We start from the raw sequence: 72,089 nt of genomic DNA on the forward strand, positions 1-72,089 counted from the left end.
TTGCACAGGCAAATAGAGGAATTCAGGGCTCATGCTACCCTACCTCTACCATCACCATTTTGTGTGAAAATTATACATTACCAAAGCAATACAAAGCAACCTTGTTATAGTTCCATGCATATAAAGTATATACAAATTATTACTTATATAGGAGGTATCCCTATTGTATAGCGGTTCTCTCTAACAACCAATCACATCACGTCTTTCATGTTCTAATATGTGTTGGGAGCGTGAAACAAGGAAACTGATTGGGCGCCTATAGAGAATCGAGCTACATAGATTACAATCTCCTCTAATAGCTGCTGCGGCGAATAATTCTATTACTGTCCGCGTGACCCTTCATAATTACACAGTGGCGGCACTGTGACCGGAAGTTCAGTTTCAGCACGGACGAGTTATAGCGCTGCACCGGAAGCGGCCGGGAAACACGCTCCTGACAGAAGCTGGCGCCTAGTATTGTATTGGCCTCAGTAGTGGAGGGTTTTTAGCGCTAGAACTGATGGAATCCGATTTATTGGACACGTTAGAGGCTTTAGGGTAAGTGCAATGTATAGACTTGGCATAAAGAAGCGGGAAGAGGCTGCAGAACAGCAACATGGTAGTGATAACACATGTACTGACACTGAGGTGCTCCATGCACTGTGCACGACCCACTGTATATATTGTGCACAAGTAGTTATAGGTGATAGTACAGTATATATAGGTGATAGTACAGCATGTATCCTGTACACTACATGACATTGGATGTAGTTATAGATGACAGTACTGTGTATATATATATCCTGTGCATGTAGTTATAGGCGATGGGACAGTGTATATCCTGTGCATGTAGTTGAAGGCGATGGGACAGTGCAGATCCTGTGCATGTAGTTATAGGCGATGGGACAGTGCAGATCCTGCGCATGTAGTTATAGGCGATGGGACAGTGTATATCCTGTGCATGTAGTTATGGGCGATGGGACAGTGTATATCCTGCGCATGTAGTTATAGGCGATGGGACAGTGTATATCCTGCGCATGTAGTTATAGGCGATGGGACAGTGCAGATCCTGTGCATGTAGTTATAGGCGATGGGACCGTGCAGATCCTGCGCATGTAGTTATAGGCGATGGGACAGTGTATATCCTGCGCATGTAGTTATAGGCGATGGGACAGTGTATATCCTGCGCATGTAGTTATAGGCGATGGGACAGTGCAGATCCTGCGCATGTAGTTATAGGCGATGGGACAGTGCAGATCCTGCGCATGTAGTTATAGGCGATGGGACAGTGCAGATCCTGCGCATGTAGTTATAGGCGATGGGACAGTGCAGATCCTGCGCATGTAGTTATAGGCGATGGGACAGTGCAGATCCTGCGCATGTAGTTATAGGCGATGGGACAGTGCAGATCCTGCGCATGTAGTTATAGGCGATGGGACAGTGCAGATCCTGCGCATGTAGTTATAGGCGATGGGACAGTGCAGATCCTGCGCATGTAGTTATAGGCGATGGGACAGTGCAGATCCTGCGCATGTAGTTATAGGCGATGGGACAGTGCAGATCCTGCGCATGTAGTTATAGGCGATGGGACAGTGCAGATCCTGCGCATGTAGTTATAGGCGATGGGACAGTGCAGATCCTGCGCATGTAGTTATAGGCGATGGGACAGTGCAGATCCTGCGCATGTAGTTATAGGCGATGGGACAGTGCAGATCCTGCGCATGTAGTTATAGGCGATGGGACAGTGCAGATCCTGCGCATGTAGTTATAGGCGATGCGACAGTGCAGATCCTGCGCATGTAGTTATAGGCGATGGGACAGTGCAGATCCTGCGCATGTAGTTATAGGCGATGGGACAGTGCAGATCCTGCGCATGTAGTTATAGGCGATGGGACAGTGCAGATCCTGCGCATGTAGTTATAGGCGATGGGACAGTGCAGATCCTGCGCATGTAGTTATAGGCGATGGGACAGTGCAGATCCTGCGCATGTAGTTATAGGCGATGGGACAGTGCAGATCCTGCGCATGTAGTTATAGGCGATGGGACAGTGCAGATCCTGCGCATGTAGTTATAGGCGATGGGACAGTGCAGATCCTGCGCATGTAGTTATAGGCGATGGGACAGTGCAGATCCTGCGCATGTAGTTATAGGCGATGGGACAGTGCAGATCCTGCGCATGTAGTTATAGGCGATGGGACAGTGCAGATCCTGCGCATGTAGTTATAGGCGATGGGACAGTGCAGATCCTGCGCATGTAGTTATAGGCGATGGGACAGTGCAGATCCTGCGCATGTAGTTATAGGCGATGGGACAGTGCAGATCCTGCGCATGTAGTTATAGGCGATGGGACAGTGCAGATCCTGCGCATGTAGTTATAGGCGATGGGACAGTGCAGATCCTGCGCATGTAGTTATAGGCGATGGGACAGTGCAGATCCTGCGCATGTAGTTATAGGCGATGGGACAGTGCAGATCCTGCGCATGTAGTTATAGGCGATGGGACAGTGCAGATCCTGCGCATGTAGTTATAGGCGATGGGACAGTGCAGATCCTGCGCATGTAGTTATAGGCGATGGGACAGTGCAGATCCTGCGCATGTAGTTATAGGCGATGGGACAGTGCAGATCCTGCGCATGTAGTTATAGGCGATGGGACAGTGCAGATCCTGCGCATGTAGTTATAGGCGATGGGACAGTGCAGATCCTGCGCATGTAGTTATAGGCGATGGGACAGTGCAGATCCTGCGCATGTAGTTATAGGCGATGGGACAGTGCAGATCCTGCGCATGTAGTTATAGGCGATGGGACAGTGCAGATCCTGCGCATGTAGTTATAGGCGATGGGACAGTGCAGATCCTGCGCATGTAGTTATAGGCGATGGGACAGTGCAGATCCTGCGCATGTAGTTATAGGCGATGGGACAGTGCAGATCCTGCGCATGTAGTTATAGGCGATGGGACAGTGCAGATCCTGCGCATGTAGTTATAGGCGATGGGACAGTGCAGATCCTGCGCATGTAGTTATAGGCGATGGGACAGTGCAGATCCTGCGCATGTAGTTATAGGCGATGGGACAGTGCAGATCCTGCGCATGTAGTTATAGGCGATGGGACAGTGCAGATCCTGCGCATGTAGTTATAGGCGATGGGACAGTGTATATCCTGCGCATGTAGTTATAGGCGATGGGACAGTGCAGATCCTGCGCATGTAGTTATAGGCGATGGGACCGTGCAGATCCTGCGCATGTAGTTATAGGCGATGGGACCGTGCAGATCCTGCGCATGTAGTTATAGGCGATGGGACAGTGTATATCCTGCGCATGTAGTTATAGGCGATGGGACAGTGTATATCCTGCGCATGTAGTTATAGGCGATGGGACAGTGTATATCCTGCGCATGTAGTTATAGGCGATGGGACAGTGCAGATCCTGCGCATGTAGTTATAGGCGATGGGACAGTGCAGATCCTGCGCATGTAGTTATAGGCGATGGGACAGTGCAGATCCTGCGCATGTAGTTATAGGCGATGGGACAGTGCAGATCCTGCGCATGTAGTTATAGGCGATGGGACAGTGCAGATCCTGCGCATGTAGTTATAGGCGATGGGACAGTGCAGATCCTGCGCATGTAGTTATAGGCGATGGGACAGTGCAGATCCTGCGCATGTAGTTATAGGCGATGGGACAGTGCAGATCCTGCGCATGTAGTTATAGGCGATGGGACAGTGCAGATCCTGCGCATGTAGTTATAGGCGATGGGACAGTGCAGATCCTGCGCATGTAGTTATAGGCGATGGGACAGTGCAGATCCTGCGCATGTAGTTATAGGCGATGGGACAGTGCAGATCCTGCGCATGTAGTTATAGGCGATGGGACAGTGCAGATCCTGCGCATGTAGTTATAGGCGATGGGACAGTGCAGATCCTGCGCATGTAGTTATAGGCGATGGGACAGTGCAGATCCTGCGCATGTAGTTATAGGCGATGGGACAGTGCAGATCCTGCGCATGTAGTTATAGGCGATGCGACAGTGCAGATCCTGCGCATGTAGTTATAGGCGATGGGACAGTGCAGATCCTGCGCATGTAGTTATAGGCGATGGGACAGTGCAGATCCTGCGCATGTAGTTATAGGCGATGGGACAGTGCAGATCCTGCGCATGTAGTTATAGGCGATGGGACAGTGCAGATCCTGCGCATGTAGTTATAGGCGATGGGACAGTGCAGATCCTGCGCATGTAGTTATAGGCGATGGGACAGTGCAGATCCTGCGCATGTAGTTATAGGCGATGGGACAGTGCAGATCCTGCGCATGTAGTTATAGGCGATGGGACAGTGCAGATCCTGCGCATGTAGTTATAGGCGATGGGACAGTGCAGATCCTGCGCATGTAGTTATAGGCGATGGGACAGTGCAGATCCTGCGCATGTAGTTATAGGCGATGGGACAGTGCAGATCCTGCGCATGTAGTTATAGGCGATGGGACAGTGCAGATCCTGCGCATGTAGTTATAGGCGATGGGACAGTGCAGATCCTGCGCATGTAGTTATAGGCGATGGGACAGTGCAGATCCTGCGCATGTAGTTATAGGCGATGGGACAGTGCAGATCCTGCGCATGTAGTTATAGGCGATGGGACAGTGCAGATCCTGCGCATGTAGTTATAGGCGATGGGACAGTGCAGATCCTGCGCATGTAGTTATAGGCGATGGGACAGTGCAGATCCTGCGCATGTAGTTATAGGCGATGGGACAGTGCAGATCCTGCGCATGTAGTTATAGGCGATGGGACAGTGCAGATCCTGCGCATGTAGTTATAGGCGATGGGACAGTGCAGATCCTGCGCATGTAGTTATAGGCGATGGGACAGTGCAGATCCTGCGCATGTAGTTATAGGCGATGGGACAGTGCAGATCCTGCGCATGTAGTTATAGGCGATGGGACAGTGCAGATCCTGCGCATGTAGTTATAGGCGATGGGACAGTGCAGATCCTGCGCATGTAGTTATAGGCGATGGGACAGTGCAGATCCTGCGCATGTAGTTATAGGCGATGGGACAGTGCAGATCCTGCGCATGTAGTTATAGGCGATGGGACAGTGCAGATCCTGCGCATGTAGTTATAGGCGATGGGACAGTGCAGATCCTGCGCATGTAGTTATAGGCGATGGGACAGTGCAGATCCTGCGCATGTAGTTATAGGCGATGGGACAGTGCAGATCCTGCGCATGTAGTTATAGGCGATGGGACAGTGCAGATCCTGCGCATGTAGTTATAGGCGATGGGACAGTGCAGATCCTGCGCATGTAGTTATAGGCGATGGGACAGTGCAGATCCTGCGCATGTAGTTATAGGCGATGGGACAGTGCAGATCCTGCGCATGTAGTTATAGGCGATGGGACAGTGCAGATCCTGCGCATGTAGTTATAGGCGATGGGACAGTGCAGATCCTGCGCATGTAGTTATAGGCGATGGGACAGTGCAGATCCTGCGCATGTAGTTATAGGCGATGGGACAGTGCAGATCCTGCGCATGTAGTTATAGGCGATGGGACAGTGCAGATCCTGCGCATGTAGTTATAGGCGATGGGACAGTGCAGATCCTGCGCATGTAGTTATAGGCGATGGGACAGTGCAGATCCTGCGCATGTAGTTATAGGCGATGGGACAGTGCAGATCCTACATTAATTGCAAGGAAAAAGAGGGGAATTGTATCTAAATGGCTAAAGATAAACAAATAGTTGTTTGGCCATAAAAAAGTAAATGTTTATTGTTGCAAAAAATTATCACACTTAACAAACATTTAAAAACACTTACAAAGCACAATGCAGATCCTGTACAGCACGGTTGCTGAGTGGGTAGTACTTCTTGCAGAGCTTGGGTCCTGGGTTCTAGTCCCACCCAAGTCAACATCTGCAAAGAGTTTGTATGTTCTCTCCGTGTTTGCGTGGGTACTCCGGTTTACTCACACACTCCAAAATATGCTGGTAGGTTGTTTATGTTTATATTGTGAGCCCCATGGGGACAGGGACCAGTTTGACATGCTTTGTGCAGCGCTGCATAATCTGTGTGTGCTATATAAATAAAGAATTATTATTATCCTCCTGCACATGACACTGGCTGTAGTTATAGGTGACTGGACAGCATAGATCCTGTACATGACACTGGTTGTAGTTATAGGTGACTGGACAGCATAGATCCTGTACATGACACTGGTTGTAGTTATAGGTGACTGGACAGCATAGATCCTGTACATGACACTGGTTGTAGGTATAGGTAATAGCACAGTATATATCCTGTACATGACACTGGTTGTAGCTATAGGTGAAAGTACAGTATGTAACCCTTACACTACATGACACTGGCTGTAGTTATAGATGCAGGTACAGTGTATATCATGTACATGAACCTTTAATAACCTGCAACACAAGAAATAACACATATCAACAATGCAATGGTTTTTAAAATAAACTTTTGTAGAACAAAACTTTTTATTAATTTTTAAATACTATGTCTTTTTCTAGGTACCAGGGTCCCTTGTTGGAGGAGAACACCCTGGGTCCAGCCCTTGAAGGTGGTTTGTCATCTCCAGACTATTTTCAGGTCTTGAAATGGCTTGCATCTCAGATTAAGTTATTGGATAACTTAGAAGAAAGTGTTAGCTCTGAAGGTAAACACCACTTTGTATCTTCTGCTGCCTTAGTCACTTTGGATCCCGGGCATAGCACAAAGAAGGAAGGGGGTTGCACTCTTCACCCCTTCCTTTTCCATAGAAAGCTAAGTGGCTGCAATCTGGCAAAAGATAGGACATGTCCTCATGGTCCCCTGGAATGGTCAAGGTGCCATGAGACACGGTGCACTCGCTGCATGGAGACTGGCCACAATGCTGGCCGTGATCTGGTGCGGTCAGATCAGGGCCACCATTACGGTTGTGTGCATGAGGCCTAAATCTGAACCAGACACGGAAGTGGATATAAAAGAGAAGTATCGGTATTTTCCCAATACATTTTCTTACATTTGGACCCTCTTCTGGTTATATGTCAAATACAGGCGGCCCCCTACTTAAGAACACCCGACTTGCATACGACCTGTAGTTACAAACGGACCTCTGGATATTGGTAATTTAGTGTACTTTAGCTCCAGGCTACAATAAACAGCTATAACAGTTTTCACTGGTGTCTACAATGAAGCTTTATTGTTAATCCTGGTTCTTATGACAACCCAATATTTTTAAAAACCAATTGTCACAGAGACCACAAAAAATTTGGCTGGGATTACAATTATAAAATATACAGTTCTGATTTGCATACAAATTCAACTTAAGAACAAGACCTTATCTAGTATGTAACCTGGGGACTGCCTGTACTGTATGAAGTGTATTATTTTAGCCTAGATCAACTATAAATCTGTAGGATGGGAGAATATTTCATAGACTCTAGTCCACTGTTTCCCTGTACTAGGGTATCCTTCTGCTGTCCTGTACAGAAACTACATAAAGGGCATTCAGCTTGATAGTAGTAGCATTGAGTTAATTTATGTTACTTGGATAAAATTAGTAGAAAACATTGAATATGTTACTGCTCTATAACTATCCTGCTTTCTTCCAGGTGGTGACATAGAAAGCGTGCAGTTGGAGATAAGTGGATTCTTAAAGGAGCTCTCCTGCCCTTATCCTACCCTGGTTTCTGGAGACATTAAAGACAGATTAAAAAAGAAAGAGGACTGTCTGAAGCTGCTATGTGAGTACACAGAAACAAATGTGTCAAAGAGCAAAATGCGGATGATGCCCAGCTATATACTTCTGCATGTAACATCACCCCTGCCTTACTGCAGAACACTAATGATTGTCTCTCTGCTGTCTCTGACATCATGTCCTCTCTCTTCTTGAAACTTAATCCAAGACTAAACTTCTTGATTTTTCAACCTCTACTAACCTACCAAACCTCTAAAATTGTAATTGTCTCACTGATTCATTCTCTACAAGACTACTGTAACTTTCTACTAATTGATCTTCTACTCACTAAAATCTCTCCTCTATCATCTATTCTTAATGCAGCTGCCAGGCTCGTCTTTCAGACCAAACACTACACAAATAACTCTAGTTTGTGCCAGTCACTGCGCTGGCTGCCTGTCTCCTTCCGAATATGGTTTAAAATAAAACCCCTTATCCACAAAGCTCTGCATAATGCTGCACCTCCTTATCGTTCTTCTCATCTCAGTCTATCAACCAACCTGTGCTCTTTTATCTGCCAGTGATCTTGAATTAAGATATATATCAATCTAAACATCTCACTCGTCTCTAGGACTTCCCTCAGCTGCACCAGTTCTCTGGAATGCCCTTCTCTGGACTATCAGACTAATACCCAACCTCTAAAGTTTCAAATGTGCCCTTAAAACCCATCTCTTTAGGACAGCCATTCACACTCCCTAATGCATGAAATTTCTCTCGCTACTAACCCATCCTGTGTCCTCCTCCCGTCTGTTATCTGGCAAATACCAGATGCCAAGTTTCAGGCTTCTCTGCAGTCACATTCACGTTGTATATAAGATGATGACTGGTTCAAGCAGCAGCATCTTTATTTATTAAATTACTTTATTCTGTTCCCTTATAAACAATGGCTAGACCATTATACAAACTCTTATATCCCCTATTATTTGTAAAGGGCTATGGAATATGAAGATTATTATTATTGGATATGGTTGTCCTAGGGATTGGTCATCAATATCATAGTTTCTTTAATTTAGGGCAGTCTTTGCCATACTGTTTTGCTATAGAATTTCTTTGGTAAAAACATGACTACCGTACATTCACATTGTCAGGCTATTTACTAGCGCCTGATATTTTTGAGCTTATTTTAAGAATATTTTCTATAGTACAGTCTAGCTTCTGGCTTTTATCTCATTCTTCTATTTTTTCCTTTTTGCAGTGTTTTTAGGTTCAGAACTTCAGGCTTTGCAAATACTACAGAACAACAAGCAGAAGGACCCCAGCTCAGGTGATGAGGTGTATAAGGAAGTCAGAACAATCTGTGCAGCTCTTCGACTCCCTGAACAGTCGTCTTCAAATGTTTCCTCTATGTTAAAAAGTGTGGAGGAAAAGGTGAGGACATTGCTTTACATTTACTGTACATTTTTCACCACCTCACACATGTGGAGGGTCACATACTGTGCTGTAGGGACTGTTACAGAGATTCAAGGGCACTTTTGGCACTTTTTCTTTCTAGCCCCCACGGCTACTGAGATATCAGTCACAGTATCAGTCAGAGAGGTGGTACTGGGAGGGGGCATGTGTTATGCTATTGTTTTTTAACAAGTAGAATATTATCATAGCACATTCTCCTCTGCTCCAGCACCTCCTCCCTGACAGTGGAGAGGATTATAATTGTCCGATACTGGGACCAATATCTCAGCAACTGTGGGGCCTAGAAACAAAACTGAAAGTGTCCCTGAATTTCTGTAGCAGCCCCTAGAGAATGATGTGTTCATCTTCACATGTGTGAGGTGTTCGGATGTCCTCTTTGGCTTTGGTGTGCTCGGACTGCAAACAAAGTCCCTGGTTTAGTGTCTGTCTTCCATGAGACATTGAAACAATGGCTGGCACACAGTTTAAAACCATGTTTGTGTGGATGAGACCTTATAAATTGGCCATTTTCACAACAGGACTGTAGTCTATTCAAGTTTCCATTAACTCTAGATTGTTTACTATTGGCTTATCGGACTTCATTGTTGTTCTCCATGTGGTGAAGTTCATGATATTACAGCTTGTTACTTTATGCTCCCTGTTTCTATGCCGTGTACATGCTGATGACCTCATTACACCTCTGGTTAACCACGTCTTTAGTTCGGCCTGTGGAAACTGACCTGTGTGCTGGTTGGATCCTGTAGCACGAACAGTGGACGAGAGTCCCTGCATTATACAGAAATTTGTAGCAAGGACTTCCTGCCTAAGGGCTGAACTGTAAGAAATGTTGGTGTCTGTGCTGAAGTTCAGCCGCCAGACAGGAAGTCCTTGCATCATATTTCTGTATACTGCAGAGACTCCCATCGACTGCATGGGATGAAACCAGAACAGGGCTCCTTTTCCGCAGGCCATACACTTTTGTGTGTAGCCGGTCTTGGGCTAAACAAAACTTATTGCCAAATTGCAGCTGAAGTTAGAGACGCAGTGCAGTATTCAACTGTGTGATTAAGGCCTCATGCATGAGGCCTTAATCGCACATAAACGTGTGAAAAAACTTGCTGCAAACAGAGTAATGTTTGTGGCCCGTTTTGGCCAGGTGGATGCAATGTGTTGCTGCCCGACTCTGTCACTGCACTGTGCACAATATACCTTGCGGACGTGGCCATGAAGCCTAACGCATAGCAATTCATGACTTCTGTGTTCACAATTTTGTACAGGAACAGCAATCAATCACTGTGTCAGCAGGTTCACTAGGACGCTGAGTGTCTTCCAGAAGTCCTGTTATGATGGTCTTGGAAATCCTCTTACAAATCATACTCGTACTTTCTTTTGTTCTACTATCGGATTAGGGACGCAGAAGTCATATGATCATCTTGTAGGGCTGTAGTTTCACTAAGCTGCGATTTCTCATACCTCCACAATCTTTATCTTCCAAACTCTATGTTTGTATTTTATAAAGCCCAATGTTTTCATTGTTGACAGGTTACTGAACTGTTACCAAAGGCCAAGTCTACAAACATTGATCAGGCGCTGCTCGATGTGGATCTGAATGCACAGCAGCTGGTGAGGAAGCTGTGAAATATTTTCTTGATTCTAGTGGTGTGTATGTAATTATAAAAAATATATGATCTGTATCTCGCACGACAAAAAGGAAGTGTCCCATGGATAAGACCCCCCACCAGATACAGATACAACAGATACAGATACAATGTTTCAGTTTCTTCGGTTGTGACCATTGGTGAATTGAGTGAAGAGCATCTCATTCAGGCTTGATAACTCCTATGCTTCCCTGTAATATGTATCTGCTCTCTACTGAAACATAAAAATCAATTGCAAGTTATATAGTTGATCATTATTTCCCTTATAGGATCGTCTGGAGAAAATCAATGAAGCTCTCTGTAAAGAATACGAGTGTCGGCGCAGAATGTTAATAAAACGTTTGGATGTCACCGTACAGTCATTTGGTTGGTCTGACAAAGCAAAGGTTAGTGATGTATAGGTAGGCTGGGTTATCGCATATGCACAATCTCATGTTAGGACTGTCAGATTGACTCCAAAGCCCTGTTCTCCTGATACATAATCTGCTTCTGTAGGAAAATATGTCTCTTTGTTCTTATTACCTGTTGTTCATGTACATCTTTCTTTATACGTGGCGGGGAATGGTAGCTTGCCCCTACACAGTGTGCATTTGTTAGCATCACATGCCTCATTTACATACAGGCTTGTACTTCTTAACAAGAAATCTGCTTCCTAAGAGACGCACGTTGTGTCTCTGTTGTCTATTGATATGTAATTAAGGAGTCACAGAATTATACCGGGTAGAAAAAAGTAATATCTCACTACAATATATCTGCTCGATATGTAAAACATGTGCTTACTGAATGTTGTATTTCCAATGTTGACTGTATAACATTTCTTCTACCAAATAAATATCTTTTTCAAAAAAAGAAGAAGAAATCTGCATATACCTAACATGTGGCATTGATAGGGAATGAACATTTCCTACAGATGTTTGCCCAATCATCATGAATGTGAAAAGATGTAGTGTAAGGAATACCGAGAGTTTGAGCACTACTGGTAATAATGCAGAAAATAGTGCAGTGGGTTATATAGAGAAAGGACACATAAGTTCTACAATCGCCTAGCGTTGTGTGTCCCTCTCCTTACAAATGTGTAATCCCACATGAGAATTACAGACAATTATACTGTAACCTTGTCCATCTCTTACTCCTCTACACTTGGCTTCTCGTATACATACAAGACAAGCAATCTTGATTTTCTACAATCTATATCTATAGATTTATATATTTCTATACATAACCCCATAAATCGATGACCACCTTCACATTGGGAGACAAAGTAGAGCATAAGAACATTTATTGAAGAGCCAAGGCCACTTTAATGAATCTGACAGGCAGTAAAGCTCCAAAGACAGACATAGAACTGTCCCAAGTAGCCGCCTAATGATAAATAACCCCCATTATTTTCCAATATACTTTCTGTATAAATTCCTCACGTTGTTCTGGATCTCTGCTTGCTGTAGGAAGCTTCTCTGTTTTTACTGACCATGGTCGCACAGGTGCACAGCTCGTTATATCATAGAGAGTAATCAGAGCCGTGTGATATAACGAGCCGTGCACCTGTGTGACCATGGTCAGATATCTGTACATTAGTAGTAAACCTAGAAGCTTTCTATAGAAGGACAGCAAGCAGAGAGCTAGAAAACCATGAGGAATTGATACAGAATGTGTATTGGAAATTTGTATAGTCTTTCATTGTTCAAACAATATCCATTACGACTGAAATGGGAAAAACCCCTTTAATGGACATTTGAGACTAAGAAAGGTGGATTAGTTCTTCACTCCCTGTAACCACAGCTCCATACAGATGGTAACTTGGTAACCAGTTCCTGCAATACTACGTTTGTAGGCCAAATTCCTTTAAGATTTAATGTATTATGCCCCCCCCCCCCTCCCCATTACCGCATTTACTAGCAATACACGAATGTGTGATCACCTTGTGATGCCTGTACGGTTTCTTTGGTTTCCTCCTACACTTTCCTTACATAAGGTGGGTTAATTTACTTCCGGTGACGTTGGCTCCAGCGCTCGGGTGGGGACAGGGACTCGTGTCAGTGCATATATTCTCTGTACCATGCCGTGTAAGACAATAAAAATGAGTGGGTGGCATCGCATGCAGTGACACTGAAGACCACATGAGGGCAGCATATCCGTACTGAGAATCTCCTTGTATATAGGTATAAGATCCCCAGTTACAGGGGAGGTCTAATCATTCTGATGTTATGTGATAAGACAAGTAGCTGCAAAGTGACCCTGTACGCTGGCCAGTATCACAGGCCAGCCTCAGCGCAGAGGATCGGGACTCCGTACATTATAGTGATATATAATATCATTATGTAATCATGATTATAGCACAGCGTTGCTCTTCCACAGCTAAGAAGGGGACTCCTTGCATCATATCACTATAGGTTCTGTCCCTGGCGCTGTGGTCAGTCCGTGAAATCCCGCCAGCGCATAATACGTCTTTTATAGACTGACCACTGTGGTTTTCAGCCAGATTAACCTCTCATAGCCTGGGAGTAACAAGCGTGTCGTGTCACAGTGGACCTGCCTGTGTATTACATAAGTGTCCACAATAGCACATGAACGGGTTTCCCATATTTAGAAACTGATATTAGTCCTAACAATACGTTTTAAGGGCCCGTCTCCTATTCAGTATTCTTGGCTCTTAATTCAATTGTGACGGTGATCATAATATTGAACAGGTTTATCAGGCCCTGGAGATGGTGACGCCTCCCAAATACTTGTATAGTGACTGGTCCACATAGACAAACGATATGTACCACAAGTAATTGGTGGTTTCAGCTTCTCCATACCTTGCGAGGAATATTTACCTGGCACACCCAGAGCACGGAGGCCATTAATATTGCATTTCTCTTATTGCTCCTATGTAGGTCTATCAGGGTTTTGGAGCATGCTGAGCAGGTACATAATTGGGTTGGTGTGAGGCTGATGTAGAGGAGACGCAATCCTTAGCACCCATTTTGGTCTTGCATTATTTAAAGGACAACTATCACCCCATCAAGGATTGTACACTGACATACTGGTGTGTGCCCCCTCTGGCGGGATCTGCTTTTCTTTTAGCTTCTTGTGCCCTGGTTTTTACAAAATAGGCTTTTAAAATTCTGCAAATTGGTTTGAGGGGCTCCAGGCTCCATATGAGTTAATGGAGCCTGGAACCCCTCAGGCTCATTTGCATAATTTTAAAGCCCTTTTTGCATAAAAACAAGGCATAAAAATCTAAAAGAAGAGCAGATCCTGCCAAAGGGGGTGCACATGAGTATGTCGGTGTGCTTGGTGTACAATCCTTGATATGGTGATGATGTCCTTTAAGCTGTAGTTTCGGTGAACAAATCCAAATACTAGTTTATGGGCAACCTGTGTGTCTGTTTATCATGTGGTTTATATACACCTATAAAAATTATTATAAATTTACTTTTTAGGCAAAAATGGATGAAATTGCAAGAGCTTATCAACCAATCCGTTACTCCCTGTCACCAAAAACGGCAATCAGTGTGTCTCATCTATTGGCTGCCAGGCGGGATCTCTCCAGGATAGTTCGCACCAGCAGTGGGTCAGTCCGGGAGAAGATGGTGTGTCCTGTCAATAAGGTAAGTTGTGCTGCAGATCTGTTTTTCAAGTTTTTGTTCTCTTTTATACCCCGGTGTATAGTTGTGAACACTGCTGGTGATTACCTGCAGAGCTCTATTGCATCTGAGGGGGAGGGGGCTCTGAGGGGGAGGGGGCTCTGAGGGGGAGGGGGCTCTGAGGGGGAGGGGGCTCTGAGGGGGAGGCGGGTCTGGAGGAGTTAAGTGGTTCACAGGCTGTTACCTTGTACAGGTGCACTTCTTTCTCCCACGGTGTTAGATTATATCAAGATAATCCTGAAGGGTTCCAGAAGATGTTACCAGAGCCCCTCTGTCCTTCAGATTCACAGGCTGTTACACTGTGCCCCTCCCATTGTGGGCTGAAGCTTCCTCTGCTGCAGTGAGATTACATCAGGAAGAGGGACGGTGGAAGTTCTGAGTGAGGAGGGGAGACAGTATAACAGGCTGTGAATATGCAGCTTGGAGGGGCTCTGGTAACACCCCCTGGAATCTCCCAGGCTGATTATCCTGATGTAATCTCACACAGCGGAAGTGCTCCTGCACTAACAGCCTGTGAAGCTACAGCATGGAGCCCTTCTAGTTCATTAGAATCATCCTTTAAAAGTTTGAGAAAAATCAAGATGATGAAGGGTAGAAGTTTTGTAGTTGTCACTACGAGGCTGTGTGACATCTTTCAGACTCGTTATAGAGCCACATAATATGGCAAGTCGCAGGCATCATGGCCGCCGGACGTCCCTTTATGCTCTGCACTTTAATAATAATAATCTATTTATATAGCGCCATCATATTCCGTAGCGCCTTACAAATTATAGTGGACGTATACAATTATAATATGACATTGCAGAGTACATACAGTCATATCCTACATATAAGACATATTTCCCTACACCATGCAATGTCCTCTGCTGCTCCTACCCTGAGGACAAGTCTCTTTAGCGCGTACGTACGTGGGACGCCTCCATTGTGTTGCGATTTTATAGGCGTTTCTCACCCAGACAGAACAATAAGCAGCTGGTCGTCAGGTCTCACTTTTCAGTCTCTATGGAGACCCAGCGGCCGGGATTTGCCGAGCTCTGATTTACAGTCATGTTTTCTGTGTGCGATCTGACGTCGCCATATGCTGGATATTCGTTCTGGGCACATCGTGGTTGGCACCGCAGTGCACTTTTCTGCTTCTTAATAGGACACCAAGGAAACTGAGCACTCTGTACTGACTGTCCTGGTCCCTGAGCCAGCGCACAGCACTTCTTGGAAATGGATTTATTCTCCTGTGTTGTTTCCATTATTAAATGCTTTGATATTTAAAGGGGTTGTCCAGGAGTAGTTACACATAGGGACTGCGGAATTTAGATGAACGATACTGGGAAAGCTTTAGGCAGCCGATCGAGGGGGAGGTGCGTTTTGTACACCTGGTGGTCATTTATTGTGCAGGAAGTTCATATATTTCTAAACCCTGGAGTAACCCTATAAGTGCTTAAAGGGGTTTTCCCACAAACACAATATTCTTAAATATACTCAGGATAACAGCATAACACATTCTCTAATTCACTGTTATTAACTAAAATACAGCATTTCACAGATATAATTCCAACCTGTCTCTATCAGTCCTGGTGTTTACAATTCTAGTTGTCCCTGCATATATCCATAAATCTTCTAACTATGACTATGAATAGCTTCTCTAGTCTGCACTGCATTACATGACCAGTACAGACACTTCCTGCCGACAAGCAGCATGCAGAGACTTACTCTACAAGCTACAGACAGATAAGGTTTTTATAGCGGGGGAGGGAGGCATATAGCAGAGCTGACTGTGTTTTATTGATTAGGTGAGTTAGCAGAGCTGAGAGTCATTGTGTGTTATATCCATCTCATGGATCTCCTTATTTCTCATATCTTTTTCTATGTGCCAGATACTAGTACAATGTTCAGAAGGTAAATAAAAGTGTAGATAAACATGTACCCTTATAATCTGAGCACATTGTCAGCACACAGTATCTCATAGCACAGAGGAATCGTGAAGTGTCTGCTTAGAGAGTCCCCGCCACACCCTGGAATATTACACTGACCATCACTGAGTGACAGGAGCTTAAACGGCAATAAAATTTAGTAATGTTGTAAAGTAAAGGGTTACATGATTTTGGAGTCATCAATATGTATGGTTTGCCAAGTCTTCAAGTTTTCTCCTATCAAGGGTAGGGGATACCCAGTTGATCGGTAAGGGTCCAAGTGCCAGAACTCCCACCGATCAGGAACCTGCAGCCATCTGGAGAGTGAAGGTCCTGTTCTTAGTAATTGATGGAGCTACAGCTTGCGCAGGTGCCTTACCATCCCATTCAGTACTATGGAGGTGTTGTAAATCGCTGAGCACAGCTTGGGGTATCTCCAGTTATGTCTATAGGAATCCCAGAGATACCTACACTGTGCTCAGCAATTTCTGAAACCCCCATAGAATAGAATGGAGCAGCAGCAACCATGCCGCACGCACTAGTGAGAACAGGATGGCTCTCCAGATGGCTGAGGGTTCTTGTGATTGGTGGGGGTTAGTAGTCGGATTCACTGTAAATACTTTAGTTGTGTATGAATAGTGAGTTGTGGTGTTTCTTCATTCCTTTTTATGCAGATTCTGATGGGCAGGGTGCCAGATCGGGGAGGAAGACCTTCAGAGATTGAGCCCCCACCCCCTGAGATGCCCCCATGGCAGAAGAGAAGGGACGATGGAGGAAGAGGAGGAGGCTGGAGAGGAGGCGGAGGACGCGGCGGTGGAGGAAGAGGAGGGTATAATGCAGGTGCAAGGGATTTCAATCGGGGCGGACGAGGAGGCTACCAGGGCAGAGGAGGATATGGTGACGGAGGCTACGGAGGAAGAGGGAACTATAGAAGATACTGAATGGACATGTTGGAAGAATCATTTCTCTCCACTATCAGAGCGGCAGCATCCAGCGTTTTTTCACCATCACTTATTTATTTTTTTATTATCGTCGTCTCAGACCTCATGGAGACCACATGGACGTTGATAACAGGACATGTATGCCCAGGGATATCGTATCCTATACACCATCCACTGTCAGAGTAATGACCTGGACTTGCAATAACTTTTATACATTTTATATGTCAGAATGAATTAATAATTTTGTTCTAGTGTCTGCAGCATAGACAGAGCAGCTCCTGCCCCAGTCATGTGTCCCAGGGGAACCTTATTATTCCTTGTATAACCATGGGACTGTGCATACAACTTGCATGTTGCTTTATGTGCATGTGCAGTTTGGTCACATGACAGCAGTGACCTCACAGTGTAAGAGCATGCTGATTGGACATTACTTGTGTGTATCTCCAATCCCTTTCCTTGTGGATGCGATATCTTCAATGACCTGAATACCCCTTTTAAGGAAACTTACAAACAGGAAGCTCCTTATTAAGGTGAATCTGATGGTAGGTTCCTAGTAATATTCTAAGCCCTAAAGTGTTTTTCCCTAATCCTATATCACTTACTAACCTTATCTACACTGTAATATGTACATTTCTGGCAGAGGCTACTGGGGTGGAGGGAGTAGCCTCTCCGGGGCACGGGAGCAAAGCCTACTCCACGCCCCAGTAGCCTTTACTGTCCCTCCGTGCGTCCTAGTGGCAATTCTGTCTCTCACCAACTCCTTCAGGTGCTCTGCACATGCGCCTACTGCCACCGGACTCCCACCGGAACTGCAACCGGAGCCACTGTGCATGTGCGGAGCTCCAAAGGGAGCAAGGGAAATGCCACTAGGACTCGCAGGTAGGAGGGATAACAGAGGCTACTCCAAGCCCCAGTCGTGTCTGCTGAAAATTAGCATATTAAAGTGTAGATGAGGTTAGGGAGTGTCATAGGATTAGGGAAAGACGGTTTAGGGCTTGGAATGTTATTAGGAACCTGCCATCAGATCTCACTTAATAGGTAATTACTTTATGGCAGGTTTCTTTTAAGTTTAGATGCGTCTCTCTGAGATCACGTGGGCTCAATAGTTACTGACGCACTCCATATACGTAGCCGACCTTGACGTCTCTGCTCCCATTCATCGCTGACTCACGCAGGATTGTAGCAGAAATCCATGCGCTTTCCCCCATCGTGTACATGAACACAACTCATTTTTAGTGGCAGAAATTTAGGGCATTGTTATAAGCTGTATGATCCGGGTCACAGGTGAGAGGCTTCTTTTTTTACATTAGTGACTGGTGCCAGTCAATGACGCACAATAATTGCTGATTTCTTAATTAAAGAGAACCTGATGACGGGTTTCCTTTTGAGGTACAAGAGCTCAAAGATGTCTGAGAGTGAACTGAAGGGAGTGGAGCAGGTTAGTTCGCTTCACTTGATTTGGGGTTTAGGGTGGAGCCGGTTTTATGAAGTACAATCTGCCTAAGGTTATACATATATAACTAGTTCTATCATTGTAGGCAGAGGTCTTCCAGTGCAGGCAGTGGGTGGATCAGTATCATGACATGAATACTGGGTAAGGCTGCATTCACATGTATGTATGTATTTCCTGCTTTATGAATCTATATACGTGATGATTTTCATCCGCATGTCACTGTATCCGTATAAAATGCGGTGGGCTGGCAGATGATTGATGGCTGACTATTGGCTGGCTGACAGAAAGCACCGCCCACTGGTTCTGGATGCGACACGTATATACAGCAGTATAGGGTGCACAACCGTATGTAGCACATATACAACACATATTTTCTACGTTCCCATAGACTTCTATGGGGCGTACAGCATGAAAATACATGAGAAAATAGGACATGCTCTATATTTTGATATGGCTGCTTACGGTATGGTGCGCAATAGGCCAAGTAAATAAACAGGGCTGTATGCTACCCGTGTATACGGCCGTTTTCATATGTCCGGTGCTCACCCTCCGCCCCTCTCCATAGAAATACACAGCACCGTATTCCGGCGAAAGATGGAACACGACCTATCTTTCTACGGAACAGTACGGTGCACCCATTGCGGTGTATAGGGAAGGAAAAACGTCCCCCATACGTCGGTGTGAATGCAGCCTAAGATCTATATGTCCTGGCACAAAGGTGTTTGTCTTGATGGTTGCTGTTATATTAACCTCCATTTACTAGAACTCAGACAATTCCCCTAATTATCAAATGCTAAATGGGGAACTCTGCTCTAATTATGGCGCTGACATATTTTTTTACTATTGTGTGCTCTGTGTACATAGGTAGTTTGGTTCAGTGTGACATACAAACCTCGTCTCCTGTTACTTTATTACAAACGTGTCCTACATTTCTGGTCTCCAGTATGAATGTAAGGGTCCGGTCCTGCTACAGAATCACCTTGCAGTATTTTATAGCATGGGTAACAAGGAGGACATTGTGAGAACACTTGTCCACACACAGAGGAAATAAAATCTCCCCGGAATCTGTGCGGAAAGTCTCATGCAGTGCAGGTTTTGTATAATCCATAACCGAATAGTAAAAGTGATTGCTATAAATATGTAATATGTCAGAGGAAATGCTTCTTTCTCCATTTACTTTGACTCTTATTCCCCCTCCTATCTGAGTTCCTCTTTCATTCTAAAATCTCTGCTGAATTCTCTCTTGCTTGCAAGATGAAACTCGCTAAGATCTCAGGTTACCTAGAAATCTATGGAGACAATTCCATCCTCTGGCTACATCCATAACACATGGAAATGCTGTGGGTAATTTCTTATATACATTTTAAACCCCTTTTACTGTAGATTTTACCACTTATTGGGGTGCAATCTGCAGGTAACTTTAGTAGATGATCTTCATGTTTGCCCCCTATAGGGCCGCACTCTACAATTCCTGATGTAAAGAGGTCACTTCACAGGACGCACATCACCACTAAAGGCTCAGAGACGTCACGGCTTGTAGATGGAAAGATCAATACAAGATAATGAATGCAGTGTATTTATAGCATTGCTCACCCTGTTATGCAGATGTAAGAGGTGAGGATGAAACACAGGAGGAGTGTGAACATGCTTGTGCTTCTATTCACTTGTTATGTATGGTTAAAGGGACCTTTCAGATTCACTACTCCACACTGACTAAACATATCTTTGAAGTCTATTATACAGCAGTACAACTATCCCTATATTGTTCCTCTACATGCCTGTCAAGTTCCACAGTCAATTCATTGAGTTAACTGACCACTAGAGATGAGTTGACTGACAACTAGGATCTGTCCGGCCACGAGGGGCTGGAGAGCCAATCCAGTAAATTGACGCCTCTATTAACTAGATTCATGAAAATTATGCAAGAAGGATCCACAAGGGCAGCGCATCTTCCGATTCCAAAGTTTATCAGGTTCATCTAGTTATATTCAATCTGATGAAGGCTCCGGTATAGGGCCGAAACATGTAGTTTTTACACGTTACATAAAACTTTGAAATCGGAAGATGCGCTAGCTCCTGGATCCTTTTTGCATCATTTCCATTAAAGGGGTTTTCCCACAAATTCAAGTTAGGCTCTATCCACAGGATAGGGCCTAACTTGATGATTGGTGGGGGGCTCAGTGATGAGACTGCCAGAGATCATGAAATCATAGGGTCCCAGGTACCCTTGTCGATCCGGGAGATTAATGGAGCAGGCGGAAATGGCCGAGCACATTACCACATATGTGTAAAATGATTGTGCCACTTGAATTTTGCGCTTTTTTTCTCCTCTAAATGCTGGCAATTGTCCACCATACTGTAATAGCTCCTAGACACTAGCCATGGCTATGATTGTTGTCCCCCCTCCCTAGCCAATCATATCCTTGGCTAGTTGCTAGGGCCACCAATTCGACAATATGTCCGGATCCGGTAGCTTCACCTGACCGGAGGGTCCGCTCATCTCTACTTACCATCTATGGAAGTGACCCCATGTACATCTGATCATCATCTTTCCTCTGACTTGAGTCCTTTATATTCATGTCCTTCCTGCTCAGCCATGTCTCTAGGTCAGAATTGAAGGAGACGCTGGCTGTGTAACTGGCTGAAGAGAACTCCAGAGGAGGAAGGGGGAAATGAGGGAGCTGATATCTCTTCAGCGAGTCACACAACTCCTGTTCTTGAGCCAGGCAGGGATGTGGAACGGCTGAGTTGGCTCAGGTAAAGAGAAGACTGGCCTCTTGTCAAACTGGAAGCTGGATGTGAGGCTAAGCTACAAGAACTAGAATATGCATAGATGGTGAGGTAACTTTACAAACAGTTCCAGGCATAGGGAGGAACAGTATAGGGATAGCTGACCTGCTGTAGAATAGCAGTTTTCATAGATATGTTTAGTTAGAGTGGAGTAGTTTATCTGACAGGTTCCTTGAAAAATAACTTAGTATGTAGTGACCCCATAAGGGGCTCAGGAACCTTTAGTGCTTCTTGTGTCGTAACCTAAGACTACCAGCACACAGGACTGGAACTCCAATAGAAGAAATCAGTCAATATCACATTCCCATACACTGTGTCAGTAGGTAACACTGGCGCTATAACACTGGTCGCATTGACTAGCCCAACTCTCTGTGGAATTGCCACCTCTTGTTGGAAACTCCGGTGACATCATAGCTCTACTTTCCTGTCCTCTCTTTATTGCTGCGGAAAAATGAATTCCTAGAGCTATTATTATGGTTTGTATAGTCGTATGAGTCAAGCGACAGACAAGAAATACACAGCGAGTCCACACTTGTGCTATGGAAGGAGAAGAAGATGTCATGTAAAGGGAGTGATTGTGTCTGAGCTGAGCAGAGAGACCACAGTGCAGGGAAGTGTGTCCCTCACATATTGCACAGGGGGCGATATAATGATATCCCAGGAGGGACTAAAACTAGCAGCCCCCTCAGGTAGGGGATGAAATGTGCTTTTGAGAATTCCCTCTTTTTATGTAAAATTTCGCCAAGTTATCTATTAAAAAAAATCTCCAAAGCCTTGTGAAAATGAGCAGAGAAGAGTCATATTTTGCTTAAACTTTAGAGACTATGGAGAGGAGTGTCCCCATATCTATGGTTATATAGCACCTAGAAATACGCTTTAGGTGTCCTATTAAAGATAAGAATCTCATCTTTCCTATCGCTAGTGGCTCTTTGAGTTACAGAACAAGACATATAGTTTTATCTGCAGTTCGCATTTGCAACTTTGTTTTTAATTGCCTGTATCTTTTGGCTCACAGAACCGCAGGCCTGATGTGATCTACTGGATGAGATTTGTAACTTTTTAATGTAGTTTTTAGATACTACATAAACAAAGCTAGGGGCGTCTGAAGTGATGCAACCCTGCAGCCTCTAAACTTGACTCATTTCAAGCAAATATGACTCTTCTTTGCTCACATGACTTTGGAGGAGATGGTTTATACGTAGAGGGGTGAGAATTCACATAAAAAAGGGACATTTAGCCCATACCTAGTAGTTTAAAGGACGGTTGTCATCAAGCAACTTTGTTCCGACAAACTAACCTTGCACTTGCCTGTTATGGACTCTCAAACCCATTCAAACTTCTGATTAGCAGAAGGGTTGGGGCGACGGACACTCACCGATAATTGAAACCTATCATAAGGATACACCATAGTCCTGGAAAACCAGATGTCTGGTCTCATTGGCCTAAACAAACCTCATCATGGTTGGGGCTATTAGATTTCGCATCATTTCACAGCCACAATATATTTACAGTAAGACATGACCCCCAATGTGCTAAAGGAAATTTACCATCAAAATCCATAATTACCACAACTGTGGTAATCGTCTTTTATTTGTTACCCATGGTCTCCTTTTTAAAATCAACTGCAGATTCAAAGGCTGTTACACTGTGCAGTAGCAAACCGCCCCCCCCCCCATCCCACCGTGTGCTCACTGCAGCCACGATTACAGGAAGTGCAGAGGGAAAGGGCGAGACTGAGATGAGCTGCACAGTGTAACAGTCTGTGAAGCTAGAGCACAGAGCCATTCTGGCTCATTAGCATAATTTTAAAATTTTATTTTTGAAGGAAGGAGACAATGGATAACAAATATATAAGATTGCCTGGATCTATGAGTAAGTGTCCCTGGTTTATCATGATAGGTTTTGATGGTAGATTTCCTTCAATACATAGATGTATTTATACACTATATATCGGATATAAAACAAGTCATAAATTTCTTCCTTTTTTCTACTTTCTTTTATTACCATAACCTCGACATCTCATGTTCCCTCCCAAAGCCCAGAATAACAACGACAGAAGTCCTAAAAACTAGAACCATCACCTCTTAGTCTTTCTGGACCGAGAAGTGACACGAAAATCCAACTGTATTTAAATAACAGACACAGAAAAAACAACAATAATAACAAATAAAAAAATGCCTGTACAACATTTACATAAAAAGGTTAAAAGTTCGTAGCTGAGAAAGACCCGGGATTGGCACGAGTTGTTGTAACTAATACAGAGAAAGTGTAGCAGCAACGGATCCAGCGCCTAACGACCCGGTCACTCCGCCATCTCAGCTCCAGCTATTCACATACAGTAATAATACATAGTAAGGGCTCGTGTCACCTGACCGTAAGGTGACCCGAACGCACATAGAACGCAAGGACGTCCCGTCTGCCAGGTGAAACCAGAACTGTAATTGTTAATATATACAGTATTTTTCGGATTATAAGGCGCACCATCAATAAATGCCTGCTAAAACGTCTAGGTTCATATATAAGGCGCACTGGATTATAAGGCGCACCTGATTATAAGGATGAATGACCAGCAGGTGGCAGACTTGGCACAGTTCAAGGCAGCTGTTGTCTGTAAGTACGGTTCATATATAAGGCGCACCTTTGATTTCTGAGAAAAGCAAAGGATTTTTTGTGCGCCTTATAGTCTGAAAAATACGGTAAGTATTATATTTCTATATAATGCAGGGATTCCCGCCCACTGCGCTGTCTGTGGGATTGGGCCTCCATACGGCCCATTGACACGGGCTGCATGTATCCGTGTGAAGGAGCCCTAACACTGACGTCAGTAAGGAGACCTGAATCTATACCGGGACCCCTGGTAGGTGATACATGTATAATATAATTGCAATATATGGCTTTTTACTTTATTGCTTAGTAACGACCTACTGTCACTGGAGAGTAACTACAAGTCCCAGCCCAATCTCCTGCACTGGGAGGGTTTGCTTACCCTCGCTCCATTCACCCTATCTCAGATATTACATGACAGTGATGACCCTTCCACATCTGCAGCACCCCACCTCCCCGATTCCTGCCCTAAATCCATTTGTGGGTTGAATACATGATCCTATTGTGATAAACTAGACGTTCAGTACTGCTTTGTTTTCAGACCTACCTAGTAATGATGTGGGAGCTGTACAGGTGTGCGCGGTGCCACCCTCTGTGTGTGATGCCAGCAGGGCAGGGATAGACAACACACACATCTCCTGTAAGTCAAGGCCTCCTTATTTTCAAAACCCCAAAAACCTGTGCACGAGGGAGGGCAATGTGCAGGGGGAGGCCTCCTACTACCACATATACTGAGAACTATCGGATTTGTCAGCTGCCCCCTTGTGGGGACGGTGTGAATACTGAGCATACGAGTCTATACACCGCTAAGGGATGTATCGCACTGGATTCCATCCGCAGGGAGCATCGTCAGGGTCCACTGTGGTAGCGGAGGAGCCGGTCACTATACAATAGGTGCAGCTCTCCAGTCTCTAAGGCTACGATCCCTTCCCCGCAGGATCACTATCCAGAATGTATTTTCGCAGTTCTGCCCTCAAGGCTTCGATTCGTCGCTGGGCATCTTTCAGCTGGATCCTCAGACTTGTGTTTTCCTCCTTCAGGTAGGATCTCTCCTAGGGGGAAACATAGAGTTAGGGCTTCTATGGTGACTTCATCTACTCCCTCCTTTTCCAATTTATATTGTGGAATTTCCGTTGCAGATTTTCCAATCCCTGATGCTCCCCCATGGTCTTGTGCAGACCCCCGCTTTCCAGCCTCCAGCCATTGCATGGAAACCATGCGACTGCTGTGAGGCGTTATCACAGAAACCAGCGGGGAACCATGGAAATGTCAAGGAAATTTGATTTTGGTCCATTCCCACGCGTGTTGTGAATGGACACAAACTTTCCATTCGGATGCGCCTTTAGCAACTAGCCTCGTCTTTTGATTGGCCAGGGGTTTTCCCCTGGCCAATTACAGCCATGACTATTAGCTAGGGGAATTCATTTGCAGCCGCCAATCTGGTAATATGTCCAGGACATGTGGGCCGCACCAGAACCCAATTGGAAAGTTCGGGTTAGCTCATCTCTACATGGTACCATTACAGTTACATTAAAGGGGTTTACATACGAACTAAAGTTAGGCCCTATCCATGGAAAGATCACAGCTCCCATAGACTCCTATGGCTTCACGGTGAACACATAGCCAGGAAGCGGTAGACTCAGTCCAATATGTACTCCCATAAAGTAAATACATCGTATTGGTGACCATTGGTAGTGACTAGAAATGAGCGGACCCGATTTTTAGGTTCGGCAGCTCCACCTAACCCAGACATGTTGCTGGATGGGTTGCAGAGCAGTCAATCAGGCATCTTTATGCCCCTAGCAACTAGGTATAGCTGTGATTGGCCAGGTGGACATCTGTTCGACATTTCTGACCGATCACAGCCAGCGTAAAGCTGCTCTGCAGTCCATCAAACAACATGTCCGGGTTAGGCGGAGTTGCCAAATGGAGAAAGCCGGACCTAAGAATTGGGACCGCTCATCTCTAGTGGTGACCATTATTCATTCACATATATTAGCCGTATTGTATAGAACTTACTTTTTCTAGTTCCTGGGTGGTGGGTTTAATCCCCCTCCTCTCCTCTCGTGCTTTGCGGACAGAGTCTTTATTGTCCCACTTGGCATACGCCCGCTTCCTCATTAGCAATGGGCTGGGGCAGGGAGATGGCTTGCGGTTTAATAAGGGATCTGGTGTCCGGCTGCGGTGCATGGAGGGCACCTGTAAGGAGGGGCTGGGGGGGCCGTCTTCTGTCTGTGTGGAGCGATGTTTCACAGCTGGTTGTAGCCGTACAGAGATCTTCTGGGCCGAGCTGCCCATCAGCATGATTGTTCTGTCTTTGCTGATTTCTGTATGTTCATTTACTTCCCCATTTGTATAAGGAAAAGGGTCCTCGTCTGTGGCAATAGAACAGAGAATGTACATCACAAACCAGCAACCTTTTTGTGTGTGAGGGCTTGTTTTTTTGTGGTAGGGGTTTATATTTGTACTATTATTGTTGTAATTTTTTAGCATGGTGATTTTTCTTATATCTATAGTGCAGATTTACAGAATAGATAATGTGAAATAATCTTTTTCTGTGTAAGGGCTTGTGTTTTGTAGTGGGGGAGCAAGCTGCAATTTATTTTTGAAAATTTTTTATTTTAATCTTTTGCCATTGTGACTTTTTAAAATATCTATGGTGCGGATTTACAAAATAGATATTGTGATATCATACTTTTGTGTATCAGGGCTTGAGTTATCTGGTGGGGGCAAAAGCAGCAGTTTATAATTGTACTACTTTTATTGTAATTTTTTAGAATTGTGATTTTTCTTATATCTATTTGTCCAGATTTACAGAAGAGATATTGTGAAATAATCTTTTTGTGTAGGAGGGCTTGTGTTTTGTGGTAGGGGGAGCAAGCTGTAGTTTATATTTGTACAATTTTTGGATGTGATGATATTATGATTGGTTTTTTGTTAAGGTTTGAACTTTTTAAAATTTCTACTATATTTAGGGATCTGACTGCTATGATGACCATTCATCACATTGACTTCCCCAAATAGGGAATAGAAGTGAGGCCCCTCCCTATGTCTAACTACCATATGCCAAGGTCCCTATTAGGCCAGCTGTACACATTGCACAGATTAGGAGTCCTTGCACCATCCATAATGCAACTTCACTCAAGCCAATTCAACAAATGCATTGGGGCATCAGTACAGGGAGTCCTTGCATCATATTTCTGTATGATGCAAGGACTCCCATGCTGTGCAATGTGTGCAGTCTTGAGATTGGACAAGAATACAAGCTAGCTTTACTGCAGTGTGTTTTTAGGGCTAAATATCTTGGATTAGGTGCAATCTCTAAATTGCAAAAAGTAGGAACAGCATCTAAGTATGTAATAAACATAAACATGCTAAAAGGACTAAAATCAGAAATACTGATCCGATACTGAATTGTGAATAAGATAAGATTTTGAAAGGTCTCCCTCAGAAGACCCCTCTCTTATATTTAAACTTGTTCTTTCTTCTCTATAGGACAGAGACTCACCATTAGTCACCATCCCCTTGCCGCTGGCCAGTGAAATGTCAGTCTGTCCGGAGTCCAGTGACAATGTACTGTCGCCCGTGGGGCACTTTGACCTTTTCTTACACTCAAACACAACCAGCTCTTTACATTGCTTGTGGCAGTTCATCCCGCAGTCTGTGGCACAAACACAAAGAACAATAATAAGTCTAATATTAGAGCTGCGGAGCGAGCCCAGCACCCAGAACAATGCATGTCTACACTGGTAAATGGGCAGCGCACAGAGATGTAGGTGTGGTGACACTTCCTTGTTGCTTTTCCCGCATTGATAATTATAGTATCACACACGTCTCTCATGTCTCCACAACTGCAGGGACTTTGCAGAACTTTTTAAAAAAGCTGCGGCATGTGAACATAACCCAACAAAATTCTTACAATTATGAAGTGAGAAGGAATAGGGTTTACCTTTGCAGCGGTATCCTTGTTTTATTACACCCCAAAGCTGAAAAATATACAAAAAATTGAGGTCATTCTAAGATGTTATATACAGAACATACACATCATCCTGCTTCATATTGTGTATGACATGTGGTATCATAGCAGAGAAATAGAAAAGGAACACAATTTAGACTTTGGCCATACATTTTCACGAAAAATATTTCACCCCCTGGTGAATGGAGCATGAAAAACAACTGCTCCATTTTAACAAAATTGGGCCCCCTGTTCTTAGAGGGAATCTGTCAGCAGTTCTGACCATAAAGAGCTGCAGACAGTGTTAGGTAGCAGTCCTGGAGAGCTGTGTAATCATACCTTTGTGTGGTGTTAGTAGAGATAACTTATCTCTGCAGCTCTTGCAAGGGCTCTGGGCAGGTCTTTCATCCTGAAGAGCTTTCTGCTCTCTGCACTGTGCTGCACCACAACCCCTCCCCTCTGCCTGGAGTATCAGGATTTTGGTTGGATACTTACAACAGTCACTCAAAGTAGAAGGGCGGGTCTGTAGAACAGTTCATTGCAAAGAGTAGAAAGCTCTTCAGGCTGATAGACCCGACCATAGCACCTGCAGTTGATGCAAACCTAGTTTGAAGTTCACAGTCCTGCTACTACTTACTACACACGTGAAGGCATTGTTAGACAGAAATTCAGGGCCTATACCTATCACCGTCTGCAGTTTATTATGGACCAAACAGATGACGGATTCCCTAAGTTTGACAGCAGTCACTTCTCACCTGCCAGATGATAAATATTGTTCCATAGCCAAGCCTCCTACACATAATGATCGCCAATTATTAACTTTACAAGGTCACCCATTTACCGTCTTCCCATCAGACACACCCAAGGTTATTGTGCAACATCCAAAAATCCCATAAAGTGATAGTACAATGATGTCAATGTGTTATAATACGATACTATTTCTGGTGTGAAGTTAAATCCCAGCAGATCTGATCATGTACTTACAAATCCAGCACAGTTGTCACAAAACGTGGGGCGGAGGTAGGTGGTCTCCTGGAAGTTATGTAGGAAACCTAAGCCAAGTTTTGAACAGATTGAGCTGGCTCGCATGAAGTAGGCTGTGATTTCGTGTCTGCTGATCTGACCTTCCCTATAAGAGATGACAATGGATGGATGAAGACAATACAACAATAGTCTACAATAATCATCAACTTTATGGTATGCTTTAAATTTTTGGCTCCATTAGAGAAACTGATCATTGGGGGATCTGACCTTGAGGAGCCCAATGATCATCAGTATAGGAGCCTATATGCACCAGCGCTCCATTCACCTCTATGGGGCATGCCGTCCCATATAAGTGAATGACACGCTGATCGGGTGTACGCTCCAGTGCGCCATTCACATTGGGGGCCCCTTGTTGTCATCATAAAGTTATATCATGTTATATATTATAAATGCTCCCTACCTGTCCTTATCCATGATGCAGAAAGAAAAGGGGAAACTGGCTGCAATTTTCTCAAATTCCTCCTGGGATATATATCCATCTTGATCCAGATCATAGTTTTTAAATACAGACTATAAATAAAAAAAACCACTTGTTATACTAAAATACAACGATATAAGATAAGGAGACGTCAGCAAATTGTACTTACATCTACCATCCTCTGCACGTGTTTGCTGATAGTTTTTGGATCTGGTTTAGGGGAGACGCCGGATGCCCAATCTGCAACAACCGGGGGTTTAGAGGGGGTGACGGGCTGTGGGAAGAGACATTTATTACATTCTACATCCAACTAATAGACCCGCTGCCTGTCCCCATCTCATATTCTGTGAAGGTCTCAACATCCCTGTATATTATAGCACCAGCAGTCAGATCCACCTTCAGTTTTATCACATATAATACATGTTTGTGCGCGGATAAAAGTGTCAAAATTCCTCTGCTATTTATATTATAGTTCACACAATTTTCAGGAATAACACAATCATTTCTGGCTACATCGAAGAGCGTTGTGGCTCGCGGACAAGTACATACACGGACATATATACGACCATCAGCCAATATGGGATATACAAAAATCCTTTCACCAAAGGGGTTTATAAGCTTCTAGATAGGGATGATTTTTTTTATAGAGTTGGAGTCCGACAATCAAGACCCCCAGTGATCAGCTAAGTCCAGAAGCTTCTCGTGAATCAACATCGAAAATAGAAACAAAAGAACAGCTCCGTTCTGTGAGTAGTGGCCGAGCTTCAGCTTAGCACCTGAGACCTCTCAGCTCCATTCCCTGTGTTGATTCAATGGCTGAAAGCTGCCGGTATCAGCTGATTTGTGTAAGTCCCCTATGTCAGACCCCCACAATCTGAGGTTTGGGAATAGGTCACCAAATTCTAGAAGCCTGAAATCGCATTGAAGTTGGAAGAAGAAAAACATGGCAAGCATAAAAATCTACATGAACAAATTTAGATTCTTCTGCCACTTTGTTATTAAAGCCAGCAAACTTTTTCAGCAATTTTGCTGGAGACTGGCGAGTCAACTTGCACCAATGATCCCACGGCAAGCCAGTTTCTGGCGTTTTGAACCCGTTTTTAGTCACGAGTGTTCAGTCCTTGACTGTTTTTAATTAAGATATTTGGGAAAACCGGACAAAAAAACGGACTAAAAACGGGTTCAAAACGCCATGCGTGACACCACCCTTAGGGTGTCACCAACAGAGGCAGACTAACACTGCCATGGATACTGGGCTGTATGAACATTATAGCCCCTGGAATCACTAGTCTGGAATCACTTCCTACATCTGGTACTAGGATCAGCTTCTTGGAGAATGAAGGATGAGTCCCTTCTGTCTGCTTTCAATCTGTGGTTTCAGGACCTTGAAAGTTCCTGAAAGGGCTGTTGTCTACATGTGTATTGAGAGCAGGAACAGATGTATAAGGATTCATGGATGAAGGTCTTTCTCTTTATAAAATTTGGCGGGTGGTTTGGGTGGCCATGGGCCCCAGGCAACCGCCTATATTATAATCCACTACTGGTCACTAAATAGGAACACCCCACATGCCCGGTCTGGTTGGAGATGCTCTGACCCCGCTATCTAGCCACCACCATCTGGCTCCCATCATAGCCACTCAACTGTGATAATTTGGGGAACCATTGTGTTTGGAGGCCTCTCGTTTCAGATCTGGGGAGAAATAAGGATCGGGATGTTGCATTTCAGCTGCTCGATCCTTTTCTTGTCTGGGCGATGAGCCACCACCAGAGTCTCCTCTCTCGAGTTTACTTAAGATGGTTGAATGCATCTGAATATGGGGACGCTGGTTCAGATGGCTGATATCTATCACCAGACAAAATCCTGATCCAATTCCATGATAGAGACTGAATGGAGTGGGCACGGACGTTGTTCCAAGGTGGCCAGGGAATCCCTTCTCATACATTAGATAGAGCAGCGCTCCACTGTATATTGCAGTAATAGTTACTCTATATTGTACTTAGTCCCCATTCTTGTAAATGCTCCCCACATTACATATTAAAGCGGCACGGTGGATGAGTGGGTAGCACTTCTGCCTTGCAGCACTGGAGTCCTGGGTTCAAATCCCACCCAGGTCAACATCTGCAAAGAGTTTGTATGTTCTCTCCGTGTTTGCGTGGGTTTCCTCCGGGTCCTCCGGTTTCCTCCCACACTCCAAAACATACTGTTAGGTTGTTTAGATTGTGAGCCCCATTGGGGACAGGGACCGATTGGACATGCTTTGTGCAGCACTGCTTAATCTGTGTGCGCTATATAAATAAAGAATTATTATTATTATTATATTAACACCTCTAGCAGCCATGAATATGTAGGCCGTGCTATGATAGCGTGAATCATATATCAGTAATGAGTGTTATATAAGTGATAGCTCTAATGTATGTACCGACATCTTCCCATCTTCATTTCCAGCTGACCTGGATAGGAATATCATTGCTCTAATCCCAGGCTCAATCTTGTCCTGACAAAGTACTTTACTCACTGTGGTGGCTTATGGCTCCCAGGTCAAGTTACCTATCAGAAGCCCCGTCTACCAATGTCACACGAGCAGCATGTTATTGTGCTGTTTAATACCCCAACCCGGCTTCAAGGGCTGCAACATCCAACTAAGAAGAACATCTAATACACATCACATAATCCACTGACTCCGCAGCTTCCGATGTCCTTGGCTCTAAATACTCCAAAACCTTGTAGTCTATGCTAGCTATTGGTGTTGTTACCTGTATGTAACCCTCTAGAACTAGCAAAATTAAGATGAAACGAGACAATGTATAGATAATCGCTGGTTCCACTTACTGGAGCCCGGTGATTCCTTGGTTCCCTTGCATAGGACAGCTCATACATTTCATCTTCTGTGTAATACAGGTCCAAGGAAAGCTGGAAAACACACAATGAAAGCAGAACAATGAAACCAGTGCAAACAAATATGCCCAGGACATCACATGAAATGCAATTTTCGAGGTTACACAATGAAAGTAGACATCTGTTTACCAAGGCCAACTCCAACACCGGCCGGTTATTATGTAACTGGAGAAGTTATCACAGATTATCTGCGATGTTCCTTCCAGAACATGGAAAAAACAGGAGTGTGTGATCACAGGTAATACAACTATGGGTGGGGGCCTGATTACATGGCTCTATGAGGGTCACCAGCAGTGTAGGGTTAGGGCGATGTGAGGACTATATTAGCAGCTGGAGTCATGGCTGTCAGGACTACCTAAGTTGCTGGATGTTCAGGCTACCTTGGGTGATGATGACAATCTTGTTTGTCTGAAGACTCGCTTGACTGCTGGCTGTGTAAGGACAACATTAGTGTCTGCTGGATTTATGCTTATCTTGGTTCTACCTTGGTTACTCCTGCTTTATAACATGCTGCCCGTAGATTAGATAGATCACTATGTACAATCTTATCAGCTCCTCCTGCTCTATGACATGCTGCCCGTAGATAGGACACTATGTACAATCTGCTCAACTCCTCCTGCTCTATAAAATGCTGCCTGCAGATGGGACACAAGCTTCTCAGCTCCTCCTACTCTATAACATTCTGCCTAGAAAAATGACACTAAGGACAATCTGCTCAGCTGCTCCTGCTCTATAAGATGCTTCCTGCATATAGGAGACGATATACAAACTGCTCAGCTCTCCCTGCTCTATAACATGTTGGCTGCTGATAGGACACTGTGTACATTCTGCTCCTCGGCTCCACCTGGTTAATAACATGCTTCCTGCAGATAGGGCACCATGTATAATCTGCTTTGTTCCTCCTGCTCTATAACCTACTGCCTGGAGTTAGAACACTATGTACAATCTGCTAAGCTCCTCCTGCTCTATAACACGCTGCCTGCAGATAGGACACTACACTCAATCGGCTGAGTTCCTTCTGCTCTATAATATGCTGTCTGCAGATAGGACACTATATTCAATCTGCTCAGCTCTTCCTGCTCTATAACATGGTGCTTAGTCAGACAGTGCACCACAATCCTGCGCCACAAATCTACACCATGAACAAAGTGCACCAAAAAAAATGGTGCATTGTGCCGGGGCAATACACGGGGCGCCAGATACATGAAGACCGTGCGACACATTTCATGAATCTGTTGCACACTGCACCCTCTACAGGCAAACTGCACTATTTTTGCTAATTGTGGGCCTATGTACAACCTGCACAGCTCCTCCTTTATAACATGCTGCCTGCACAGAAGGAAGCTATATACAGTTCGCTCAGCAACTCTTACTCAATAACTCTCCCAGAAGGGCACTGTGTACAAACTTCTTAGCTCCTCCTGCTCTATAACATTCTGCCTGGAGATATGACACTATGGACAATCTACTCAGCTCCCTATTGTGTATATTCTTATTTTGCTCTAACATGCTTCTTGCAGATAGGACACTATGTACAATCTGCTCAGCTCCTCCTGCTCTATAACATGCTTCTTGCAGATAGGACACTATGTACAATCTGCACAGCTCCTCCTGCTCTATAACATACTGCCTGCAGATATGACACTATGTACAATCTGCACAGCTCCTCCTGCTCTATAACATGCTGTCTGCAGATAGGGCACTATGTACTATCTGCACAGCTCCTCCTGCTCTATAACATGCTGCCTGCAGATAGGGCACTATGTACTATCTGCACAGCTCCTCTTGCTCTATACACATATAGGCTGAAGGCTATACTCACTGTAAGAAGATGCACCAGATCCATATTGGCATCCAGTGGGGGTGCTATGTTTTGCAGCTGGATGAGCTCATTGATATGGTTGTACATGGAATGCAGCTTCGGCACATTGATTTTCTTCTCCTCCAGAAAGTCAGGCATGGCCTCATAAAGAGAAATAAGATCTTTCAGGTGCACCCCAAGGATGGGAATCTTGAAGTTGCTGCATTCGTTGTAGACTCTCCGGTAATTATCATAGTTTCTACAGGATGACAGGAGTTCTGTCATTTCATTTAGGACCTGCAAAAGAATCCACCATTTTTATCAAATCTCAGATCATGTCCAACAATCCCATCAAATATATTAGGTTATAACATGAACTCTTGTATAAGACAAGTATTAAAGGTACTACAAACCTTGTGCACATCATGAGAAACATGAGAACTGGTCTCCTTAAGCCTAGATATGGAACTATGGCAAAGACCTCCAATGACGGCCATCAACGTATTGAAGTTCTGCAGCTGCTGAAGTTTCTGTAAGAAGAACCAGAACTAAGTGATGATGATGTAGATATATGTGTACTTCCTTTCTTCACCATGTAGGACACAAGTCACTGCTTACCTGAGCCACGTGGATAAACTTGGTGAGAACCTCAGCTCGTAACTGGGGAGTTGGTCTGCTCAGGACCATGAGCTGAACCCACTGAGAAATCCCATTGCAGAGAGCTATTGAACGCTCCATCGTTGGGTTGTCTTTCACGCAACCGTTCACAATGTAGTTCTGATAGTCTGAAAACTAAGGGAAAGAAATAAAGATTACAAGAACCCACCTCAAGTTTGGTGTTCTACACGTCATATCTCATAGCTTCCAACGCACTAGACCATAAGGCCTGAAACATTACAGCTATATAAGCTAGGAATGTGCCTAAGCTCCACATGACCTTCATCTTCTAACAAAAGATGTCCAGTCTCAGAACTTTCCATTTATCTAGACCTAAGTTTTATGTTTAGGGTAGATCTACGACTGTATGATGCTGAATGATGGGAACAGGCAGCTAGCTACAGCGAATGGCTCAGAGCTTCAGATATTATCTTAAAGACAAAGAATTTCTTCAGATTAAAGGGGTTTTCCCACAACAAAAGTTAGGCCCTATCCACGGGATAGGGCCTGACTTGCTGATCAGTGGGGTTCTCACTTCGCCGTGCTCACCGATCTCCGTCAGCTCCATAGAGATTAATGGAGCAGAACGGTCATGCGCGGACGTTTGCTCCATTAGTCTGACGGAGCGACGAGGGGTCTGACAGAGGTACAAGGGACCCCACTGATCAGCAAGTTAGGCTCCATCCCGTGGATAGGGCCTGACTTTTGTTCAAGGGAAAACCCCTTTAATCACTCGTGGGGAGGAATATGGAGGTGTACTTTAAATGACTGATGTAGATTCTTTATAGTTCAATCGATTTTTGATGGTTTACAGTCTGAATAAAATGCAAAGTACAATCCATTTTAATAAAACTATAGTTCAAGAGAATGGAGGCCACCAGGACAGACAACTGTGCCCTGTCAAAGAGTATTTTGGGGGGGCCATGCTTATAGCTCCAAACTCTAGAAAGTTGAGGGCTCTCCCCTTTACCGAGTCTAAATGTAGCTTCACCCATTTGGCCATGGTTGTGGGCACTACTCTACCCCCTTTAGCTTAGCCCTTATCTTCTTAAAGTTTCTGTATTTCATACTCACAGATATTCTGCGGAAGGATTTGAACTCAAGATACGTCAAGTGTTCTGCAAGTTCTTGTGGTTCCAGGTGGTCAAATAGAAGGGAAACCTTCCTCTTCTTACTGCAGTTGGGCTTTATTCTTTGTGTTAGTTTTCTTGACCACTCCCGAGAGTTACTAAAATAAGAAACACAGATAAAAGATAGATAAACAGATAGCAAATTAAGTGGATATAAAATGATATATATGAGATGAACGATGAAGATAGATGATAGAGAGATATGAGATTATGAACATAAATGATAGATATGAGATTATGGAGATATATGATAAATAGATGAGCTTCACAAGTCTATCTACTTACATTTGAGCAGTGTCGAGGAGGCGCCAATGTGATTCTTCACCTTGCGCCCGCACCATCTCTTGGAACTCTTCCATGGTCTGAGTTAGTCGCTGGTCCATTTTAAACATTGTCCAAAGTTCTGTGATCCAATACCTAGTGTGAATAATGACCTCATTACATTGAGTACAAGGCTGGACCTGTCATCCACCATCCATCTTGTCGGTCACAACCGTCGTACAGCCGCTCACCTAACAAAGTAGCAGACTTTGAGGCAGAAGATCAGGGATCTCTTCTCCAATGCCTCCTCATATGTTTGGAATTTCAGTCAAGGTAAAACATCTCATGATCAATACAAAGTCATAGGAGAAAAAAAAGAAGAGCAAAGTTCTTGATGTTCCTGAATGGTGTCTAGTATATTTATGTAACACAGAGGGTTTTCTAGTCTCCGGATAAGGGATGAGGTGTAAGTAAGTTATAGAATAAACAAGCGTTGGACGTAATCTCTCTGTTGCCAGGTTATGGCTCCCCCATGAGAATCCTCATTAGCTGAAGCCTCATGAGCCTCTCAATACCAGCACACAAGATCAGGTCCTCATCACCTGGATATTTATGGATCTTTTACTCTACTTAAGAGGTTATGATATTATTGATCTATCACAACAACTTCAGCCATATGTCTGCATCCATTTTGTAGACGGACCACTGGTGGTTCTTCTGAACTGAATTTAGACTATCATTGTTTTAAGTTTGACTTGATGGACTGAAGTCTTTCTTCAATCTTATTTACTATGATAGTTGTTAATTTCACTCCAGTAGGAATATAGGAAACCTACTTAGGGTGCTTAGAGGAGTAGTTCAAGCCTGAAAAACGACTAAGATCCTTACGCACCTCTGATGAACATTTCATCTACTTCTAAGAGGCCACCAGATCTTACATGAGGTGATCAAAGACCTCAGTATTTGTGATAGGTTGGGCAACTAGAGATCAGATGCTTATCCCCCTACCCAGTCCTTAGTTCTGATTCCACTCAAGATACGGACTAGAACATAGAGAGCTAGGCAATGTGAGGGAACCCTTAAATGGGAAGTACTTGACAAAACAAATATTAATACATATTCTAAAATAAATTTTCAGTCCATACACCAGACTACTTTGTTAAAATTATACCAAATCCTCCCAGCGGTGGTGCTTTTAGGTCACCCCTGTAGCCACTCACCTGCCTAAGTGGTGACCTGAAGACAAATTTGAGGCCACCACTTGTGGATGTGACTGAACATACACAACTCAGAGTACATGCATCTAGTCAATACCCAACGCCATCTCTCGTTTTATTCATGTAGTCAAACTCCATTAGTGCAGACCCCAGACCAGACAAAACACAAATTCAGACCCCCAGACCAAACTTTATGGTTACCCTCTAGGCGTTCAGTGTCAAGATGTTGGATTTAGTGCCATGTACAACATCTTGAAGCTACATGGCATCCGAGCCTATTGCAGTGGTGCTCAAGCTGTACAAGACCCCGAAGTATTAGGGTGGATTCACACCTGGTCTATGTATGCACCAGAATTTTCTGATGTATATAGCAATGTGCTCAAAAGTATACCAAAATTATATAACTATATATATATAGTTATCACTGATGACACAGGGAGCTTGAATGTTGTTATATATATAAAGGATATAGTGTCCTGAGTTTGTTGAGCAGGTCTGCGGAGGGGATCAGGAACCCATGCATTGTCAGCATGATTTGTACCAGCTCGCTGCCCTGGCAAACATTCCCTTCAGAATCTGGAAAAAGATAAGGGTCATAAAGATTACAACATATGAATAATCCGAATAAAAATCAACAGAAACTACTTTACTACGCCCTGACCAGGAATACGGGATAGGAATGATATGTATGATGCTGGGGGTCATGATATGAAGGAGAGGATACATGCACTAGACAGTCATGTGACCAATGTAAAATGGTCGCCTCAGTAACCATCACTAGGCTAATTGGGGGAGATATATCAGAAATGTCTGAGGTAAAACTGCTTTTATCTCCATGGCAACAGACTACAAACACCCCTAGTGTAGTCTGATGCTGCAATCGTACAGAAATGTTCCCGCTGCTTCTTGCAACTATTAACTCATTGGGGGAGATTTATCAGAAATGTCTGAGGTAAAACTGCTTTTATCTCCATGGCAACAGACAACAAACACCCCTAGTGTAGTCTGATGCTGCAATCGTACAGAAAAGTTCCCGCTGCTTCTTGCAACTATTAACTCATTGAGGGAGATTTATGAGAAGTGTCTGAGATAAAACTGTTCTAGTTGCCCATGGAAACCAATCAGAGCTCAGCTTTAATTTTATAAACAGCTGTGGAAAAATGAAAACTGAGCTCTGATAGGTTGCCATAGGCAACTAGAACAGTTTTACCTCAGACGCTTCTGATTAATCTCACCCAATGGGGCATATTCATCAGGGCATATTCATCACCTCCTGACGAAGCATTCGTGCGAAACGCGCGTTGGGGTGTATCCTCTGGCCTTCCCCTGGAGTGTTCAGTGTCTATCCAGTATGTTCTCGGGTAAGTGTGCAATAGGATTGTGACGTTTTTTCACCAGCACTGGATGGTACCTCCAGCGTTGTGTGCGGTGTATTTACCCTTTACTGCACTATTGCCACTTTTTTGCCCAAAGTGTACTTAAGTCCAATATTATGACTATACCATATGTAAATTTTTATTAGATGATATAGACTCTGCACTTACGGGGGTGGCCACTGGTCTCCTGTATTGCCCTCTTTCCATCTAGGGCTACTTGTGTCCCCTTTATATGATATTTACTATTTTTCCCATTTTGGGAGTATATATGCTGTAATTTTGTATTTTCAATAAAGATTATTTAATCTTATATATTTGCAAAGATTATTTAATCTTATATATTTGAATTTATTGCTCCTCTGGTTTTCTTCTTTTTTCATATTCATCACGGGCCCTGAAATAATCGCAAATGCTATCTTATTGCTAGCACTTGCGATTATTTGGCCCAATCCGCCACCTTCACGCCACTGGGGCTTGAAGGGGGCACAGCCAGGGAGTGGGCCAGCGTGGGGTATTACTGTCCCTGCGACGCTGCAGTTTCACATGTGAGAAGTCACCTGGCTCTGTTTATTTCTATGCCAGGCCCTGCCTGAAGCCTCTTGATGTATCACCCTGCGAAAATGCAGCAGCGGGCCTATCATACGCCCCAGTTTGTACTTTATAGTTGAAAGAAGCAGTGGGCACATTTCTGTATGATTGCAACATCAGACTACACCAGGTGTGTTTGTAGTCTGTTGCCATGGAGACAAAAGAAGCGAACATAGAAATTGTAGAGATTAAACAGTAAGGACTCTGTAAATCTTTATGGAACTATATAAACAGTCCAATTTTGAAAGTGTACGTAGACGATTGTATGACATGAGCAGGACCCAATACAAAAAAAATGTTGGTACTCCGAGGAGGGTGCAGCACGATGCACTATTATTAGAAGATATATCAGCGTTCTCAGTTCACTTCACAGCACAGGAAGTATCTGATCTCTTTCTCTCGCGGCTTTGAGCTTCCTCTCGAGCTCTCGCTTATTATCATTTACAAGAAGTGGTTCCAGGAGGCATTTTCAAGATGAGGAGCTTAGAGAAGGGAGGGGGGAACATATGTGGCACATGGTAAGACCACGCAGCGCATCCACGAGTGGATGGTGTCTTATCCATGTGTAGTGCAGGGGGTTAACAGCTCATTATGACGGCTGTAGAACACGTTGCGGCACGTTGCATGATATCACACCAGCCGCTGGCTCTGTCCCAGTTACATAAGCAATAGAAGATTATTATACTGTGCGGGGAAAGTTGTTTTGTAGGATCACTCCAAGAACACAAGATTCCACTTTAGCACATAAGCTGTCACTTACGCCGTACATGGCGTCATGGAAAAGAAATCTAAATGAAGGAGGCCGTTTCTCCATTTCACCGCTTCTCTTCTGGCAGGTTAGAAGAAGATTTCCTGCCGCGTTTCCATTCAGGGAAACTTGTTGTATTGATGCTAATGTGATTGCAATTTTCCTCCATTTTCTTGCAGAGTGACAAACAATAGACCTTCTTTTGTTAATGTTCCTCCCACATTTCCCAGCACAGAATCAGTCCCAGGGGGAATCCAGTTGATTCCTGATCTCCAGGTATCACACAGAGTGGCCCCCTGCTAAGAGGCAGCACTCAGGGCTAAAAATCTGAGCTTTATATGATACGGTGTATACATTTAGATTTATTGTTATTACAAGGTATAAGGTCTTTTTACATGGAGAGAATATTTTATAATATGCAATAGAAATGTCCCTGAGTATTGAAAATACAAGTCTGCAGATAGGACATTATGTACAAACTCCCTGGATCCTCCTGCTCTATAACATGCTGCCTGCAGATAGGACATTATGTACAAGTTCCCTAGACCCTCCTGCTCAACATGTTTCCTGCAGTTAGGACACTATGTACAAGCTCTCTGGATCCTCCTGCTTTATAACATGCTGCCTGCAGATAGGACACAATGTACAAGCTCCCTAGATACTCATGCTCTACATGTTCCCTGCAGATAGGACACTATTTACAATCTACTCAGCTCCCCCTGCTCTATAACATGCTGCCTGCAGATTGGAAATTATTTACAACTTGCTCAGCTTTTCCTGCTCTATAACATCTTCCCTGCAGATAGGACACTATGTACAATCTACTCAGCTCCATCTGCTCTATAACATGCTGCCTGCAGATAGAACATTATGTACAATCTTCTTCTACTCAGCTCCTTCTACTCCTTAAAGGGAACCTACCACCACAAATCTACCTATAAAGGTAGATCGGGTGGTAGGTGGATCAATAGGACGCGAGGATAGCCCTTTTAAGGACTAATCCTCACGTCCTCGCACTTTTTTGGAAACTTTTATTCGGCACATATGTAAATTTTTTTATGCGGCTACTGGGGCATGGAGTAGCCGCATCTGAGGTTACACGAGGCGGCTACTCCACGCCCCAGTAGCCTCTTTTCTCCTTCTACTTACAATCTTCGGTGCACAGCTACAAGGAAGCTGCGCGGCCTCGTCCGACGATCCTGCCGTCTGCGCATGTGCAGAACAGCAGGCCCGCGCCTGTGCAGCTCCGGCTTCGGAGCAGTGACCGTGCAGGCCTGTCGGACGAGGGCGCGCAGCTTCCTTGTAGCTGTGCGCCGAAGATTGTAAGTAGGAGGAGAAAAGAGGCTACTGGGGCGTGGAGTAGCCGCCTCGTGTAACCTCAGATGCGGCTACTCCACGCCCCAGTAGCCGCATAAAAAAATTTACATATGTGCCGAATAAAAGTTTCCAAAAAAGTGCGAAGACGTGAGGATTAGTCCTTAAAAGGGCTATCCTCACGTCCTATTGATCCACCTACCACCCGATCTACCTTTATAGGTAGATTTGTGGTGGTAGGTTCCCTTTAACATTTTACCTACAATCTTCTCAGCTCTTCATGAATCAGGCGCCCCCTGCTCTGCTCGGGAAGTGGGCACCATTTTTTGGTGCACTTTGTTCGTGCTACAAAATTGTGGCAGAATTGTGTCACAAACTGGATAAGCAGTAACAGCCCCTTCAGTTGCAGATTTGTTTCTGTGTTTGTTTCTGTGTTTTTCTGCTAAGGGGAGCAAAATTTTAAATAACAACTAATTACATATTAGCTTATATTTTGAGTATGCATTTGCATATGCATTATGCTGATTCCTGGAATACCCCTTTAAATAAATGTGGCCCTACAGTATGTGCAATTTGAACAGCTCCTATTGCAACAGCTCCACTTGCTCTCCAACATGCTGCCTGCAGATAGGGCACGAAGAACAACCTGCTCAGCTCCTCCTGCTCTATAACATGCTACCTGCAGTTGGGACACTATGTACAATTTGCTCCGCTCCTCCTGCTCTATAACATGCTTCCTGCAGATAGGACACTATGTACAATCTGCTCCGCTCCTCCTGCTCTATAACATGCTGCCTGCAGATAGGACACTACGTACAATCTGCACAGCTCCTCTGCTCTATAACATGCTGCCTGCTGATATGGTTACATTAGCAACACAAAGGGTTACCCTCAAACACTGTTGCTTTCCAGCAATTGTAATGTGGCTGCCCAGCTAATCCTGGCACTGCTCTGGCATACCAGACGTGCGCCCTGGGGAAAATCATGAATCATATTTGTATTGCTGTATGAGTAAGTAGGTCATCATTTTATGGTTCCCTATGTGTGAAGGCATAGGGGTTATGTTGGTGGGACAAGTACGGAGGGGCTATTTGTCAAGGGCATTTACGGTATTACTCTGCCAAGATTTTAACACAGAAATCTAGGAATGTAAAGGGGATATATTCGCCTCTCTATGAACAAAATCACAGCTCTCCAAATAGTTCTGCATGTTTAGGTAGCACTCGTCCCCAAAGTGGAGACTGCTGACTGCTTTACAGTTTTACAGAATTAAAGGAGAATTTAAAGGGATATATAAAAAAAAGTAAAATAACATCCATAGGAAACTGCATGTAAAGCAGATTTTGCAGCTGGTTATATATTAGTATATAGAGCACAAAAATAACATAAATTAGAAATCTACCATCAAAATCCATCATGAAAAACCAGGGGCACTTATTCATGAATCCTGGCACCCGGACTGTGGTAATATGCTTATATTTGTTATCCATGGCTTCCTTCCTTCTGAAATAACATTAAATTATGGTAATGAGACAGACGGGCAATGGGTTGGTGCTAACAGAGTCCCTACTTGCTGTAGTTTCACAGTGCGGAGGGAAGTGCTGAGAGAGCAGGGTGGAGGGTTAGTGTAACAGTCTGTGAATCGTCAGCACAGGGGGAAGGGGGCTCTGGTAATGACTCCAAGATCACTTAAGTCTCATTACCATAATTTCAAAAGTTGATGTTAGAAGGAAGGAGGCCATGGATAACAAATATAAGAAGATTACCACAGTCACAGTGCCTGGATCTATGAGTAAGTGTCCCTCGTTCATCATGATTAATTTTGATAGTAGATTTCCTTTAACATTTTGATCTCTGCCAAGTTGGGATCAGATATTATATGCCAGCCAGACTACATGGGATTTGTCTGCAGTCTGTTGTCAAGGAGATATATAGAGCTACAGGGCAGCTGTAAAAAAAATATTTTTTAAAGACTACCTGCAAGTTTTCTTAATTTTTTTGTTTAAGAAACAATAAACAAAATGTGATTATTATGCTCAGCATGGCCTTTAAAGGGGTTGTCCATTGAAAAGAACCTTGTCCTTGCTCAGCCATAGAGACATTAGAGTTGGGGTTTGAAACTGTACACAGGACCCTTAGTAAATGAGCCCCAATGCCTTAGGTTTCCTCCAACTTTTTGGATACAATTTTGTTTGGGCCATTACAAGTTTAGCCAAATTCCCAGATGTGATTTTTGGATGTAGAAATAATATGTAGAATAGTAAACAGTACACTATATGGTCACGCTTGCTTGGTGTGGTAGACCGTGTCCACAGCTTGGTTATCTAACACCTATAGATGTTTACCATCTTTGCAGGTCAAGATCTCAGAAAAAAAAAGCCAAATGGTTAAAAGCTTCAAAGAAACAACAACAAAGTTTCCTGATGTAATTCACTATTGACTGGACACAGCTTGAGGTCCTCACATCAAACACCTATTGACTGGTGGCAGAGAGGTGACATTTCAGCTCTGTGCTCTGGGGAGACAACAAAGCTGTGAACTTACAAAACCACGGCCCCAAAACCTACATTTTATATGTCTTTTCAACTTTTATATGTCAGGTCTCCCGCAAGATTTACAGATTTACAGACAGTCAATATTGTGAGAAGTAATACACATAGTAAACTCCACAGTAAAGGGAATGCTATGGATTTACACTCTAATGCAATGTCATGCAGAAACCTTCCGCACAATATATAGTGCACACAGATTTTGCAGCGCTGTGCAGAGTTTGCCAAATCAGTCCCTGTCCCCAATGGGGCTCACAATCTAATCAACCTACCAGTATGTTTTGGAGTGTGGGAGGAAACCGGGGGACCCAGAGGAAACCCACACAAAAACGGAAAGAACATATTTTAAATCTATGTACAGCCAAATATGTGCTGTATATATTATGACATATAGTCAGTGATTGTTTTAACTAGTATATGTATATATATATTTTTTTATTTTAGTATAAAAAGGCTCTTTCTGATGTGTCGTGTGACCACATTATACCTCGTGCTTCAAGACAAGAAGCCAACTGTGCATAATAATATGTCTTGTGCCCTTCCCACGATAACAAGAAAATGACATTAGCAAATCCTATAAAAACACATTTGATTTTAGGCTGCAATGTCCTCTGGGAATAGAAAATATGTCACTAATTGTTCCAACATTGGAACCCCACCATTCATAAGAATGGGGGTCTTGTGCCCCATTTTGGAATTCGGTACCAGTCACAAATCACTGCGGCCATTCCACATTTATAAGATATATAGGCAGTGTTATACTCAGATGCCTAGAGCCCACCATTAAAATTTGATCTTGGGACCCCCCGCTGTACAGTTTGTTACATAATCTACCCATATAATTAGTTCTATGCTGAGTATATGTATGAAGAAAAGTAAGGGATACCTTAAAGCAAAACAAATGCAAGGTCCGGGGGCCCACTGGTTGACCGCCTGTTCCCCTGTGGAGCGGTCACAGCCTGTGTATAGGTAAGTGAATAGCTGCGTTCCAGAGGTTCAGTTCCCCCTTCTGTTTAGCAGAACAATTAGGGGAGAAGTCCGGGCCTAATAATTGCAGAAGTATGTCTATAGGAAATACAACTGGATACAAAATGTATATCTGTGTAATAAGGTGAAGTTATATGGTGACACTGTGTCCCATCACGCTGGTCGGTAATCTCAGGGATGGAGGATACAGATTTGCTGTAATCTACTCTCATTAGTCTCAGGAACCAGTGACAATCGGCAGCTCTGGCACCAGACATTGTGACATCCGACAGACCACCTCCGTGTTATCTTTCCAAGATAAGGAGGGTTAGTTTAGTTTAATTAACATCTTCATAGGTTTTCTCCATGATGAGGGGGATGGAGTCTTCCCCAGTGATGGGAAAAAGTACAAGTCTTCATATTAAGTTAAATGAAACCCATCTAATTTTAATTTGGTTAAGTAGCACAGTACAAGGATCAAGTCTTATGTAATATAAAACCTTCACAATGTTCACTCCATGACAACTTTGAGGACATAGGGGGTCATTTATCTTAACATTTTCCTTTTTTCTCTTATACAGTATTTGGCACTTTTTTCCCCCACAAATTTGTGACTTTTCCACTCCCCGAGAAAAGTTAGCTGCTCAAGAGTTTTTCAATGCTGCACCTGATATATCTGAAAAATCCAGACGTGGACGTATGAAAAGTGACAATTTTGGCGCAAAGTGTGGTTAAAAAGTCATAAATAAACTCCAGCCCTGATCAGGGGTAAAAAATTTTTTGAAGGGGTTGCAGAAGAGTTTGCGACTTTTGTGTGACTCGCAAACACCCCCCCCCCCCCTCGTCCAAAACCTGGAAAAACCTAAACAAGACAAATGTCCTGACTAAAGACAAATGGCCCCCACCGGGTGTCTAAACCCCATCTACAGTGCGAAGATCTGATCATATTGGATAAGGATAAAAAACTATCCATAAGGTCCAGCTTCTAATACTACAGTGTAGGTGCAGATGAACCTCATATTGGATGAAGAAAACCAACTGTCCCGTTTTAGGATTTTAAAATTCCTTCCAGAATAATTCATGCATCAATCCATCCCCTGCAGAAGTCTGAAGATCTCACCTTTCCAAATTCTATAGAGGTCTAATTTGCCCCGAGAGACTCTTGGTATTCGATAACCAGGTGTCCTAGGGTTTGGTGGGGGTGTAATTACAATATCAGGCTAGAAACGCACATCCAGTATTTGATGCAATTGTAGACAAAGCCAGGAGCAGATCCGTCCTTTATATTTCCAGCTTCAATCCCATCAACTTTTGGGGTTAAAAAACTGTCCCTTTATCATTAAGGTTCCTTTAACCAATACTATAAATAAAGCTGGGGACTGTGTTACTGAGAAAGCTTCAATGTCTACCTTAAGGATTTGTTAGATCTAACATTTCTTAAAAAAAACATAGAAATTCCATTAAATATAAAAAATACAATATACAATATTTTTAATCTTAGACTATACACAGTGGCTTTAGATTGTACAGGTAGATTAGGATAGACGGTTCTAGTTCCTTTAACACCGGACAGGTCACTTTGTCCCTTTGTATTCCAGACGCTGATAACAGGTTACCGCATGGACAACTCACCGGAAAAACATTCTGTGTACAGTGTAACATTACATACACCTACGCTGTATATATATAGTTATCACTAAACTGGAAATGACTACTATGGAAAATCACAGCTCAAGAGTAAAATAACGTTTCACGTTAATGAAGGGATTGTGTGGATGTAGCAGTGCTGAGTCGTTGTGTTGTCTATAACCAAGTAAACAAAAAGTTGTAAAAACTCACCAAAAGTTTGGATACACATCTGTATCAGTTCATCCAAGCTGGCTCCCTTGATGAGCTGTCCGAGAGGCATCATCACCCGGATGGGAGTGACCTGCGGAAGTTTGGGATGCGAGGTGCAATGGATGATTTGCTTTAATTCCAGCGCCAGTCTGGGTATAGTGGTGCAGCCATGGGCAGGTCTACTGGGAGAGAAAGAGACAGAAGATGAAATGTCAGGATCTCCACAGCCCAGGGCTGGTGAGGGATGTTACCTCCCCTCCTAGCCCTCCCCCTCCACCCCAAATCATTAGTGTTCCACTCTCCTTCCAGGAAAAGTGATAATCAAGAACAGTTTCCCTGAGGCTACACTCACACCGCATTAGTAGCGTCCATCTGTAATAGACGTCGGATAGATTTCCGAACACACAAGAGCTACGCACAATCCCATCCACTGTCCATAGGCTTCAACTAGGCAACATATGTAGCATCTGTTGTGTTTTGTGCCAAAAAATATGTCCAAAATTCTGTTTTTAGACACTTTTATGACATGAGGGGCGAGTATTCAAACTTATGGCACATATTTGCAGGGTAAAGGGAGGTATATCTTATCATATAGTTTTAGGAAATATGCAAATATGTCTTCCAGGATGGGACAAGGAAAACCATCCCTCGTTTTGCTACCTTGTAAAACAGGTCCTCTTACCATCAAGCATGACACGTAGGAAGCCTAAAGACATAATGCATGCTAGAACCAAACCAGTCTATCTATTCCAGAAGGAACAGACTCCCAGCTGTATACAGCACTGTTTCAAGTTGTTTTCATCTCATCAGAACAGCGTAGGGAACTGGTTTAGCTGAGTGAGACGGCTAGGGTAAGGAAGTAAGAGTTCTTCTTACGGAGACTGTCTCCACAAGGCGGCTTTAATTGGCAAAGTCTCTGTACGGATAACTCTTACTTCCAACTCTAGTCAAACGCCTCCCACTCAGGTAAACTATTTCCCTGCACTGTGCTGAAGAGATGCAACCACATCAAAACAGCGCTGTCTATAGTTGCGAATCAGTTCCTTCTGGAATAGATATACTAGTTTAGCTTTAATGCCACATCATATCATTAGGCTTCCTGAAAGTCATGAATGATGTTAAGGGGGCTGCCTTACAAGGTAGATAAAGAGGCAATGTTTTCCTTATCATAACCTGAAAAACAGTTTTTCATATTTCCCAGAATTCCCCAGTGAAGCATCAATGGCTATAAGTCTCCAGACACCTGCAAGGCTGCCTTAATTGGCAAAGTCTCCATAAGAAGAACTCTTAATTCTCAGTTTTAGACACTGATAAACCCCTTATTGATCTGCGTATTTTGGGCCTTAATGACCAAGCCATTTTTAGCAAATTTTCCATTGCCACGTGCCAAGAGTGATAACTTTTTTAATATTGAACCAAAGTAGCTTTGTAGGACTTATTTTTGTGGACAATTCATAGATTTTTTTGCAACATTTTCTATGTCCGTCCATTATGCTCTTTTAATGCACATGCTAATGCTATTTTCCAATATCCTGAAACAATAAAGGTGTTATTAAAACAATTGAGCATTTATTTCCATGCATGCTGAAGCTGCAGGTCCAATCTTTACTGAACCCCACTGCTGTCTACTTCTGCCTACATCCAGGAAATTTATGGAAAGATAATTAGCCAATCTTTGGGTGAGGTGGGTCATCACTGTGGAGTGAACATACTCTGGAAATCCATGAGTGCCTAGATGGTATTAGGAGATAGAGACCACTTGGACCTGACATTTAATCTTAAAAGTAGGGTCAAACCCTTAGTGGGGCATTTATTTTTGACTTTCCAAAAGTTTTTATGGGTGGCTTTGTGGCTGAGTGGGTAGCACTTCTGCCTTGCAGCTCTGGGTTCAAATCCCACCCAGGTCAACATCTGCAAGGAGTTTGTATGTTCTCTCCGTGTTTGCGTGGGTTTCCTCCGGGTCCTCCGATTTCCTCCCACGCTCCAAAACATACTAGTAGGTTGATTAGATTGTGAGCCCCATGGAGACAGGGACCAATTTGACAAGCTCTGTGCAGCGCTCCGTAATCTGTGTGCGCTATATAAAATAAAGAATTATTATTATTATTATTATTTTGCAATTTTTTTCCCTAGCAGCACCTTATTTATGTCGGTGTCACGATATTTGTTCTTTTCTGACACTTGCGCCATTTTTGTGCACACAATTTGGACACGGCTTTGAAATCCCCAAACTTTGCATGGGCTTCTAGTTTCCTGACACTTTTTTTGGTGCATTTTTTGGCGCACACTTATGGTGCGGTCACATGTACCGCTCTGACACATTGTAGAAGCGGAATCAAAGCACACGGGGGCGTACTATGGCCCGATTGCATAAGTGCATGCAATCAGTAACCAGCACCCAGGGTCTTGCTTTTAGACAAGACTCCGGGTGCTGGTTACCAATTGCATATGCGATCAGGTCATGGAACGCCCCCCGGGCATCAAAGGGGTATGTGTGACCGCACCCTTAGATCTGCAGAAAGCTGGTCTACTGAGTTCTATTTGAGTTCATCATGCATGTAGAGCTAGTGCAGACCATTTTTGGTCGTGCGACAATTCATTAATCCCCTGTACACAATATTCCACCCCAGTCTAAATTACTGCACAATTCATGTACCAAACAAAATGGACCCTGTGCCAAAATTAACTAATGCACCGCCCCCCCCCAGTATTTTAAAGCTAGGGCCAAACCCTATTCTGCTAATCAATGACTGTCTAGATGGGATTAGGAGATAGAGACGACATTGATTAGAACAGGAATATAGCCTTCACACGGCCACCTTTTGTTTTTTAATAAGTCTCAGACAACCCCTTTAAGAACAAACCTACAGAACCTATCCCGTACGTAACCCGGGGACTGCCTGTACTTGATCTTTGATGCTGCTTTTAAGATCTCTGCTTCACAATTGTAAATATTCATATCTAGGTCCACATGATGAAAAAGACATTGACACCTAAAACGCAGCTGCAAATATTGTTTCAAGTCCAAGCAAAAATCTTTCTGCTGATAGATTGTAACAATGTGTGGAGCACAGATCAGCTACATGAGGTCTAGATGACTTCTGGTCATGACTATGGGGTTTTTCCGTAGTACACCTCTACTTGCAGGGTCTGGTATCACTTCCTTGTAGGTGAATCATGTTCAGGAAGTCTGAGACTGCGAGTCTTTAAAACCGGGTGACCGGCTGACTATTCTACAGAATAACTTCTCATCTTCACATCACCTTGGAGACAAGTAACCAGGTGATACTGTGTGAATGGCCTATTTAACCTGTTCACATCATGACATTAATGTGCTCTTACTAGTATGGACTTAAGGTGTTTATTAAAGGGGTTGTCCACTTTCAGATAACAATTGATTTGGTTTGTGTAAGGGAAAGTTAGACAGTTTTCCAATACACTTTCTGTATCATTTCCTCATGGTTTTCTAGATCTCTGCTTGCTGTCATTCTACAGAAAGTTTAGATATTTATTTCCAGTGGTCATGTCCCTTGTCATGTGATGTCACACAGGTTCATGGCTCGTTATATCCCTGGTCATGTGATGTCACACAAGCGCACGGCTCGTTATATCCCTGGTCATGTGATGTGACACAGGTGGAAGGCTCATAATATCACTGGTCATGCGATGTCACACAGGTGCACGGCTCATTATATCACACAGCTCTGTGACCATGGACAGCTCTAGAAAACCATAAAGAATTGATACAAAAAGTATATTGGAAAATTGTATAACTTTGCATTACACAAACCATATCAGTTATTGGCTGAAGATGGACAACCCCTTTAAAGGGAGATATTCAGCTATTAGAGTAAGTAGAATACAGGCTACTGTAAATGGCAGCCTACATTTCGCTGAGGGATTCTATCTTAATGTAGTATCAGATAATTCACAAAAAAGTTTCCAGCAACAGGGGATCTTGTTGTGTTTTAAGAAAACCAGTATTTTCTATAAAACTTAATGTGAAAACGTCTCAATAGAGAGACCTAAGGCTCCACCCAGACAGGGCTTATTGGTGACTAGCACAGGACTTGAGCCCCCAAGTTTCAGCAAGTTATTCCCTATACTTTTTATTTTAAGGGAGTGTCAAAAAATGTCAGCTTCCTTATAGAAATAGCTCCACCCATAACCATGCGGAGGAAGCAGACACTTTTTTTCAAACCCCTTTAATCATAAAAAATTGGGCCAAACCCTTCTTAGTGGTTGTTCCATAAAACTAACTCACCCCTTATCCACAGAATAAAGATCCAGTTAAGTCATGTTCAGAACCAGCTAGGGCAGTGATGGCGAACCTTTTAGAGGCCGAGTGCCCAAACTACAACCATGACCCACTTATTTAAGTGCCAACACAGAAATTTAATTAGTGGTTTATACTCCCTGTTCTGTCACTGCTCACATTCATACCAGCACCCTGAGGACACCAATAAACCAGAAAATAGAAGAAATTTGGATGAGCATTGTAGCTTCATTCCAGGGTCCCATAAACAGGAACAATTGTCAGGGCCGGAGCAGGAGCTACAATGATAATCCAGATCTGTCCACACCTTCCCACTCCTCCAGTAGTCCCAGGTAGCGCTGTCACTTTAAAATAGCTCTATGCACAGCAAGTCCTGGGCTGTCTGGGACTGCAGGAAGATACCTGGAGACCTCTCTGGTGATGGCCTGGGTGCCCACAGAAAGGGCTCCGAGTGCCACCTCTGACATCCGTGCCATAGGTTCGCCACCACTGAGCTAGGGGGTAATATGTACAGATGCTAACATATAGCAACAGAAGCAGCACTGGGACCCATTAGCTTAGGAGGTAGAAGACTGAATAGTTTACTGGGTTATAAATAGGAAAATCAAACTTTCGAGTAATTTGGTTGAAAGGGGGGCAAGATTGTATATATGGCCTGCAGCATATGAGGCAGAATTAAAGGCAATAGTCTATGGCATGACTGTTAAATGGGTTGTAAAAACCTTAAAAGCTATCCCCTTTTCACAGCATAGGCATCAGTTGGAGTCCAACCTCTGGGCCCACCACGGAGCACAACAAAAGGGACCCTATATTGATGAATAATCCCTTCTAGCATGGGATATGGGATTATCCAAGAGTGACACGTTCGGCACTTGGCTCCAGTGATCCAATAGAGTGTAGAGAGTGGAAGTATGTACATGCGACCATCTGCTCCACTCAGAGTCCAGGACCCCTTTTCTCATGATCAGTTATAGTCCCAGAAGTCTGACTACACCAACTACATCATCACTATCTGTTCTAGAATGAGGTACTGAATTTGGATAGCCTAAAGCAGTGATGGCGAACCTATGGCAGGGGTGCCAGAGGTGGCACTCAGAGCCCTTTCTGTGGGTACTCAGGCCATCAGCCCAGGACAGAGTTCACCAAACAGGAACAAATCCATTAAATCTTCCTGCAGTCCCAGGCAACTTATGAGATGCTGCGCTCAGCAATATTTTACAGCAACACGCCATTGGCTGTTTGAAACTGCTTGAAAATTGAGATGGTGTTGAAAGAACTACATCATCTTTGGAGGTCCTCCTGCTGGACCCACCATTCTTCCTAAACAGAGAGATCCTGGAGAGAAGCTACAATGATAGTCTGAATTTGCCCACCTTCTTTCAACTGTTTTGGTGGCCTCAGGCGGCCGATACAATTACAGAAGTGGAAGAACAGGGAGAAATAAATTACTGCTTAAAATGGCACATCAGGATAAATAAGTGGGTTTTTGTTGTAGTTTGGGCACTCGGTCTATAAAAGGTTCGCCATCACTGGCCTAAAGCACCAACCAACAGTCCAGTATGGTGGGCATGAAAGCATGGCCAAGCTGGCACGGCCAGTGGCCAGGTGGCAGTCATGGTCTGGCTAACCAGGGAGTAACGTTAACGTTTGACACAGACCCCTTGATATTTTTGTTGAATGGCATGGCGTTTTCCGGAGGACCATATCTGTAGTAGATTGTTGTGTTTTATATATAGCAGCAAAGGAGAAGGTCGAGTCGGAGGAGACAATGGTGAACAGCAGTCAGATCCTGCTGCTAATACAATACCAAAGGGAAATCTGCCAGGAAGGGCAACACAGACAAAATCCTTATCATGGAAAGCAGCTCCAAATAGACACAACATATACACCAACTCCTGGTCATTGTGCAGTGAGATGGCTCTGATACTGTACACTCGTAATGTTACCAGATAGCACTAATCCACATAAGGACCCAATGTCCTCCACATCCATTGTCCTCCACATCTACTACACCATACAGGAACATATACACAACTACCTGGTGTCCTACACATCGTATACATCATACAGGAACATATACACAACTACCTGGTGTCCTACACATCTTATACATCATACAGGAACATATACACAACTACCTGGTGCCCTCCACATCTAATACACCATACAGGAACATGCAAACAACTACCTGGTGTCCTACACATCTTATACATCATACAGGAACATATACACAACTACCTGGTGTCCTACACATCCACTACACCATACAGGAACATATAAACAACTACCTGGTGTCCTACACATCTTATACATCATACAGGAACATATACACAACTACCTGGTGCCCTCCACATCTACTACACCATACAGGAACATATACACAACTACCTGGTGCCCTCCACATCTAATACACCATACCGAAACATGCAAACAACTACCTGGTGTCCTACACATCTTATACATCATACAGGAACATATACACAACTACCTGGTGTCCTCCACATCTACTACACCATACAGGAACATATACACAACTACCTGGTGTCCTACACATCTTATACATCATACAGGAACATATACACAACTACCTGGTGTCCTACACATCTTATACATCATACAGGAACATATACACAACTACCTGGTGTCCTACACATCTTATACATCATACAGGAACATATACACAACTACCTGGTGTCCTACACATCTTATACATCATACAGGAACATATACACAACTAACTGGTGCCCTCCACATCTAATACATCATACAGGAGCATGCAAACAACTACCTGGTGTCCTACACATCTTATACATCATACAGGAACATATACACAACTACCTGGTGTCCTACACAACTTATACATCATACAGGAACATATACACAACTAACTGGTGCCCTCCACATCTACTACACCATACAGGAACATGCAAACAACTACCTGGTGTCCTACACATCTTATACATCATACAGGAACATATACACAACTACCTGGTGTCCTACACATCTTATACATCATACAGGAACATATACACAACTACCTGGTGTCCTACACATCTTATACATCATACAGGAACATATACACAACTAACTGGTGCCCTCCACATCTAATACATCATACAGGAGCATGCAAACAACTACCTGGTGTCCTACACATCTTATACATCATACAGGAACATATACACAACTACCTGGTGTCCTACACAACTTATACATCATACAGGAACATATACACAACTAACTGGTGCCCTCCACATCTACTACACCATACAGGAACATGCAAACAACTACCTGGTGTCCTACACATCTTATACATCATAGAGGAACATATACATAACTACCTGGTGTCCTACACATCCACTACACCATACAGGAACATATACACAACTACCTGGTGTCCTACACATCTTATACATCATACAGGAACATATACACAACTACCTGGTGCCCTCCACATCTAATACACCATACAGGAACATGCAAACAACTACCTGGTGTCCTACACATCTTATACATCATACAGGAACATATACACAACTACCTGGTGTCCTACACATCCACTACACCATACAGGAACATATACACAACTACCTGGTGTCCTACACATCTTATACATCATACAGGAACATATACACAACTACCTGGTGCCCTCCACATCTACTACACCATACAGGAACATATACACAACTACCTGGTGCCCTCCACATCTAATACACCATACAGAAACATGCAAACAACTACCTGGTGTCCTACACATCTTATACATCATACAGGAACATATACACAACTACCTGGTGTCCTCCACATCTACTACACCATACAGGAACATATACACAACTACCTGGTGTCCTACACATCTTATACATCATACAAGAACATATACACAACTACCTGGTGTCCTACACATCTTATACATCATACAGGAACATATACACAACTACCTGGTGTCCTACACATCTTATACATCATACAGGAACATATACACTACTACCTGGTGTCCTACACATCTTATACATCATACAGGAACATATACACAACTAACTGGTGCCCTCCACATCTAATACATCATACAGGAACATACACACAACTAACTGGTGTCCTACACATCTTATACATCATACAGGAACATATACACAACTACCTGGTGTCCTACACATCGTATACATCATACAGGAACATATACACAACTACCTGGTGTCCTACACAACTTATACATCATACAGGAACATATACACAACTAACTGGTGCCCTCCACATCTACTACACCATACAGGAACATGCAAACAACTACCTGGTGTCCTACACATCTTATACATCATACAGGAACATATACACAACTACCTGGTGTCCTACACAACTTATACATCATACAGGAACATATACACAACTAACTGGTGCCCTCCACATCTACTACACCATACAGGAACATGCAAACAACTACCTGGTGTCCTACACATCTTATACATCATACAGGAACATATACACAACTACCTGGTGTCCTACACATCCACTACACCATACAGGAACATGCAAACAACTACCTGGTGTCCTACACATCTTATACATCATACAGGAACATATACACAACTACCTGGTGTCCTACACATCTTATACATCATACAGGAACATATACACAACTACCTGGTGTCCTACACATCTTATACATCATACAGGAACATATACACAACTAACTGGTGTCCTACACATCTTATACATCATACAGGAACATATACACAACTACCTGGTGTCCTACACATCTTATACATCATACAGGAACATATACACAACTACCTGGTGTCCTACACATCTTATACATCATACAGGAACATATACACAACTACCTGGTGTCCTACACATCTTATACATCATACAGGAACATATACACAACTACCTGGTGTCCTACACATCTTATACGCCATACAGGAACATATACACAACTACCTGGTGTCCTACACATCCACTACACCATACAGGAACATGCACACAACTACCTGGTGCCCTCCACATCTACTACACCATACAGCAGTGATGGCGAACCTTTTAGAGACCGGGTGCCCAAATTACAACCGAATCCTTCTTATTTACCATGAAGAGCCAATATGACAACTTAAACAGTAACTTATTGATCCTTGTTCTTCCACAGCATTCAATCGTATTGGCCCCCTGAGGCCACCAATATAGTTGAAAGCAGGAGGACAAATTCGGACATCATTGTAGCTTCTCTCCAGTGTCTCTTTGTACAAGAAGAATCATGGGGCCAGAAAGCGGACCTCAAAAGATAATCTTGACCTCCTTACTCTTCCTGCATTTCCAATCAGTCAAGGATGTGTCACCTTAAAATAGCATTAAGAACTGCAGGAATATTCTGGTCCTGTCTGGTGAATCTATCCTGGGGTGACAGCCTGGGTGCCAACAGAAGGGGTTCAGAGTGCCACCTCTGGCACCCGTGCCAAAGGTTAGCCATCACTGCCATACAGGAACATATACACAACTACCTGGTGTCCTACACATCTTATACATCATACAGGAACATACACACAACTACCTGGTGTCCTACACCTCTAATACATCATACAGGAACATATACACAACTACCTGGTGTCCTACACATCTTATACATCATACAGGAACATACACACAACTACCTGGTGTCCTACACATCTTATACATCATACAGGAACATACACACAACTACCTGGTGTCCTACACCTCTAATACATCATACAGCAACATATACACAACTACCTGGTGTCCTACACCTCTAATACATCATACAGCAACATATACACAACTACCTGGTGTCCTACACCTCTAATACATCATACAGGAACATATACACAACTACCTGGTGTCCTACACCTCTAATACATCATACAGGAACATATACACAACTACCTGGTGTCCTACACCTCTAATACATCATACAGGAACATATACACAACTACCTGGTGTCCTACACATCCACTACAGGAACATACACACTACTACCTGGTGTCCTACACATCCACTACATCATACAGGATCATGCACACAACTACCTGTGTCTGACACATCCATTATGTCATACATAATATATGCTTGAGCCATTATTTCCTTTTTATTGGAGACTACTGGCTACTATTAGACACTTAGCTCCAGATATTAAAGATGTTGTCTAAATTGTTGTCCAGATCTACTGTTTGGGGGCAAGCCACTGGTACAGCCAATCACAGACCTCTATATAAACGTCATGTCACCGATGAGTCCAGTCAGTCGTATAGCATGTATATGTAATAATCACCGCTGAGGCCTATGACAATCCCTTTAGTATTATATGAGCAACATAGAGTAATATGAAGAGCACAGGATTCCTACATAGGATATATGTACTTCTCTATGTGTGTGTAGCACAAAGGTCTCCTAATACACAAAACACAAGAGGAACATTGCTACTTGTGTATAAGGTATGTATTTATACATACATGGAGTATAAAAGGTGTAATAAAACACAGAACACACCATTAACATGTCTACATGTATGGTAACATATACATGTAATATAAAGGTCTCATAATACACAACATCACTATATGCATGATCTACATTAGTGACATTATATGTATAATGTACAAAAAGTAACCTGCCTGTAATATCACAGTACCAGAGCACATACCTGTCAAATACATATACTAACGTGAGTAAGATATCAATCCATATATCATGTATGTACAGTAACAGGTCTCTTAATACTCAGCTTGAACATCACTACAAGTATCATATGCACAGTAACATAAAAGTCTCATTATGGACAACTGGGACCTCACTAAATTGATAATAATAATAACAATAAAAATATGTATCATATATGTATTGCAACCTGTGTAGTATAAAAGCCTAAAAGACACACCACTAGGACATCCGCACATGTATATTTACAGTAATATGTACAATACACATGTGTTATATAAGGTATGTAAGGTACATCACTGCTTGTATCATGTACAGTGTAATATATAGGACTCACAGCTGCAATATTACTACATGTATCATATATGTGTTGTATGAATCACATGTGTGCAACATAAACATATGCCAGGACATAGCATGTATGATATCATAACTAGTGTATAATCATCATACACAGCTGTGACAATATAATATGTAGCATACATGTACAGTGTAATATATAGGACTCATAGCTGAAATATTACTACATGTATCATATATGTGTTGTATCACATGTATACATCATAAAGATCAAATAATACACTGCCAGGACAAAACATGTGTGTATGTAGCATAGCATGATCATTATACACAGCTGTGATAATATTATATGCATGTAGCATATATGTACAGTAACATATATTTAATATAAAACCCTCAATATACAGAGCTGGACTATATGCATCATATGTGTAAAGTAACATGTGTCATACACACTTCTCACACCTGGATCATAACTACATGTATGATGTGTGTACAGTGACATAAGTGTCATAATAAAAGCTATCATGGATCATGTATGTACAGTAACGTGTGTGTAATGTGAATTTCATCTGGAGCATAAATATATGTATCTACACAGTAACAAGTGTGTAATATAAAAGTATCATAATAAAAGTAATCAGTACATGTATCATGTATGTAGAGTAATGTGTGTAATGTGACTTTCTGAAGCATAACTACATGATATATATGATATATGTGCAAGTAACAAGTGAGTAATATGAAAGTATAATAAAAGTGCTCATGTATGTAGAGTAATGTGTGTAATGTGAATGTTATCTGGAGTATAACCACATGTATGATATGTGTGCAGTAACATGTGTGTACTATGTCACTATACACAGACACATGTGACTTACTGGGTGCCCTTCTTCTTGCCGATGGTCCCCATGATGCAGCTGGCAGTGTGGTGAGGGTGCTGTGCTGTCCCAGTACTCCTCCTGTATCCCATACTGGAATGGGGCTGCTCACTGGTCTCCTCCCCAGCCCGCAGCCCTGCCAGCACCTGTGCCCTGTGCCGCACACATGGCGGGAAGCCGCACACCTCCGTACACACTGCTCCTCCTGCTACTGGCGACAAGTGGTGTGCGGCTCCTGTGTGTCCGCCTCACATCTCCTCCTCCTCCTCCTCCTCCTCCTGCCTCTAGATTAACCCTCAGGTAGTGCACGACCTGCTGCAGCCCTACCCTGCTACAGGGGGCACTGCCAGGGGGTGCATGGGGGCATAGTGTTACTCTCCATGTCATGAGGGAGGCAGCCATGGGCTGAGTTTGTTCTTACAGATTTCTGACCGAAATTGTTGACAATATAACAAGCCATGTGCCACAATTTTCATTTACATGCAGGGGTCAGGGAAATACGGAAGCATAACGTATACTTGCCCTCCTCCAGCGTTAGTCACCAGTGCGTAGCCATTACCTGTTGGCCCTCAGGTGACAGGGTGACGGACTCGCTGTAGACAAATAGCGCCATTCTGTGATGATTTGCCTGGGAATTTTGCCTCAAAAAAGTATGCATGAATAAATATACCCCCCCAACCATCCCCGCAGGAGAGTCATGGGGTAATTTATCATTAGAGCGGCTCCCTACGACGGTTCTATGTCTGTCTTTGGAGATCCGCTGCGGTCAGATCCATTAAAGTGGCTTTGGCCCTTGATACCTCTGCTTGTGGTGTTTTTTTGCTGTCTGGGTTGTTTGCGACAGACGCAAAAAAAACATCAAATGTCGCAACATACACCAGGGCAGGAACTGGTGTAAATTTATACCAAACCTTGCACCTAAATTAAAATTTGCGCCAAATTGCAAATCATGAATTCAGTCGTATTGTAAAAACTAGTCTATGCAAATAATGACTTTGCACTTTCCTATGTTCATTTGGCGCAATGGAAAGTCACAAAACAGGATTTGTACCACAACTGCGCCAAAACAACGCCAAACAAAAAAGAAACAGTGATAAAATGGAATTTTAGGTCTTTTCCGAATTTACTACTTTATCCGAATCCTCCAGGCGCAGAGTTCGATGGAATGGTGAAGCAAGGAGCCGTCAGATCTCAGCTCCACCATTGAGTCTCTGCCACTGCCGGGTTCAGTAGAAATCTAGAGGCGTGATGTGATGCCGTCATCTCGCTTACCATCTTCAGAGTCGCACAAAACTGGGAAAGAAAAGAGGACTTCTGCAGGGCAACAGGGAAAGGTGAGTATCTGATGTTCCTTTTCACAGACAGTAAAGGGGGCATCATGAACATGAGGGAAGGCTACAAGAATGGGGACATTATAAAAATAGAAGAGGTACTGCAGTAAAGGGGGTTTATTCGAGGGGGCTATAGAAAGAGGGGATTATAAATTGGTGGCAAGAGAGATAGCTGGGGCAACAGAAAAGGGGCAATTCTACAGTGTGAGGGGCACAGGAAGGTATCAGTACAATACATTGGGCATACTAAGGGTGGGGTCAGGAAATTTCAAAAATTTTAACTATTGTCCTTCTCTGCCCATCACAAAAGTTATCTTGTACGACCCTCTACGATGCCAGGCAGTTGGGGATTTGTAAATGCAGCCATTTTAGTGACCACTGAAACTGCATGAAACCACAGACCTTCCAGGGGTAAATTCTGCAGGGCATCTGCAGCTCGAAGGGGGCACTTTGGCTGGTAATAATGAGTACATTTGAGTGTACCAATAGGGGTCTTTTCTGTCCTGCAGTACATGGGGCATCTATAACAGCTGCATGTGAAGCATCTTTTTGGCAGTCACCGTGACCAGCACTTAAAGGGATACTCCCATCTCAAGCAGCTTTGGCTAGTTCCGGCTCCCTGACTATATTTAGTGGCCTTGATCTGTCCAACCACTGCTTCATTCCGGGAAGTCAGTAGACCTCCATTCCCAAATAAATGCAGGTCCAAAAGGTGGGAGCCGACATGTCAAGTATTTATGACGTAGCCTATGGATATGTCATAAATTCCTGAGATGGGAGTAGACCTTGGGAAGCATCTGTGGCTGGAAGTCAGGTCGTAAAGGGAAGGTGCTGACATGTTGTGGATGGAGTCCCCCATTATTATAGAACATGTTTCCCATCATTTTATACTTTTAGTATAAAGGGCAATGTATGTGTCCTCAGTAATATGTAACTTGCACTCCAGGTCAGGTGACGTTCTTCTGCTTTGCATCACTACAATTTTTTGTTAGTCCCAGAATTTTTGGCTACACAGTTTTATAGCAAAGATTTCAAGCAGTTCCTTCCTCTTTCTTGTTTATTGTGAAGGAGATATTGAATAGTTACTTCTAAGAACATAATTTTGGGAAGCACAGTTTAACCCTCTCAGGATGCATTTCCATTTTTTTTTTTACTTCCCACATTACAAAAGCCAGTCAAGTCAAGTCAGTCTAGTGGGCTTGGTTTCGGTATGCAATCCAAATGACACCTCCCCTTTATTCTATAGGTTAGTCCCATTAGTGAGATATCACATTATATACTGTAGCTTTGTTTTGTTGTCATACCTTTAAAACATATTTAGAACCACAACAAAAAGTCTTTGCATCACCATATTCTGACACCTGTAACTTCTTCATACTTCAGCACGGAGGGGCTGTTTTTTGCCGAATGAGCTAATGTTTTTATTGATCCAATGTACAACCATTTTGTAACTTTTTATTTAAGGTCATTTGGTTGGCAAAATGGAGAAAAAGTGGTGATTTGGACATTCGGAGGGTATATTCCATCACAGCATTTACCATGTTAAATAATTATTTTTATATTTTGATAGATGAGACTTTTTTGGTTGTGGGGATATGATTAGAATTTTCCCTTTTTTTGCATTTATTTCTATATTTTTTAAAACTTTTAAAAAATGTTATACTACATTTTCATGCCCCCATGGTGTTTGTGCCCTAGGGGGTCTGATCAATCATACAATATAATGCAATACTACTGTGAATATACTGCTCTTCTATTACATCTGCTTGACTGTCAAATGACAACCATGGGAGCCTCTGAGGAGCAAAGGATTGGCACCCTCGGATGACATCAATATGGCAGCATCCATGCAATGCCACTATTTGAAGGAATTCTTTCATCAAAATACAGCATGATAAACCTGGTGAACTTCTTATAGTTATTATTCATGCTCTCCTTTCCTTTTAAACTGAACTTATTACGATTATTTAAAAATATGCTAGTGAGACAGAAGAGCTCTGGGAGTAGGGGCACCAGAGCCCCTCCATGGTGCAGATTCTGGGGGTCATTTACTAAGGGCCCGATTCGCGTTTTCCCAACGTGTTACCCGAATATTTCCAATTTGCGCCGATTTTTCCTGAATTGCCCCGGGTTTTTGGCACACGCGAATGGATTGTGTCGCATCGGCGCCGGCATGTACGCGACGGAAATCGGGGGGGGGGGGGGCGTGGCTGAACGAAAACCCGACGAATTCGGAAAAACCGCTGCATTTAAAAAAAAAAAAACTGGTGGACGTCGGAGGAACTGCCTTAGGGAATCGCCAGAAGACCCGAATCCACCGCAGAGAACGCGCCGCTGGATCGTGAATGGAGCAGGAGTGCAGGAGCACCTCTCCCTCCTACTGTGTGGATTACAGTAGGCAGAGGAAGGGGGAAGTGCCTCTGCACAGTGTAACAAACTGTGAAGCTAAAGAACAGATGGCCCCTGGTAACGTCCCAGAGCATAATTTTAAAGGTGATTTTAGAAGACAGGAGGCCATGGATAACATGGATAAATGGCTTGGTTGAGCTTGACTGAGGCAACTAACATGGTTCACTACTTTTTCAGTGCAAGTTTTTAGACTTGAGTGCAACTTCACTTACAGAAATGAGCAATGGTTTCGGCTTAGAATATCTTCTATTAACTGAAACAAATGTTATCATTAGTATAGACATCGCAATTCCATTAAATCTGCATCTTCTTGGGCTTAAATTACATACAAACGTGTTACAAACATTGTTGATGCATAGCAACTATGAAATCACAATAATCACTTAAAAATTGTTTATAGGCTACAATTTCTTTCCAAGAAGGAAAACATGTATTTGGGCCAAGCTGTTTTATGAGATCAAAAATTACTGCGTCATCTTGGACATTTCAATAATCAAAACTTAGGATTTGTCTTAAGTTAAAGGACACCTGTCATCAGGTCTCTTTCACTACTACCTGTTGGAGCAGCTCACAAGGATCCATCCCAGCCTTTATCTAGTCAATTCATACATTAATCACTGCAGAATCATCTATTCTTTATTATGTAAATGAGGCTGGTCACATGGTCAGAGGCAGTGATGTCACCCCTGTTACCCCTCCCCTCTTCTCCCCCTGCACTGGGGGTGTGGCTGTGCCTCCCACTCATGAATAAGCCGGACAGCTTGAATATGCTAATGACTCATTGGACATTTCACAGGTCATTTGCATACAGCTTTAGGACCTCATTGCTTAGGTTTACAGGCATGTAGAGGGACAATGAAGGGATAGAGGCAATGCTCTCTAATGGCAGTTTGTGAAAATATATTTAGTTTAGGGGGGTTATTTTGCCTGACGGGTTCTCTTTAATTTTATTGTAATGCAGGCACAGGTAATGGACTGATGACACAGACAGAGACAGTAGGCCCTGAGACTTAACTCCATCCCAGTTACCTATACCTACATGCCTCACCTTAGGCGGTAAGGGTCAACTTGTCGATTTTCCCTCACTGCTCCAAAGTGCAAAACACAGAAACAAAGACAAGAAAATAGAGAAACAGAAGAATAGTCTCCAGAGCCAGGTCACAACAAGAGGGCAAAAGCAGAGCAAAATCACAAGACAGACGAAGTGTCTCCAGAGCTAGGTCACAACAAGAGGTAGAGAAAAAACTGGATAATGGGAGCTTATTACAAACTGTCTATAGCAGGAATACAGCCATGAAAGGCTTATTACAGAATCATTGTCCCAGTCTGGAGGATGATGATCGGAGAAGAATACTGTCAATCACTGTAGGTTAACTAATGAAGAACCAGTGCATGGCTGCACAAGACTGACAGGCGTGATGCAAAATCAGTCAAGGTAACCATGAAGCATACACCAGTGTTCACACTAGCTATGTCAGAGAGAAACCTAATACCACAATCAGTGGATCCTCAGCCATACTTTATGACAGAGGAATGACACACACGTTACAATCATGTTCCAAGGCAGATAAGTTCTCACAGACTGAAGTCTTTTGAAGTCTATTTTATGTTTATTCGAAAAGTTGTCTTTCATTTCCTCCATCCAATCCTCTGAGGCAGGTTGCCCATCCTGACCTGAATAACAAATCTAAAGAATATAGGAGAAGACATGCAGCCGCACACAATTTACCACTTCAGTCAGTCGTGGGCTCATGGGCAGGGGATGGCAGGACCAGGTCTCCTGACGTCTATTTCTTACATGTGGTTCCAGCTCCCGGGCTGCACAGCAGTTATCTTTGTGGCCTTCTGATCACATTGAAAGTGAGAAGACTGCTGGAGAGATCTTCCATGGCAATATTCTGTGTGTCTGTATATGGATGTATAATGTACTGTATGCATGTATATGGGTGTGTAATGTACTGTATGTGTGTATATGGGTGTATAATGTACTGTATGCATGTATATGGGTGTATAATGTACCGTATGCATATATATGGGTGTACAATGTACTATATGTGTGTATATAGGTGTATAATGTACTGTATGCATGTATATGTTTGTATAATGGTGTATAATGTGTATATAGGTGTATAATGTACTGTTTGCCTGTATATAGGTGTATAATGGACTGTATGCGTGTATATGGGTGTATAATGTACTGTATGTGTATATAGGTGTATAATGTACTATATGTGTGTATATAGGTGTATAAAGCACTGTATGCGTGTACAGTGGTTGTAGAATGTACTGTATGTGTGTATATAGGTGAATAATGTACTGTTTGCATGTATATAGGTGTATAATGGACTGTATGCGTGTATATGTGTTTATTATGTACTGTAAGTGTGTATATAGGTGTATAATGTACTCTATGTATGTATATGGGTGTATAATTTACTGTATGCATTTTTATGTCTGTTTAATATATCCTTTGCGTGTATAAGAGGCCCAGCCTCTCCTAGTTACACCCCTGGTATGTATGATACATCAACCCCTCAAACTTTACAGTGCAATAGGCATGGTGTTAGATAGTAGAGAGGATCTAAATGAAGGACCTGGCTTAAAGGGGTTGGCCACAAATAAACTGTACCAGGATAAATACGAGAGCCTAATATGGTATATTGTACTTAAGCTGGTAAAGTTTGTTTGTAGTCCACATGACCCGCCGTCATCAGACCTCAGGACTTCCTGTGACGTCCGTTGTCCTACTGGCTTCCAGCAGATGGCTCCTCTTATCACTGAAATGACAGTAGTTATCATGGAGGGGCGTGCATACGGTAACGCACAGCCTACTCCATCCACCAGAAGCCAGCAGAACACAGGAAATTACAGGAAGTCCTGAGTCCTGCTACCTGGGGGTCATGTGACCAATATCGGTGATACTGTTAGCGTTTCATACTTACCCTGAAAAAGTTTGTTATTTGTGCCCATCCCCACATATAAAGAATTTGAACTAGAACTTAAACATGTGCCAAATTTATCAGCCAGAATCAGATACTGTGATAAATCTGGTGCATTAAGCCTAATATACTATAATTGTAACTCCCCACCATTGATCCCCTGGTACAGAGCATTAAAAGATATTTCATTAACCTATAAGAGTTTTTTAATTGTCCTAAAACTGAGTATAACGCCTCTCCTATATGCAAATCCGCAGTGTCTTCAGCACTATCTCACATACATTTCACAGCAGCTGCACAGGTGGGAAGTGAGTGGAGATTTATATCAGCAGGAAGAGCGAATGAAGCTTCACGTGTGCATTTCGCGAACTGGATAGACAAAAATAACATTCACTTCTGTGAACTTAATTCTCAAGAATCAACCAATGAAGCATTGAAACAATACAAATCAGCAGCCACAATACCATAGACACACAGATATCCTCTAACACAGATAAACACAGATATCCTCTAACACAGATACACACAGATATCCTCTACTAACACAGATACACACAGATATCCTCTAACACAGATAAACACAGATATCCTCTACTAACACAGATACACACAGATATCCTCTACTAACACAGATACACACACATATCCTCTACTAACACAGATACACACACATATCCTCTACTAACACAGATACACACAGATATCCTCTACTAACACAGATACACACAGATATCCTCTACTAATACAGATACACACAGATATCCTCTACTAATATAGATACACACAGATATCCTCTACTAACACAGATACACACAGATATCCTCTACTAATATAGATACACACAGATATCCTCTACTAATACAGATACACACAGATATCCTCTACTAATACAGATACACACAGATATCCTCTACTAATACAGATACACACAGATATCCTCTACTAACACAGATACACACAGATATCCTCTACTAATACAGATACACACAGATATCCTCTACTAATATAGATACACACAGATATCCTCTACTAACATAGATACACACAGATACCCTCTACTAACACAGATACACACAGATATCCTCTACTAATATAGATACACACAGATATCCTCTACTAATACAGATACACACAGATATCCTCTACTAATATAGATACACACAGATATCCTCTACTAATATAGATACACACAGATATCCTCTACTAATACAGATACACACATATCCTCTACTAATATAGATACACACATATCCTCTACTAACATAGATACACACAGATATCCTCTACTAACATAGATACACACAGATATCCTCTACTAATACAGATACACACAGATATCCTCTACTAATATAGATACACACAGATATCCTGTACTAACATAGATACACACATATATCCTCTACTAATATAGATACACACAGATATCCTCTACTAATACAGATACATACAGATATCCTCTACTAATATAGATACACACATATCCTCTACTAATATAGATACACACAGACATCCTCTACTAATATAGATACACACAGATATCCTCTACTAATATAGATACACACAGATATCCTCTACTAATACAGATACACACAGATATCCTCTACTAATATAGATACACACATATATCCTCTACTAACACAGATACACACAGATATCCTCTACTAACACAGATACACACAGATATCCTCTACTAATATAGATACACACATATCCTCTACTAACACAGATACACACAGATATCCTCTACTAACACAGATACACACAGATATCCTCTACTAATATAGATACACACATATCCTCTACTAACATAGATACACACAGATATCCTCTACTAATATAGATACACACAGATATCCTGTACTAATATAGATACACACAGATATCCTCTACTAATACAGATACACACAGATATCCTCTACTAATACAGATACACACAGATATCCTCTACTAATATAGATACACACAGATATCCTCTACTAATACAGATACACACAGATATCCTCTACTAATATAGATACACACAGATATCCTGTACTAATATAGATACACACATATATCCTCTACTAATATAGATACACACAGATATCCTCTACTAATACAGATACACACAGATATCCTCTACTAATATAGATACACACATATCCTCTACTAATATAGATACACACAGATATCCTGTACTAATATAGATACACACATATATCCTCTACTAATATAGATACACACAGACATCCTCTACTAATATAGATACACACAGATATCCTCTACTAATATAGATACACACAGATATCCTCTACTAATATAGATACACACAGATATCCTCTACTAACATAGATACACACAGATATCCTCTACTAACACAGATACATGACCCGGCGATGACTGAGATCAAGGGCTGGGAAAAAACCATACACTTCTAGCCTAACCACCCATCTACCTAATAAAAACACAGAGACAGTTATCTGTTGGAAAGATGAATGGTCACAGCTTTATTAATAATTGTTGAATACAATCTGAAAAATAGAAAAAATACAATTATTCAATGAACATAACCTGTATAACATCACAAATTAATGATGGCTGAGCTCTTGGCAACACCACTAAAATCGCATGCCTTCCCGGCTAACGAAAAACATTCAGAATAAGTTCTAGTCTCCTAAACCAAAAATGCACGCTTAGTGCACGAGAACCACACCCCCAGCTCCACTTGCCGCCAACCTCCTAGCTCAGTGGCGAACGAAGGTGTGGCCCTAGACCAACCATTGGAGACTAGAACACCACCTTCCTCCCGGTAAAGCCCTCCCGGGGGAAATTAGTTATTGTTCTCAAACCACCAACCTTACTATAGTGGTTAAATTGCATAACCACCGAAATTTAAATGTACTAACTGGGTATTGCCAAGAACCCGCCACCTCACAATTGACATCCTAACTACTCCTAACATAACCCACCTAACAAAATAGCTTTTTAAACTACGTGTATCCCAACTCCCAATAAACGCATAAGCGTCCCTATACAAACAAAACTAAGGGAGGGTGGGCGGGACAACAATTTTTCTGGCCAGAATGAGGCTTGCCCTACTTGCCAGCCCTTATAAGCCCTACTAACTCCGCCCCCCCATTCTAGTCCCCCTATCACCTCACGCTGCATTTCCACCCTCCAATAAGCTCAAACCCAAGTTTATAGCCCCTTCCCAGTCCAGCTAGTCATGCCCGCTCTCCGCCCATCTGCATCAGGCTCCGCGCTCACACACAGATATCCTGTACTAATATAGATACACACAGATATCCTCTACTAATACAGATACACACAGATATCCTCTACTAATATAGATACACACAGATATCCTCTACTAACATAGATACACACAGATATCCTCTACTAATATAGATACACACAGATATCCTCTACTAATACAGATACACACATATCCTCTACTAATACAGATACACACAGATATCCTCTACTAATATAGATACACACAGATATCCTCTACTAATACAGATACACACATATCCTCTACTAACATAGATACACACAGATATCCTCTACTAACACAGATACACACAGATATCCTCTACTAATATAGATACACACAGATATCCTCTACTAACACAGATACACACAGATATCCTCTACTAATATAGATACACACAGATATCCTCTACTAATATAGATACACACAGATATCCTCTACTAATACAGATACACACATATCCTCTACTAATACAGATACACACAGATATCCTCTACTAATATAGATACACACAGATATCCTCTACTAATACAGATACACACAGATATCCTCTACTAATATAGATACACACAGATATCCTCTACTAATATAGATACACACAGATATCCTCTACTAATACAGATACACACATATCCTCTACTAATACAGATACACACAGATATCCTCTACTAATATAGATACACACAGATATCCTCTACTAATACAGATACACACAGATATCCTCTACTAATATAGATACACACAGATATCCTCTACTAATATAGATACACACAGATATCCTCTACTAACACAGATACACACAGATATCATCTACTAATACAGATACACACAGATATCCTCTACTAATATAGATACACACAGATATCCTCTACTAACATAGATACACACAGATATCCTCTACTAACACAGATACACACAGATATCCTCTACTAATATAGATACACACAGATATCCTCTACTAATACAGATACACACAGATATCCTCTACTAACACAGATACACACAGATATCCTCTACTAACATAGATACACACAGATATCCTCTACTAATATAGATACACACAGATATCCTCTACTAATACAGATACACACAGATATCCTCTACTAATACAGATACACACAGATATCCTGTACTAATATAGATACACACAGATATCCTGTACTAATATAGATACACACAGATATCCTGTACTAATATAGATACACACAGATATCCTCTACTAATATAGATACACACAGATATCCTCTACTAACATAGATACACACAGATATCCTCTACTAATATAGATACACACAGATATCCTCTACTAATACAGATACACACAGATATCCTCTACTAATATAGATACACACAGATATCCTCTACTAACATAGATACACACAGATATCCTCTACTAACACAGATACACACAGATATCCTCTACTAACACAGATACACACAGATATCCTGTACTAATATAGATACACACAGATATCCTCTACTAATACAGATACACACAGATATCCTCTATTAACATCAGCTAAAATTGGAGCCCACATGAAACACCCCTTGAAAAAATGACTGACTTGACCCCAAACCCAAAATGTCCCCAAATAAAAAAATGCCAGGCACTTTATGACTGGCGATGGGAACACAGCTTAGTGGTTAGATCTCTATGGCAGGCACACAGCTTAGTGGTTAGCTCTCTATGGCAGGCACACAGCTTAGTGGTTAGATCTCTATGGCAGGCACACAGCTTAGTGGTTAGATCTCTATGGCAGGCACACAGCTTAGTGGTTAGATCTCTATGGCAGGCACACAGCTTAGTGGTTATAGCTCTATGGCAGGCACACAGCTTAGTGGTTAGATCTCTATGGCAGGCACACAGCTTAGTGGTTATATCTCTATGGCAGGCACACAGCTTAGTGGTTATATCTCTATGGCAGGCACACAGCTTAGTGGTTAGATCTCTATGGCAGGCACACAGCTTAGTGGTTATATCTCTATGGCAGGCACACAGCTTAGTGGTTAGATCTCTATGGCAGGCACACAGCTTAGTGGTTAGATCTCTATGGCAGGCACACAGCTTAGTGGTTAGATCTCTATGGCAGGCACACAGCTTAGTGGTTATAGCTCTATGGCAGGCACACAGCTTAGTGGTTATAGCTCTATGGCAGGCACACAGCTTAGTGGTTATAGCTCTATGGCAGGCACACAGCTTAGTGGTTATAGCTCTATGGCAGGCACACAGCTTAGTGGTTATAGCTCTATGGCAGGCACACAGCTTAGTGGTTATATCTCTATGGCAGGCACACAGCTTAGTGGTTATAGCTCTATGGCAGGAACACAGCTTAGTGGTTACAGTTCTATGGCAGGCACACACCCTAGTGGTTACAGCTGTATAGCAGGTATACAATTTAGTGGTTACAGCAGGACAATCATCATCTAACTTCATAAAGACATGAAAGGTCCAGTGCACTACAATATGTACAGTTTGGATGCACATTTTGTGAAGAGGTACGGTAAAGCATTGCGAGTGGCTCAGACTTTATCCCTCCTCTGCCTTAGCATCAACATATGTTGGTGATGACCTGCTGCTAATATGTTGGTTTTTATTGACATTTTCCAAAATTTTGTAAATAAAAGGAGTATTTTTGGAGTATATATGGAGCCATCATGGTCTGTGCACTCTGAAGGGTGAGCTAAACGTGCACCCTTTACAGATGCTAATTTTGAGGCTAAAAGCAGGTATGGATCATAATGGGTGAGCACCCCTGCACTGCTCAGGAAGTTTCCACCATCTTTTCTTAGGTGCAGCCTCCGAGCAGTAACAACCCCTTTAGGTGCATGTAATTTCTGTCTTGTCGGACACAGTGCAGCCGCGAAACAAAACTGGCGCAGATACTTTGTAAATACATGTTCCAAAGACGTTCTTTCTAGTGCAACATCAGAGAGAAAACTGGTGCAGCCAGAAGAATAGACCTGGCCCTATGGGGCACATTTACTAAGAACAGTGAAAGGTGTACTATGTGCAGTGTCCTGTGTATAGTGCAGGGGGCGCCAGATTCAGTCTTTTTGGTGCCCATTCTTCATTAATCTGATACCCCCTGCACTGCCCCCCAGCAACTTTTTTGATGCACCTTTAATATAGGGCGTGCAACACATTTCTGTTGGACTTTGCATGACAAATCTGATGCACGGTCCGACAAATGTGGTGCGGGCACTTCTT

At 42.9% G+C, this 72,089-nt stretch overlaps 2 protein-coding genes across 2 annotated transcripts; one reads left to right on the plus strand and one right to left on the minus strand.

The window, feature by feature from the left end:
- The first annotated feature begins 361 nt into the window (after nt 1-361).
- FAM98B (family with sequence similarity 98 member B) lies at nt 362-19,820 on the plus strand. The gene is made up of 8 exons (XM_072115447.1): nt 362-537; nt 6,492-6,637; nt 7,575-7,706; nt 8,895-9,067; nt 10,631-10,711; nt 11,016-11,132; nt 14,172-14,339; nt 16,957-19,820. The coding sequence occupies exons 1-8, from the start codon at nt 500-502 to the stop codon at nt 17,221-17,223; spliced, it is 1,122 nt and encodes a 373-aa protein (XP_071971548.1). The 5' UTR covers nt 362-499; the 3' UTR covers nt 17,224-19,820.
- A 3,712-nt stretch (nt 19,821-23,532) lies between these two features.
- Nucleotides 23,533-59,192, minus strand: RASGRP1 (RAS guanyl releasing protein 1). The gene is made up of 17 exons (XM_072115448.1): nt 58,950-59,192; nt 46,830-47,011; nt 37,916-38,025; nt 36,484-36,542; nt 36,257-36,388; nt 35,916-36,069; nt 34,803-34,976; nt 34,598-34,714; nt 34,206-34,481; nt 32,318-32,398; nt 29,657-29,761; nt 29,470-29,579; nt 29,010-29,154; nt 28,020-28,056; nt 27,579-27,731; nt 26,090-26,445; nt 23,533-25,122 (listed from the first exon to the last, which is right to left on the minus strand). The coding sequence occupies exons 1-17, from the start codon at nt 59,039-59,041 to the stop codon at nt 24,988-24,990; spliced, it is 2,418 nt and encodes an 805-aa protein (XP_071971549.1). The 5' UTR covers nt 59,042-59,192; the 3' UTR covers nt 23,533-24,987.
- Nucleotides 59,193-72,089: the final 12,897 nt, after the last annotated feature.

This window comes from Engystomops pustulosus, chromosome 7 (assembly GCF_040894005.1).
Source record: "Engystomops pustulosus chromosome 7, aEngPut4.maternal, whole genome shotgun sequence".
Classification (NCBI taxonomy): Eukaryota; Metazoa; Chordata; class Amphibia; order Anura; family Leptodactylidae; genus Engystomops; species Engystomops pustulosus.

What these genes read in the sequence shown, in the direction of transcription:
- RASGRP1 (XM_072115448.1), bottom strand. Translation starts at nt 59,041, where the DNA reads ATGGGATACAGGAGGAGTACTGGGACAGCACAGCACCCTCACCACACT. An exon ending in AGTTTATCCACGTGGCTCAG is followed by an intron (nt 34,715 to 34,802) that starts GTAAGCAGTGAC and finishes TTCTTCTTACAG; the next exon opens with AAACTTCAGCAGCTGCAGAA. An exon ending in TTTCTCATGATGTGCACAAG is followed by an intron (nt 34,482 to 34,597) that starts GTTTGTAGTACC and finishes ATTCTTTTGCAG; the next exon opens with GTCCTAAATGAAATGACAGA.
- FAM98B (XM_072115447.1), top strand. Translation starts at nt 500, where the DNA reads ATGGAATCCGATTTATTGGACACGTTAGAGGCTTTAGG. An exon ending in AGAAAGTGTTAGCTCTGAAG is followed by an intron (nt 6,638 to 7,574) that starts GTAAACACCACT and finishes GCTTTCTTCCAG; the next exon opens with GTGGTGACATAGAAAGCGTG. An exon ending in TAAAAAGTGTGGAGGAAAAG is followed by an intron (nt 9,068 to 10,630) that starts GTGAGGACATTG and finishes CATTGTTGACAG; the next exon opens with GTTACTGAACTGTTACCAAA.